We start from the raw sequence: 72,089 nt of genomic DNA on the forward strand, positions 1-72,089 counted from the left end.
GGTAACAGACTGGTCACTATCAACCTGGTAACAGACTGGTCATTACACATTTATCACTATTGAGGTGTGAGTGTAGTGCTGTCACTGTGCGGAGGTTGGGGTGTAAGTACGCAATGCTTTTCTGATTCATGTATGATTTTCCAAGGGTTTGTTTCAAGCCTGTTTTAAAGCAATTATTATCTAATACAAATCAAATTTCTGTTCAGTATCTTATTTAATTTAAAACCAATGCTTTAACTCTGTAGAACATTAAGTATTACGTTAAGAAATAATAATAATAATAAAAAAATAATAATTAAGTAAGTTTGGGGGATGTACAGACTAAATATTTGGGAACTATTAAACCACTAAATTGTGGCTACACTTAAATTAGTCAAACAAAATAAGATGTAATATGAAAGGCTTCTGGAGGATGGGGTTAACCCCCCCCCCCCTCTCTATTTTTATTAAAGATATATATCGCTATTGCAATAAAAAAAAGTGGGGTGAGGGGAGAAAAGCAATTCTTGCAAAGATTTTCAAATACATGAGATTCTCCATTGATGCTTCGCATGAACAATAAGGAGGCCAGACTGTAAAAATAGCACTCGCTGACTCTTGGCAAGCCATTGAGAAAGTCTCCCACAAAAGACGAAACGCATCTGGTTGCTAAGGTAACAGAGCACGCGGACCTTCCGAAGCACGCAGAGAACGGAGTAGAGAGCCTGCAGTGGATGCGCGTCTCGAATCTCAACTCGGCACAGATCGCAGCAGCTGTATTAGGCACATTACAAACAGCAATTCTGTAAGCATATTTACTTAAGGACCAAACTTCTGGAATTAAAGGGAATCATGACATGTCACACATGTCATGTGTCCTTAAGGGGTTAATCATTAATAAGTCCTCTTTTTGACGCCCACTGTGAATGCCAATAATTTGCATGGTGAATTCCAGACACAAGGACGGGGAGTTACGAAAGAGGTCTCACAGCTATCCTCGGTACCGCAAGAGCGGCGTCCGGAAAGTGTACAAGAGTTACAAAGGGGGTGTACTGTGAATGAAAACCTCTCTTTTTTGGTACCTATTGCTAGAAATGTATTGTTTGCCAGGCAAATTTCAGAATCCACCACTTGGAAGAACTTTTCATAACAAGACAAACAGTATTTGATGTTTTTTACTTCTAAGTCTGTTATAACACAAGTTTAAGGCGGACTTTATTAACCGATACTTGACTTCCATTAACTAATCTATTTATACAGCTATGTTTATTATTACTTCATACTACGATTTTGCTATATTGTTTCTAAAGTCTGTGAGTGATACATTTTAACAAACTGTTACTTTTGAATTGATACTTTTTAGCTCAGCTTACTATGACAATTTGGATATAGATAACTACTGGCAAAATTAGTAGTTGTGGGTCTCCTATTTTAGTAAGCAGCAGCTGATTTGACTTAGTATTGTATTCATGTTTTTAGTCACCGCTAGATCTATATATTTTTTGTAGCTATTATTTGCAATTGGTCCGCTATTACCTGTTCCTTCTACAATAATGGGCGACAAAGAACAAAAGTCTGCTCAAACCCTGGTGGGGGAGGAAGGTGCGAGAAAATATCTGCAGCATTATTTACCTGTTTCAATCTCTTTTGTATTCTGTAAGAAGATACGTGACATTATCTGACTAACCAATTTTAAGAGGAAAGTGCAAAACAGGTTTTCCTTGGTTTAACACACCCATATCTTCTCTCCTACACCTGTATCTTGTTCCCAATGCAGTTTAATGAGAAGTTTTTGCAAGACAGGTGCTCTGGGCAATTGCTGCAACTTAAAGGGAAACTCCAGTGCCAGAAAAACGATCAGTTTTTCTGGCACTGGAGGGTCCCTCTCCCTCCCACCCACCAATCCCCGGTTACTGAAGGGGTGAAAACCCCTTCAGTGACTTACCTGGGACAGCGGCGATGTCCCTCGCCGCTGTCTCCGCCTCCGCAACGCTCCTCCTAGTGATTACGTCGGCCGGTGGGCGAGACTAATCTTGCTCACCGGCCGAGGAGACCTAATGCGCATGCGCGGAAATTCCGCGCATGCGCATTACGTCTCCCCATAGGAAAGCATTGAAAAATCATTTCAATGCTTTCCTATGGGGTTTTGAGCGACGCTGGAGGTCCTCACACAGCGTGAGGACGTCCAGCGACGCTCTAGCACAGGAAACCTGTGCTAGAACCCAGGAAGTGACCTCTAGTGGCTGTCTAATAGACAGCCACTAGAGGTGGAGTTAACCCTGCAATGTAAATATTGCAGTTTATGAAAAACTGCAATAATTACAGTTGCAGGGTTAAGGGTAGTGGGAGTTGGCACCCAGACCACTCCAATGAGCAGAAGTGGTCTGGGTGCCTGGAGTGTCCCTTTAAGTTCATCTTCACTGAGCTAACCAAACCAGGAAGTAACAGGACTGGTGTCTGATTGACAGCTGGGAGGGAGTCTAACAAGGTTAATTTCTCTTGAAATCTGCACTTTTAGTAAAATTAAAAAATATGACACACTATTTATACATAAATCATTTCAGCAGGCGAAAGTGCTTTAGAGATCTGGGAAAGGAACAGTCCAATAGTCTATTCCATAATGAATTATGATTTTCATCAACGAATTGCTACCTAGTATAATTCTGCATGTCAGACACACTTGCTAGTGGATCTCTGTCCTTCAATTCAACACTGACCTCAGATGCTACTGTTACACGTCCCTGACGAAGCACCTATAGGATAACGACTGTCTCTGCCAATTAGACTAATTCTCTATTCAGAAAGGAAATCCTCTAGATTGTCATGGGAACATTCACAATGAAATTCTTAACAAGATTTCTTCAATGAAAGGAACCTACTGCTATACATAATAGTTATTTACATGGTGCTTGTTTGCATGAATGTTACACAGTTTAAAATATGTTCTTCATCATTTTCTGAGCAAATTGTGATGGGGTTATTTTGATTTTGTTAAAAAACAAAAATACATTCAAATATTGCTGAAAAAAATCCATACAGCTATACATTTTATTTCTATAGCCTCAACAACCCACACAAATAATTACAATATTATTACCGTTGCTAAGTTTTGAATTTGTATTGAAGATTTATTACATCACATTCCAGTTCAGACAAGGCACAGCCAGGGCACACATAAAGACATTGTTTCATGTGCTGTCTGCAAGGCTTATAGCAGTGACAAGGAGCCAAGATGGCGGCACCCAGTTGCATGACAAAGAGCTGTTGATTTATACCTCTACCTTTTATTTTCGCACTTTACAAATATAGATTTAATAAATCTAGCACATCAGTAAATATAATATTACAAATCTGGGCACTGACAGTTCTCTCTATTATTTTTATTTTTCTTGTGTTCATTTCAAGAAACAGAATGACAAAACGAATAAATGAAGACACAGACCTGTGTAATTTGTTTGAAAATGGATTTATTTCTCTTGTGAGAAAGTCTCCGGTATTACAGAACCGCGTGACTCCTCACTGCACTCAGACGTTGGAAAATAGAGCGAATTATCATCATATTCAACTACAGAACATTCCGATATTTACTACATACTCATATTCAGCACACAGTTAATTGTTTTATCGTTAAACATTAGAAAACAAATAATTTACATTCATTTTAGTTATTTCTTGCTAGATTTATTTGATCCAGAAAACACAATGAAATATGTAAAAGAGATAAACAACTCTAAGACCCTAGATTAAGATAAGAAAACACTCCATTAAGTACTGTTTTATTCTATGGATTGAATAGCACCACGGTGTGATAATGCTGCAAGCTAGAGTCGTTATTGGATCTGATGTACCGAAACTTGTTTGGAAACAAATGTAAGAGCGATGAAAAAAATATTTTATTAATTTAACTGCAATAAATATCCAGCATCTCTTTAAACAAACAAAAAAATATATAATTTTTTTATTAGTTTATCCAGCATGTTTGGGGTTATTTTCGTAAACCTTAGCAGCATGAAGACAGGCCCTTGGACATAGTTTTGGGACCACCTTAAGTACTGTGTTGGAGAGCAACCAATACAATTTTAGAAATCTGATACCAAGATGTTTCCTAAGTACAGGTGAGGACGCAATCTAATCTGTTGGCGTGGTAAGGACAGGTGATAGGACACAATCTAATCTGTTGGCGTGGTAAGGACAGGTGATAGGACGCAATCTAATCTGTTGGCGTGGTAAGGACAGGTGATAGGACGCGATCTAATCTGTTGGCGTGGTAAGGACAGGTGATAGGACGCAATCTAATCTGTTGGCGTGGTAAGGACAGGTGATAGGACACAATCTAATCTGTTGGCGTGGTAAGGACAGGTGATAGGACGCGATCTAATCTGTTGGCGTGGTAAGGACAGGTGATAGGACGCGATCTAATCTGTTGGCGTGGTAAGGACAGGTGATAGGACGCGATCTAATCTGTTGGCGTGGTAAGGACAGGTGATAGGACGCAATCTAATCTGTTGGCGTGGTAAGGACAGGTGATAGGACGCAATCTAATCTGTTGGCGTGGTAAGGACAGGTGATAGGACGCAATCTAATCTGTTGGCGTGGTAAGGACAGGTGATAGGACGCAATCTAATCTGTTGGCGTGGTAAGGACAGGTGATAGGACACAATCTAATCTGTTGGCGTGGTAAGGACAGGTGATAGGACACAATCTAATCTGTTGGCGTGGTAAGGACAGGTGATAGGACGCAATCTAATCTGTTGGCGTGGTAAGGACAGGTGATAGGACACAATCTAATCTGTTGGCGTGGTAAGGACAGGTGATAGGACGCAATCTAATCTGTTGGCGTGGTAAGGACAGGTGATAGGACGCAATCTAATCTGTTGGCGTGGTAAGGACAGGTGATAGGACGCAATCTAATCTGTTGGCGTGGTAAGGACAGGTGATAGGACGCAATCTAATCTGTTGGCGTGGTAAGGACAGGTGATAGGACGCAATCTAATCTGTTGGCGTGGTAAGGACAGGTGAGGACGCAATCTAATCTGTTGGCGTGGTAAGGACAGGTGATAGGACGCAATCTAATCTGTTGGCGTGGAAGTTGCTGAGCAACTAATTCATGTTAGGATTTTACGTCTTTTTTGAAAAAAGCCCATTTTCTAGGTATGCTCTGCAGAAATAGGCATTGCATAGTGCTGTGAGATCATGGATGCCCTAAAAGGCAGGTGTAATCATTGTCATGTGTTTTAGGGTTGCCACCAGGTAACATCATCAGATTGTGGAACTGGACCTCTTTAAAGTGGTTGTTGTTTCCAGAATAAATGTACTGAAAAGTGTACCATGTCAAATAGGGCATGACCTCTCATTGAGTCGGGGGACAGTGCCCTACCATTATTAAAGTACATATACTCTCTAAACTAACAGTGACATTGTAAATGGTTAAACCACATCTTAATGTATGACCCTCTGTGTTATAATGTCTAACATATGCCTTTATCCAATACAAACAGATATTTTGGCCCGTTAAGTTGAAATTCACTTTAACAATGCTGACAATTTGTGTTTTATTGAATAACTGTGTTATCATTAGGATATTTCTCCAGCATTGAAATGTCAAAAGGGTGGAGACTTTTGGTCTTTGTTGATATGTTCAAATTACGGTAATTGTCGGTTTATAAAAAAAATAATTGTTGTTGTTGTCTGGTAGTAACACGCTTTAACAGACAGTGTGAGAAACGAATAGCTTTTATTTGAGACGTTCTATTGTGAACATAAAAATGATATCATTACAATGAGGTCCCTGAGAGAACCTGGATTTTTTTCTCTGCAATCTTCCATTCCAGTCCTGTATTTATGACTAATAATCATTGGCGATGTTTAAACTGCGCTATATTGCTCACAAATGTGTTAGCTGGTGCAATGTTGTTTGTAAGCTTGCGGATCAAAGATTTAACAAGTCTACGTGAATCCCAAATCAATCTCCCAGACCTAGATCCCATATAGTTCCCAGGATCACTCTCTATGATGCCTCTCTCATAGCATGGACGCATGCTGACAGCACGTCCACCAGCACCACCTTCGACACAATGTTGCAGGGCTTTGCATTACAAACTAATGGGTTGATATGGATGCTTTTATCAATATCAATGCACTACTCAATGTGCCAGACTAGACTGGTTTACAGAACAAACTGCGTTTGAAATACGTCCATTTTTTGCAATTCTATTTTATGAACATGAGTTCCTGTAATTTCAATCTCATACGCCATTAATTTAGTATTTTTTCCTTGACATGTATATAAGGCATTGGTAACATCATGTTTTTTTATTAAAAGAAATTCAATACTGGGACAGAATGCTAAATCCATTGAGTTCCACGATGATTGCATTTCAGAAGCTTTTTATACGTAATCTTCACAGTTATTCACTAATTGTACTGGCCATGTGTATCATGTCAGTCTGTGGATTGTAAATTCAAATAAGAACATCCCGCCATTTATTGCAGTGATCTGAATATTTTCAATAAACCATTTCAAGGACTAGAGTACATGCAAGAGATCCTCTGGTTGGTTTAGCATGCTAGCGTTTGTAATCCAAATTCAAATCTAATCTTGTAGGAAACTGTGAGTGTCCTAACGTCATTCCTTGCTAATCTCTTTTAAATATACTACAGTGGATCAGCTTTCTCACCTTGAAATACAACAGTACTTCCACAATTTATAAAAGAGCAAAGTAAGAAACATATTTATCCAAATCAGAGGATTTTACTCTAGATTAGAATGCTCAATTCCAAAATCAGAGGACCACCAATGTCCAAAATGCCTCTACTTGACCTCAGACGTAGTCATCAAATATGTGGGAGTTCAATTAGAGGTAGCCTTCAAACCAGGACAGTCAGAGGTCCATAGTGATTGGAATTTAACAAATGTCAAATAAAACCACTAAGTGAACGGAAATAAATCAAATAAGAAAATACAGGAAGAAAACAAGAAGAAGTTGTCTGAATCAACGTAGATATCTAAGAGCACCATTTGAAAAAAAGGTAGAAACGTAGACAAGAGAGGGTCTATTCAAAGACTGCCCATCACCTGTCCCATGGAAAACGGCCCACAATCATTGGGAACAGATGCTACAATCTGTATTAAGGCTCAGTGCTATTCAGCTGCCTTTGTATGGAGTCATGGATAGCAAGTGGCACATGGCACAACAGGAAGTGAACCACAATACGGTCACGTGATTTCCTGTGACAATATGCAACTATGAGAGAAAAGCAGAACACTTATTGAATTATTCTAAAAGCAGCAATGCCCTAAAATCCTGCTTCATATTGCCAATAGACATGGAAATGGTATGAAATTAGTAGGAAAATGCCACAGATTGGGAACTCTGTGAGGTCACCGATTGGTATCACTGCTTCAAAATGGCGTGGAAGAACAAGGAACCAAAAATGTCCGTCACCACGTCTCTAGGCTGTAGATGTATTGACCTTTTGCATCTTATTGAGGATTAGGTCCAGACAAATATACCAGCTATTGGATGTTTCTCCCAGTATGTTCCTAAAGATGCTGCAAAATGCAGTCTGTAATCTAGGAGCTAAAGGGTTGTCTCTGTCTACAAAGGACAGGTATTGTTGTTTACTATATTTTGGTCCAATTACATTTTCCCCCAACATCAATTTATTAAAAATATTTGTCAGACACAACTGAGGGAGGAAGCTAATGGTTACCATAGAGATTGCCCATTTTTAGAAATTTACCTCAGAATGTTTTTTTGCTTGTTTTGTGTTAATAAATAACCTAATTTAAGCTGTATTGTTTTGTAGGCTCATTTAAGCTGTATTGTTTTGTAGGCTCCTTTAAGCTGTATTGTTTTGTAGGCTCCTTTAAGCTGTATTGTTTTGTAGGCTGCTACAGTTGGTGTTTTCACAGGAGAAGACAATCTGTGGCTAATCTACGTGAAGTAGTGATACTATGTGTCTTTACATGACATCCCAGGAGACTAATGAAGATATCAGAAAGCAGCAAAAGATGGGATTCTGGAATGATTGATTATGATATGGACATGACCTACTGCGCATGAAACAGAATGCGCAAGTAATGAATATCACCCTTGTATTATATTACTCAGAACAATCCTCGGTGTTTGCTAATGGGTTAAAGGAACACTCCCACTACGGCCCGCTATAGTGTCTATGTTGCCAGGAATGCCTAGACGCCATCTATCAAGCCATTTTAGCATGCTTCGGCACCGCTTCCAATCTTCTGAGCTGGAGAAGTCAGATGTCAGTTCATTCAAGAGAGGAACTCGTTCATTGGCATGTAACTTCCTTGTTCGAGAAGATCGGGTTACTAGCAGAAGTGAAAGATCATGCTAAAATGGCTTGGCAGTTCACGCCGGGACAGTGTCATTACACTCCTTTCATCATAACTGCTTAAGGAAGCTGTAGTGGCTATGGTAGCTGGAGTGTTTGCAATGGTTCCACTAACGAGGATAGATTCTCTGTAAATGCATGTAATTGACAATTTCCTTGTTTCATAGGACGCAGTAAAATAAGGCAAGTCTGTCGTGTGCTTTTATCTACAATATGCTCTTTGTAAGGCTGCAGGTAATCTAGACACGTTTAATCTGTACCAAGGAGAACGTAGTCCGACACAAACTTCATGCTTTGGAACTCAAATCTTTTCTAATGCAGGGCAGAAGCTGCAACATGTTTCTCTTAAGGAATGATTTACTAAGTAGTGTTACAATGGGAGATTTATCTTCAATAAATTCACGCATGTCATTCTATGAAAGGTTTATTTTGTAGCTCTTAAATGGTCTCATTAAAAACAGAAATCACATCCTCCAATGTATCATCACTTAGTAAATCTGTCTTGAAGACAGTGCTCGCTTTACTCCTTCTTTTCGCAGGTTCTTTAACTTTCTTAATTTGTGCCAATTTTTCTAATACCCCCACTCATCTTTCTTAGTCTCTGACTGAAAGCTTTTATGAAACTTGCATCTCTCCAGCACGTTTACTGCCTTAAAACCTGCATTAAATTCATCTTAACTTTCTATTTTGTTTCTTTTAGATTCTGAGTCCTAGCAGTGCCACAACGGCAATAATGTGTTGTGGCACTGCTAGGGCTTAACCATACGAGGAACAAAGTCTCCCAAAAGAGCCAACGCATTCTGCAGCTTTGTAAAAGCGAACACTTACAGGAAGAGATGGGCATTTCGTCATTTCATATTTACAGGGTTTTACGTTAGTGTTCTGTATTCTACGCTTAAGGCTGATATGTATTATAGAGTCCTTTAATCCCTCCACTACAAAAGGGATCTAGAATACATTTCATCCCAATGTGCTTCTTCTCCCTCTGGCAGTGAAGATGTTAAAAGAAGATCAAGAAGGCTCCCTGACCTTAATTTTGAGGCAGTTTTATTATAAGCCTAAAAGTACAAATAGCCAGGTGTTAATTGTATTAAGTTCAGGGGGCCACCTGATTGAATACACCCAGATCAGGGTCACTTGTGGAGGTAGGCATCTAACCACAGCTCACCCGACTTCTTCAGGGACCTGGATTGGAGAAATACGGAAAACAAAAGAAAACATTGTTAAAAAGAACAAAGTAAAGGGGCGCTATCTGTAATATGCTTTCTAAAAGATGTAGGGTGCAATTACCAAAATATTTCTGTCCTTAAAGAATGACTTTGATTGTTTTCATCTCGTACCATTTATATTTCTTCTCTCAAGCAGACAAATATCTCTTCTGTTTTCACTCTCAACTTTCCCTAAAAGCAGCTTACTATTCTATTAGATTATCACATTCAAATTCCAGGATGGTTTTAGTGTGGCTGAGAAATCCCCAGGGACATTTTATGGCAGTCTTGGACCTAGAAAGGTGATTTAATGGTGGTCCACAGTCCTTGCGTGACATAAACTGACCAGCACTGGATTACTCTTGTAGGAGGGCATTAGCGGAATATTTTGTGCCTCCATATTACCTCTCAGTTTTTATTAAACCTCAAGCCTTTTCTAACCTCACCACCTCCAACCCTACTAGCCCCTTTCTGCAGGGCTTGGCTTGAGGCTCATTGTGATAATGGTCTATGGGCAGATGAGTAACTTGTCCGTTGGATAAATCAGGTAGTCGAGTTCTCATATTTCTATCAGTGGTGCAGACTTCCTCTCCTATTTCAAGCAATGATTAATGTTTGACCTCTTGGTCACTCCCTCTTTATAACATTTTGAGAAGACCAATCTATACTTTGAGTAAAAGTTAGTCTCACATTTCTGTAAACTGTTGGCACTACACAAATACATTTTAATAGTGCTAAAATGATAACTTACAAAACAACATCTCGGCAGGCATTGTACAGAGTCTTCTCCTCATAGTTAACATTGTATTTGCTGCACAAGGAGCGAACAAGGGGAGCTATCTTGCAGTAGTTGTGCCGAGGCATGGTCGGAAATAGACTACGACAAAGCGATGGGAAATGGGGATTAAGAAATGACACGATACTTCCCTGGATCATGTTACAGTTTGACATTGTGCTTTCTGGTACACGTTGCATCCTGGTACCAGCTCGTGTAACATAGTATAACACAGCATTCTGCCTTACAGTCAGGGCTATTTACTAATGAGAGAGTTCAAAGTGAGTTTCAAATGTAAGGTCAGAGGAACTGAATGGAAAGAATAGGTGACTGGGAGGATTTTGACCTTAAATTTGAAATTCATTCTAAATTCACCTTGAATTCTCACTGAATACATCACATCCTATTGCTCACATTTTCACACTTAATATTACATTTTCACCAGTAAAGGATTTACATAAACGTTGATGGACCACCAACCCACCTATGGCCAACTGATGATCACATAATAAATACAGACACAAATATAGATTCCTTGACCTCTCAGCACCCTATAGCTTTACATTCTTCCTGTGTTTTCACCCACTTAGTTATAAAGAAAATACCATGTGTGATATATATGCACTAACTAGACATATCCAAATCAGTGCTGCGAAACTCCACCAAATTTCACAAGTGACACAAACAAACAATAAAATAAATGGTGGACAGCACACTTGTGTACCAACAAATTTATAAAACCAAAAACCACTTAACAGTGTTTAATGTGGCAATAAAGATATATATATATGTATACCCTCTATATATACTCTCTGTGAGATACTCTCAGATGTAGTATTGCTTGTGTACTGGGGTTATCAAACCACTCCTGGTTTTCCAGGTTAAATTTTGTAGCAGTAATTAGTCATTTTATATTTGCTGCAGGTGTTACTGAGCCTGGGAAGTGCCCCTTACATCGAGAGGGAGCGACATCTGACAGTCTCTCACAGAGGGTATATATATATATACTTCTTTATTGCCACATTAAACACTGTTAACTGGTTATTGGTTTTATAAATTTGTTGGAACACACGTGCGCTGTCCACCATTTATTTATTGTTCAGTTATATTTTTGGCCCATGGATTATAGCTTTTACCGTATTAGGAATAACTTTAATATTACTTACTGGTGTTCAATCTGAAAGTTCAGGTGGCCACTAAACCAGTCATTAAAGAAGGATTGTTCAATGTTACAAGTGGCCGCAAGCTGTAGAAGGACAGGTTAAAACCAGATTATTCTAGGCGTCAGATTTAGATTGCAATCGTTACCCAAATGAATGTCCAGCATACCCATCATCTAGCATTTACAATAAAATCTATATAATTAGTAAAATCTCGCTGCATGTTACTAGATCTCTGTATCTTTGGTGTGACTGTATAAATTATCTCACACTTTAAATTCTGTGTTATACTGTTAGTGACAAATTCATTTATATTATCAAAATATATTTGACAATTTGAGTTTTGATAGGGGACAAACCCATCAACTCACATTTTAGGACATTTTCCTTGACTGAAAATATATTTTGATGAAACAGGCTGGGGACATCCTGTAGCCCAGTGCTTTGTTATATTAATCTATCACCCTCTGCATATGAGGTAAGGGATTAATATTTAAAAGCTTTATTATATCATAATGAAGAGTATTTGAATAACATTTACAGTTATGAGATGGGAAGGGGTCATGTTATTTATTTTACACCAGCCCACTACATTTTGCCGTCTTACATTACAGTACATGGAGTAATGAAACACATCAGATGGTAAGCTGCAGAGTTTGGGGTCCGGAAAGGTTAGATGAAGGGTCTCTTCTGAAATGGGTAAACTAACACTGATAAAGATCTTCTTAGACTGCAGCCAATCCTCTCTAGGATGGTTTTACAGAGCTTGTGACTCTGAACTGAACTATGTAGAAATTCTAGACATTCGTGAGCTAACCCCTACCAAAGCACAATTATTAATTAATTTAGGACACTGACCGTTATCTAGAATTGATGGGGTGGGGAGGCAGTGAAAATGAGAATTTATACCCAGATATGGGTGTATTACAGAGCTGCAGGTTATTAAGGTACTTGGATTAATGAGATCGATCATATATGTCAGTACCATGGACAGTGCCAAAAATAAATCTACTTTTACACCTGACATCGATGAGATCTGTGAGAAAGAATAGTTAATGTGTTTGGTTTTTAATAAAAGGGAAAATGAATGATTGTTGAACATCTGATCGAGAACATCAAACAGTAAAGAAACAAAGTGCTGGGTACAAGAATAAAAAAGGATTATGGGTGGATGTGAAAATAAAAGGATTAGGGAGAACGTGCAGAGACGAGTTATAATGAGCACGTAAACATTGGGATACAAGTTGGTTTTACTAAGTGTACATTTAGTAATAACAATAGAATCCAAGTCAAGGCATGTACAGTAATGATGTCCCATCACATATTAAGGGCCCATTTTAGGAGGGCTGAAGTTGCTCTCGGTTCAGGAAGGGTATTTATGGGAGTTTCATTGTATTCATTTGACCATTCAGAAGATTCAGCCATTCCCATAGAAGATCTTTCTATTGTCCTATCCATGACAGGTTCAGCTGGAGTCCAGACACCAGTAATAGTCGAAAAATCCAAAATGATTGTTGTTATTTACGTGAATTAACAATGTAGCTAATAAATATATATATATATAATGTAGACAATCCGCGCAATGACTGGGATATAGGATTTAAAGGGACATTGCAGGGACTGTAACTGCTTCATCTCATTGAAGTGCTGATAGCACATGGAGTTCCCTGGTTCTATCCTTCCATTCAGTGTAAAACACTTTTTAATGCTAAACAAGAGGTGCTTATTTAGTAGTACATAGAGTGCCCAGCAGCCCGTTCACTCTGTTCTGGTTGGAGTAATGAGGAATGGGAGTGTCAGCAGACTGCTTTCAGTCTATCACAGCACCAGTTGCTGGCATGATTTGGTATGGCTAGAAGAAAGATTGCAATTCCTGTCTCATCCTTACCTCCATTAGGGGCCGTGATGTGGATGGCCAAGTAAACTTATTTAGTGTCTAACTACTCGAAAATTCGTTAACAATGAATGGAGGGACAGCATTCGAAGATTCCAGGCACTATAATCACTTCAATGAGATTAAATAGTTAGTGTCACTTTAAAGAAACCCTAAATATACTGAAGCCATTCTCGAGGTGTTTGTGGTAATGCAAAACTACAAAATCTACTCACCTGACTGCTCAACCAATCTCTGTACTTCTCATGGTCAATTTCCATCGGAATGTGATTCATCTGGGTCACCCATACAAACCAGTGTGATTCAAAGAATCTGCAAAGTACAAGGAACAAAGTCCAACCATAGAGTAATGGTCACTAGGGACATGGTCCCAATAAAATAAAAGAATGAGCGTTAGTACAGACCGATCGAACCCACTGCTTCTCCACTGTCGATAAACTACAAGTAGGATGTTTTAGAAATTCTCAAAGGAGAAACAGATAGAGGATTGCAGCTTGCTTACTGCTAACATGATAGATACAAATGCTAGGACAGCAATACCAAAGCCGACTGTCAGAAAGATAGACTAATTCCCCAAAAAGGAGATCACAAAAATAGCCGAAACTATAAATAAATGCCAGAATTGTAAGGACTGGTCTGTAGAATGTATCGGAGCCAGTGACTGACACATTGGTGTGTCGGGTCATGTGACAGCATGAAAGCTAAGTGTATTGGACATTCTCGGGTTCATCTTATAGTTTGTAATACCTCAGGTTCAGCTACTGGCATTTGAAGTCACTTTGAATTTGTGATAATTCTTACTTTGGGTAACACACTGAATTATTATTATTATCAGCTTTTATTTCACTTACCTAACAATCGTAAGTAGAGCAACTGAGCCAAAGAAGCCGAAAAAAGGAACGAATGTGATGAAATAACGAAGGTAATAAGAGAGAGACCAGGCCAGATCCTGAGGACAGAGCAAACAATCTTAGACTGCGGATACCATCTGTCTGTACTCAAACTGTACGTTCAATTCTTGCTTCGTTAGTTCAGTGTTAAAGAAAAAATTATAAAAACAAACATTCTTAATAATATTGTTAATTTGGGTTATTATAATTTCCTCCCATATATAATTAGATTAGATCTACTAATAAATGGGATGTAAGATGATATAATACAATTTAAAAAAACAAACAAGCAATATACGTCATTACAGATGGCGTTAATTACTCACCACCCAATCCTTGCGCACTATCATGGTCTTCATAATTTGAACAGTAAAATATACTGGGATCAGCAGGGGGGGTCCAACTGTGTGATAGATGGAAACGTAATAATTATTTAATGATACAAATTAGGTGAAAGCCACGATGAATACAATGTAAATAGTCACAATATATAATAATGTCTTAACTGACATTACTACCATTGTATAGATTAAAATAACTGTCCTTCCCTTCCTGCAATATTCCACCATGTTTTTTACTTTTTGTAATTTACTAAGGGGGTCCTTGAATCGACTTACAATCTCCATCATTAAAAATAAGTATATATTTTTTTAAAGAAACTCCCCCGTGTTATAAATACACACCTTTATCTATAACACTGAAGTATTTAAAAGATTAATTAAATGTATGGCAATCTGCTCCTCTAAAAATGAGTTTACCTTTCTATTATCCGGTGGCGAGAGGGTCTGCATTTGGGAGATGATTAATTAATGATGATCTTGTGGGCAATCCTTCTAAATCCTAACTGCTTCTTATAGAGAGGCACTGGGAGGCAGTGTGTATGGGCAAATAAATGCTACTGAATCCAGTGCCTCACATCTGCTGCTCAATGTGTGCGAGGAAGTGTACCTTCGTGGCGGTCTGACAGCTAAAAGGTTTATAAAAGTACTGATTACTAAAGAAATTGGGCAATTTTATAAAATAAAAAGGAGGGGACACTTTGTTACCCCCTAAAACACTTGTAACGTAAAACAAAGTCGAATGGCCTGACATCACTTTCTAGTAAAAGGTTTGTTTAAAAATCAAAGGCTGCCCGTCTTAACATGTCTGCTTAGAAAACGTATGTGTCGAATGTAAGCAGATTATCTAACGAAAAATGATCTCAGTATTCCTTAAAGCCAGTCTGCTTTCTCTGGAATCTTGCTGAGACGCTGTTTCACACATTTCCACCCACACTTCTCCACCGCCCCTCTGGATCTTATAATAGATCGTTACTTACGCAGGAAGAAATACTGGTGTTGGTGATTGTAGGGAAGATACTTCATTTTCTTCTTCCCATACTGCAAGAGGAAACACATTAATAAACTGTAAAATAACCGTCATCTAGGCAAAATGGGAGATTGTCTTAGACTAATGCTGACTTGTCAATCAAAGCATAACGTTGTATTTCCTAGACACAGACTAGGGCATGAAAGATGCTGCCCCTTAATACGCTGAATTACTTGAGGTAATGCCTTTAGGATCCCTTTTTGATTAGTTCATTTCCCTCATGCATCAAAATGCATTGGAATTTTACATACAGCAGGTCCCATCCATCGAGATAAAGAAATTAAAGGAGCCTATCCCAACCTTGCAGCATGCTCTAAAAATGTGTTTGTCTACCTGCTGCAACCCAATACTACTACATATTAGAAACCACATTCGTTTATATTCCTGTTACTACATGTGACAGGATCTACCGTGTACCAACCACCAGTAATATTTCATATACAAGACATATTGAATCCATTCTATGTCTGTTATACGGCTTTATCGTTTACATTCTCCTGTAAATGCTTATACTGGTAATATATTTGTTATGTCCTTTACTTGCTCTTACTTCTGTTAGAAAAAAGGTCTTAAATAAAGAAGATTTAAAAAAGAGTAACTGAAATACAACTAAAGGGATCGATCCCTTTTATGATAATGAAATGGCCAGGTAACATCTCACTAGAGGTAAAAACAGCTGCCTTCTCACTAACCACAACACGTTTAGCAGACATGGAGCCCACAGCTAGCTCTACATCCGGCTCTCCGAGTTACGTTCCATATTATATTTCAAACACCTCTGTATTCTTTACGTTACTAATAATATACCAAAAGTACATTCAGAGATCTAAAGCTGCAAACACTGGCCATGATTTCATTTGTTTAACTTCAATCAATTCTGTCAGGAAAAACACGTTTTAAAATAATTTATCTACAAACATTTCCATACACTTTGTTCATGACTTCTGCTGATAAATCATTTGCGGCAGGAGATTGTATTTTTGAAGTCTGAGATTTGTAAATTATCTGGTAAACAAACTCCGGCTGGAACTGCTGCAAAGCCACTGCCGCAGAGACATACTAGGAATGGCAGATGGATTACTGTAGGATCTGGTAGACTTGGAGTTGTGGATAAAAGACATATTGCACAGTCTGTTGCTCTACATAATTCATTTTCTGCACTTTCAGAGTGTAGTGGTGTCGTGGAGAGAGTCACTGAGGCTAGTGGTGTTGTGCAGAGAGGCACTGAGGCTAGTGGTGTTGTGCAGAGAGGCACTGAGGCTAGTGGTGTTGTGCAGAGAGGCACTGAGGCTAGTGGTGTTGTGCAGAGAGGCACTGAGGCTAGTGGTGTTGTGCAGAGAGGCACTGAGGCTAGTGGTGTTGTGAAGAGAGGCACTGAGGCTAGTGGTGTTGTGAAGAGAGGCATTGAGGCTAGTGGTGTTGTGCAGAGAGGCACTGAGGCTAGTGGTGTTGTGCAGAGAGGCTTGAAGACTATGGTGAGGCTTAATAGAAAGCAGTTGTTGGTGGGGGATTCCATCATAAGAGGTGTGGAGATGGACAATGGTGGTCTTGTGAGGTGTCTTCCCGGAGCTACTGCTCACAGAGACAGGAGACGTATCTGTAATATTGTTAAGCAAGCAAAGCAGGAAGGGGAATTGGATGTACTTGTCCATTTAGGGACAAATGACTTGGCTTGCAATGAGGTTTCAGAGGTTAAGCAAGTTTTTAGTGTTTTTGCCAATGATATACGGCAGGTTGCTTCCACATTGTCATTCTCTGAAGTTCTGCCTGTGCATAACACTCAGAATGACAGGCGGATGCGTATTAGGGACTTTAACTTGTGGCTTGGTGAATGGTGTCGGGAGCAAGGATTTGGCTTTATTTCTCATGGTAGCTCTGTTTGGAATGGAAATAAACTGTACAAAAAAGATGGTTTGCATCTTTCTCAAAAGGGAACAAATGTTCTCAGTGAGCAGTTCAGAGGTTTTGCTAGGATGTATTTAAACTAGGAGGGGGGGGCAAAAGGGTGATAAAACATCAATCCAATTGTCCCCCAAAACAAGGACAGAAGGTGCCTGTAGCAAGTGTGTTAAAAAATGATAAGCTTAGAGTCATGTCTACAAATGCTCGCAGTTTAGGGAATAAGATCCATGAACTTGTGGCAATAATGGCAACTGATAGTGTAGATTTAGTCGCTGTTACTGAGACATGGTATAATGAGAAAAATGACTGGGACATAGCAATACCAGGGTACTCTTTATATAGAAAAGACAGAGAAGGCAAGAAAGGGGGAGGGGTGGCCCTGTATGTAAAGAATAGCATAAAATCTAGCCTAATAAAGGTTAGTGAGGCGAACATAGAGTCAGTTTGGGTTACGTTAGAATTTGGTAATCACACAGTAACTCGTGTAGGTGTGATTTATAGGCCCCCAGGACAAATTGAAGAGTTAGATAATCTACTAGTTGAAGAAATAGCTAAAATGACAATGAAGGGGGAAGTTATCATCATGGGTGACTTTAATCTTCCTGATGTAAATTGGAAAACAAAAATAGCTACTTGTGCCAGGAGCACACATATTCTAAACTCCCTACTGGGATTGTCTCTAAAACAAGTCGTTGAGGAGCCAACTCGTAAAGAGGCCATACTAGATTTAGTGTTAACAAATGGAGATTTGGTATCAGATATTACTGTAGGTGAAAGTTTAGGATCCAGTGATCATCAGTCAGTGTGGTTTAATATAAGAACAGTGACTGAGTCACACCACACAAAAACAAAAGTTTTAGACTTTAGAAAAACAGACTTTTCCAAAATTAGAATATGTGTAAAGGAGTCATTATCAGACTGGAGCAATTTAAATGGAGTCCAAAAGAAATGGGATTATTTAAAAGTTGCACTACTGAAGGCAACAGAAAATTGCATTAGGCTTGTCAGTAAAAGCAAAAAATTCAAGAAACCACTGTGGTACTCCACAGATGTAGCCAAAATAGTAAAAAACAAAAAGTTAGCATTTAGTAATTATAAAAAAACCCAGAGTGAGGAAGACAGAATGACCTATAAGATTAGGCAGAAAGAGGCTAAGCAAGTTATAAGAGCTTCCAAATCACACACAGAAGAGAAAATAGCACAGTCAGTAAAAAAGGGGGACAAAACCTTTTTTAGATACATAAATGAGAAAAGAAAAGTAAAACAAGGATTAGTTAGATTAAAAACAAAAGAAGGAAGGTATGTAGATGAGGATAAAGGTCTAGCTGACTGCCTCAATGAATATTTTTGTTCGGTATTTACAGATGAAAATGAAGGAAAGGGACCTCAGTTAAGAAAAAGGATAAATGAGTCATTTATTACACGTGAGTTTACAGAGGAAGAGGTTCTATTTCAACTGTCAAAAGTAAAGACAAATAAGTCAATGGGACCTGATGGAATACACCCAAAGCTATTAAAAGAGCTTAGTGGTGTACTAGCAAAACCATTAACAGATTTATTTAACCAATCATTGATAACAGGAGTAGTCCCAGAAGATTGGAAGTTAGCGAATGTTGTGCCCATTCACAAGAAAGGTAATAGGGAGGAGTCGGGCAACTATAGGCCAGTAAGCCTAACTTCAGTAGTGGGGAAAGTGATGGAAACCATGTTAAAGGATAGGATTGTTGAACATCTAAAAACACATGGATTTCAAGATCAGAGACAACATGGGTTTACTTCAGGGAGATCATGCCAAACTAATCTTATTGATTTTTTTGATTGGGTAACTAAAATTATAGATCAGGGTGGTGCAGTAGACATTGCTTACCTCGATTTCAGCAAGGCTTTTGACACTGTTGCACATAGAAGGCTTATCAACAAACTACAATCTTTGAGTTTGGATTCCAATATTGTTGAATGGGTAAGGCAGTGGCTGAGTGACAGGCAACAGAGGGTTGTAGTCAATGGAGTATATTCGAAGCTTGGGCTTGTCACCAGTGGGGTACCTCAGGGATCTGTACTTGGACCCATTCTCTTTAATATTTTTATTAGTGATATTGCAGAAGGTCTTGATGGTAAGGTGTGTCTTTTTGCGGATGATACTAAGATATGTAACAGGGTTGATGTTCCAGGAGGGATAAGCCAAATGGAAAATGATTTAGGTAAACTAGAAAAATGGTCAGAGTTGTGGCAACTGACATTTAATGTGGATAAGTGCAAGATAATGCATCTTGGACGTAAAAACCCAAGGGCAGAGTACAGAATATTTGATAGAGTCCTAACCTCAACATCTGAGGAAAGGGATTTAGGGGTGATTATTTCTGATGACTTAAAGGTAGGCAGACAATGTAATAGAGCAGCAGGAAATGCTAGCAGAATGCTTGGTTGTATAGGGAGAGGTATTAGCAGTAGAAAGAGGGAAGTGCTCATGCCATTGTACAGAACACTGGTGAGACCTCACTTGGAGTACTGTACACAGTACTGGAGACCCTATCTTCAGAAGGATATTGATACCTTAGAGAGAGTTCAAAGAAGGGCTACTAAACTGGTTCATGGATTGCAGGATAAAACTTACCAGGAAAGGTTAAAGGATCTTAACATGTATAGCATGGAGGAAAGACGAGACAGGGGGGATATGATAGAAACATTTAAATACATAAAGGGAATCAACACAGTAAAGGAGGAGACTATATTTAAAAGAAGAAAAACTACCACAACAAGAGGACATAATCTTAAATTAGAGGGACAAAGGTTTAAAAATAATATCAGGAAGTATTACTTTACTGAGAGGGTAGTGGATGCATGGAATAGCCTTCCAGCTGAAGTGGTAGAGGTTAACACAGTAAAGGAGTTTAAGCATGCGTGGGATAGGCATAAGGCTATCCTAACTATAAGATAAGGCCAGGGACTAATGAAAGTATTTAGAAAACTGGGCAGACTAGATGGGCCGAATGGTTCTTATCTGTCGTCACATTCTATGTTTCTATGTTTCTATGTTTCTATTTAAAAAGCTTTTTTTTTTTTTTTTTTTTTAACAGAATGGAATTGTTTCTCATTCAAACGTATCGAGGCCACTTTTCTGCAAACGAGCCTAGGGACTTTTCTTTAAAAAAATAAAAAACAATAATAATGTTTTACTAGGGAAAAAAAAAACACTGACTACAACATTTGCCAACTATTCTCAAATTCTAGTTTATTTTATCTGTGATTTTCAAGATCGGGGTTTGTGAAAGTCAGTGAATCTAACAATATGGATTCATTTAGGAAGAGGTTCCATCCTACAGATATAGTGGGATAGAGTACGGATGACAACATTGAAAAAGACATGCAGGAAAGGTAAAGAATCTAAATGAAGGAGATAGAATGAGCTCTGAATATTTAAGAAGGATGTAACAAGACACAGAAACCATAGATATCCAAAGATGTACCTCCACTGGCTGTGTGTCTCCCAAAACAAAAATATGGACCATGTTTACATCTGGATCCTTTTTGAATATATTGGGCTTGGCGTGATGCTGAAAGTGACGATGATTCCACCAGTTGGCAGAGGCTCCCTGGAAGAGGAGAGAGTTGCATTAAGTAAGGACAGAGAATCCGACCCAGAATGCTGACTGCAACTTTGTCTATAAAATAAGCGGCTCTAGAATGTTATTTACATTGCTGCTTCCATAAACTCGTATATATAGAGACAGAAGGAACATAGTTTGCATTGAATCAGACAGCTGTACTTTAATGTGCTTCCTGGTGTCTTGGGAGCGAATCCAAATATACCATAATGCCTTCCAATGAGAAAGCGCATAAATAAACTAATTGAGAATATAAAATGGAGATCTCCGAGAGCAAAGATGCGCAACATTTAGATACATGTTACAAGTTCATTTAAAGTGATATATTATTTAATGAGAACGCAAATGAAAGTATTACTGTCTCTTTAAGCATTATCTCTTAATGTAACAAAACTCGGAGGTCTATTTATCCAATCAGGAACTGTGGAGAAATGACTAGGAGATTGCAAATCGTAGGCCAGGGTAAGGCTCTCCAGGTGTCGTGGAGTGCCGGAGGTTGCTTACCTCTGGTGTAGACTAGAATAGTTGAATTGAAAAAATTCTCCAACTGCATAATATTTCCAGATCGGCTACTTTGGCCTTGTCAATGATTCCCAATTCTGTGTTTAGTGTATATAACCCATTATGTTGTGCTTGTGAGAAGTTTTAGGACATATTTAATAGTGGAGGCCATTCATGTTTTATGGCAAATCTGACCACAAAATAAACAAAAATGCTACATTACCTTGAGATGGCCGATGACAAATTTATGGCCGATGTGATTCCATTTTGACTTCTTAAACACAGAAAGATGACCAAAATCGTGCTGAAGCCAGCCAGCCTGGGCCTGCAGTGATAAGATTAAGGATTAATAACTACAAAGGACCACCTGTGCAGGTCTAGAGCATGAATATATTTTTCTGGTTAAAGACTAGAGCTGCTAGTATACACAGCTATCTAATCAAAGTAAGATTATGTGAGCTTGTCCAGCCACGGATAGATAACACCTCAAACTGAGCACAATATACAAATGACAATTATGTTTTAAAGGAGCACTATAGGGTCCGGAACACAAACATGTATTCCTGACCCTATAGTGTTAAAACCACCATCTAGCCCCCGTGGCCCCCTCTTGCCTCCATAAATATAGTAAAATCTTACTTGTATGCAAGTCTGCAGCTACTAGCTCTGTCCCTGTCTGCCTGTGAACTGCCTCTGTATGCTGACATCATCAGATGTGGTGGTCTGAGCCAATCACAATGCTTTCCATTAGGATTGGCTGCGACTGTCAAGGAGGCAGAGCCAGCACAAGTCAAACACAGCCCTGGCCAATCAGCATCTCCCTAATGAATCTCTATAAGGAAAGTTTCTGCATGAGGGTGGAGACACGGAATGTTTGGATGCATTTTAGGCAGGACTGAGATAGAAAGCAGCTCTAGCAGGCATCTAAGGAGTGGCAGTCTGAGGTATCCCTACGCTGTAATGTAAACACTCCTTTTTTTTCTGAAAAGACAGTGTTTACAGCAAAAAGCCTGAAGGTAATGATTCTACTCACCAGAACAAATTCAATAAGCTATGGATGTTCTGGTGACTATAGTGTCTCTTTAATGAGTATAGTGGAAGCCAGGGAACCGCCACAGAGCCCACGTGTGGCATTAATAAATTAACTGGGTATGACACCAGTGATCTATAATCCTGAGATCGCAGGGGGTCTAGCCCCCAGGGACATAACCTGCTTGGGGAACCCGAACAATCCATACCTGGGCGACTGGTGCGCAGGCACACAGATGAAACCCTTCGAGACATTAACCACCTTAGCACCTCCAACAGGGCTAGCCCGATTCCGACACCATCAGATCCGGCACTATCACAGTTCCCTTCTGGGAAAGCAACTATTAGTCAGGGATAAGACTGGCTTTGAGACCCTCTGTATGGAGGGACGACACCTACCACGAGGAATCTCCACGCTGTACACCATGATTATACAAGCCACTAGACACCCCCCGGCGACATACCAATCTAAATGGGAACAAGCCATGGGCACAGTCCTTTCAGATACGGAATGGGAGAAGATACACGTCCTCACACATCAGGGTACGACCAGTGCGAAGCTCCAGGAGATGAATTACAAGCTCTTGACGAGCTGGTATCGGACCCCCCACAGGCTTTTCCAGATGGGTTTGTTGCCATCGGCTAGATGCTGGAGATGCGGGGCGAACGAAGGGACGGACCTACACATCTGGTGGTCATGCCCACCCATCGAGGCCTTCTGGAAACAAGTACACGAGAAACTCCGGGAGATACTGGACTCAGACATACCAATGCAACCCTTGCCGATGCTCCTCCACCACACCACGATGCCCCTAGGTGCCTACAAGAGATCACTCACGCGACACTTCCTAAACGCAGCCAAGAGCTTGATCCCCACTCGCTGGAAATCCACAGTAGCACCGACCGTAGCGAACTGGATGGAAGCAGTAGAAGAGATATACAGTATGGAGCGCCTCACAGCTGACCTGAGGGGGACGGCGGAAAGTGCACCCGGCTTTGGGCCCCCTGAATTGAATACATGGCTCGTTTACCGGCAGGACCCCGGGAGCGGGAGACCGAATAGAAGGGAGCACGGGAAGACACGAATTGCTGGGCTGTGGGTCGGGGCGGTGCGGTCGGATTCCCCTCCCGGTCTCTCCCCGCTGATGCCGACACTTTCCCCTCCCCAGTCCCTTCCCCTCCTTATAGCCCCATACACTTACCCCGTTCATGTGACAGTTCTCTCACCCCACTGCCCACTGACCGAGCTACGGATACTGACATACTTTACAGTGACAGGACAGCGAACTTATACGCCCACACTTGAGCAGTCCAAGTTAGGGTTCCTACTTAAACTATAGTTCACCCACTCGATATGTATTGACGTGGGGCTTCGACTACTCAGACCCACCCACCCGACCTGTACCCCCTAGGGTGACAGGCTAAGACCTGTTATAAACATTCTAAGCGCGCAGTTGCGCCTGTTCTGTTCATCTCATATACCGGTGCAAGAAAGGTGACTGTTCCAACACTGAAGTGAGTGGTTAGACAACCTAGGAAATATGTACCTGGGGTCAAGGGTGAATATGTGTTAACAAAGCCTCGAATGCAGGCTCCTAGGGCCTGATCGGCACTTACTGTGGCCATAGCATAACTCCCTGAGTTGTTCCCTGACCCATACATCCCGCCATACCCATTGAATTTAATTTGAGTTACCCCCTAATACGGCGAGGTTAAAATGCTGAACTAGGTCTCCAGCTTTCACAATGTAAAGGAGAATCCTAAGCCCTCACTTCTTCACTTCTGCACATGTACTACCCCCTTCTGTTTATTCCGTAAAAATTGTTACAGCTTCATTGTATGGTACTATGTATTGTATGTTTTACTCTCGATATAACCTAAATAAAAACACAGATTGTCAAAAAAATAAATTAACTGGGTAAATTAAGGGTACGTTCAATGACCTGGGAAATGGTGAGAAGCATTGCGGTAATTAGAGTTGAAATCCAGCCTGTGCCGAGGTTGTAGACTGTAGCCCAGGCAAGAAATTCCAGAAGTATGATATGTGATAGGTAGAGAGAAAAGAAGACCGGGCTGGCGTTGAAAAGACCCATTTCCTCCGCTGTTCTACGTAGCACTTGAAAGTCACAGGCTTGTTGTTCCTACATGGAGAGAATTAAGATAAAATTAGGAGCAGCAGTGCAGGGCCCATTTTCTGACATAAAATAAAAAACAGGCAGTTGTTTTGACCTAATGAGGGTGACATAACCCTGCTGACCTCCATTCCTCCTGCCATCAGAGCTAATTGTACCATTATATTACTTATAATAACTGAGCTGAATGTTTTGTGATGGCCTATCAGTTTTCGTCTGAGGTCAAGGAACCGAGTCTCCAAGTCAGTGTTAATAATACAGGAGCCTTGCTGGCGATTCATATTTCTGACAACAATGATTACACATCAATAATAGAGGAACAAGAGGATTATATTGCTGATTGAGGCATTGCACATTCACCGCCTGATCTCTAAAAGGGTCCAAAATGGCAGAGGCTATTCACTATGTACTGCCTTCATTAGGCAATGTAAGTGCATCAAGTTACACCAAAGTTGTAGAACTGTACAAATAACGGAGTGGAAGGAGATTTGGAAAACAAATACGTTTAGAAATAAGCAGTGTATCATCACATTCCACCAATCTCAGCCAAGAATGGAGAACGTTACACCATCATTCAGAGAGAAGTGGGAATTGTTGTGAATTTAAAGTTCATTTAAAAAAGTTAATTGAGGCCAAAATAGCCAAATTAAAATATCCAAACTTTCTTATAGAATTATCCCAGTTGGACTTTCAGGGGTTTAAATATACAGTTCACTTCAGTAAATATCCTTGTGTGAGTTTGCCAAACCGTTCCCACAGTAGACACAGTAGACACACAAACCCCAAACCCAGGTAAGTTATTTATATTATGTGGGAGCAAATTAGTGGTTAGAAGGATTTGAAATAATATATTTTGAATGGAAATTCCCCATTAACCTGTTCATAATAACACACTGAAACTGTGGTGGGTGATGTATTAAGGCAGTGATAGTCAACCTGTGGCACTCCAGCTGTTTTGGACTACACATCTAAGAATCCTCAGCCAGGCAGAGAGCTGCTCCTTCCTGAAAACCTTGAGCAAATCTAGTTTTTGTCAGGGTTCTCTTTAAGTCAGCTTTTGTTAATTTTAAGTATGTGTCTTTAAACTCCAATAAATGTGTTTAGAAATCAGTCCGTGTAACTACGATACATTGTACTTCTCCTAAATTACATTTTAGCTGAATAAATAATTAGCAGGTCACCCCAAACTTCTCAGAACACCCTGCCCCTTCCCCCTAAAATTACATTGTCCTTTTTTGCCAATTTGAAATGTTGGGAGGTTGCATGCAGCAGAGGGGAGTAGACTTTATGTGTCAGGTGACCCCCATTTGTTTTGTCTAACCATTTGCGGGTGTGACGTGGTCAGGAGCTCGGATAACTATTCAGCCTCTCCGGACTTCCAGGATGGCCATAAATCTGTTCTCTCTCCACAGCAGTGAGAGTATGTCAGCAAATCCATGCAAAAAAAAAACTAAAACTGCTGCTCACAATCAGTGGCGTCTCCAGGATTCATACTTGGGGGGTGGGGGACACATAAGGGTCCAGAGACAAAAGTAGGGGAGCAATTATAAAACATGTATATATATATATATGTGTGTGTGTGTGTGTGTGTGTGTATGTATATATATATAAATATATATATATATATACACACACAGATACATACACAGGGCTATACAAATTCTAGACGCCAAGTCGCCCTGGCACCTGGCATTGGTCATCCCTTTGCTAAGCCACGCAGGAAACATTAAAACCGGCTGCCGTGGGGAGCATGGAGGCAGCATGTGAGGGAGCAGTAACCTTCCTGCAGTTCATCTCTGTGTGTGTGTGTATGTGTCTCAGTCAGAGAGTGTGTGCCTGTCACTGTATGTCTGTCAGAATGTGTGTATGTCTGTCAGTGTGTGTCTCAAACAGAGAGTGTGTGCCTGTCACTGTATGTCTGTCAGAATGTGTGTATATCTGTCAGTGTGTGTCTCAGTCAGAGAGTGTGTGCCTGTCACTGTATGTCTGTCAGAATGTGTGTATATCTGTCAGTGTGTGTCTCAGTCAGAGAGTGTGTGCATGTCACTGTATGTCTGTCAGAATGTGTGTATATCTGTCAGTGTGTGTCTCAGTCAGAGAGTGAGTGCCTGTCACTGTATGTCTGTCAGAATGTGTGTATGTCTGTCAGTGTGAGTCTCAGTCAGAGAGTGTGTGCCTGTCACTGTATGTCTTTCAGAATGTGTGTATGTCTGTCAGTGTGAGTCTCAGTCAGAGAGTGTGTGCCTGTCACTGTATGTCTGTCAGAATGTGTTTATGTCTGTCAATGTGTGTTTCAGTCAGAGATTGGGGACGGAGCTTGCGTACGGGGAGGCGATCTTCCATGCAGGGGGAGATCTTGTGTGCCGGGGAAGCTGCTGCACAGTGGTGAAACTAATGTAGAGTGGGCCCTGGTGCAAAAAACGATTTGGGCCCCTGAAGACACATGCCCATCGGGTGGCCCTGAAGACACATGCCCATCAGGTGGCCCTAATTGCACTTCCCACTTGATGGGCCCCAGTATCTCTCTTGGAGCTCAAGCGCTTACACAGACTGACCCATACAAACCCACAAACTGACCCATACACGCACACAGACTGACCCATGCACATACACAGACTGACCCATACACATACTGACCCATACATGCACACGCTCACACACAGACTGACCCATAGACATACCCATGCACGCACACGCACACACAGACTGACCCCACACACAACTGACCCATACACATACAGACACAGACTAACCCCCACCACACACAGACTGACCCATACACACAAACTGAACTCCCACACATAGACTGACCCATACACACACAGACTGAGCCATACACACAGACTGAACCCCCACACACAAACTGACCCATGCACACACATAGACTGAACCATACCTACCCCACAAACAGACCGAACCATACACACAGACTGAACCCCCCCCACACACAGAATGACCCATACACACAATGACTCACACACACACTGACCCATACACACACACAGACCCCCACACACAGACTGACACATACACACAGACTCACACACACACAGACTGACCCCCACACATAGACTGACCCATACACAAACAGACTGACCCATACACACAGACTGAACCCGCACACACACAGACTGACCCATACACACACAGAGACTGACCCATACACACACACATGCACACACTGACTCACACACACACAGACTGACCCCCACACACATAGACTGACCCATACACACACAAAGGCTGACCCATACACACACTGACTCACACACACACTGACCCATACACACACACAGACCCCCACACACAGACTGACCCATACACACACAGACTGAACCTCACACACTTACCAGCAGCTGCCTGGATGCCTCTTTGCAGAGCTGAGCTTCCGCTCCCTGTCTCTCCCCTGCGCTGCTCTCTGTGACCCAGGAGGAAGTCCTCCCTGCACAGTGCCCCCTCTGGCCACACGTGGGAAAAGGGCAGTGACAGTGCTGCTGCAACTTGTGAAGGGAGACTCAGTGCTCCCGACTTCATTTTCAATTGGGAGGTCACAATGGGGGGGGCATGGCCCCCTCTGCCCCCACCCCTGCTTAGGATTCCACCTTGTCACACACTCCTTTTATGAGCTAAAATGTCTGCTCGTGTACAAAGCCACGCAGTCAGCCCAGCCCCTCTGCGCAAACAGCTGAAAATCCTCCAAGTCAGTAATGTTTTCAGTTTGACTATTTCAGCAAAAAAAAAATAAAGGAACACTATAGTCCCCAAAACAACTTTAGCTTAATGAAGCAGTTTTGGTGTATAAATCATGCCCCTGCATTCTCACTGCTCAGTTCTCTGCCATTTAGGAGTTAAATCACTTTGTGCACCCTAGCCACACCTCCCTGCATGTGACTTGCATAACCTGTATGAAAACAAAATAGTTTCACTTTCAACTGGATGTAACTTACTTTAGAAGTATTTATCTTCTGCTCTGTAAACTAAATTTTAATCACACACAGGAGGCTCCTGCAAGGTCTAGCACGCTATTAACATAGCAGGAGATATGAAATTCTAAATTAAACAGAATGTGCAATGAATGAAGTTTAAATATTAGATCTCTCTTTACAGGAAGTGTTTAGGAGGGCTGTGTAAGTCACATCCAGGGAGGTGTGCCTAGGGCATAAACAGAGTGATTTAACTTCTAAATGGAAGAGAATTTAGCAATGAGACTGCAGGGGCATGATCTATACACATTGCTTAATTGAGCTAAAGGTGTTTTGGTGACAATAGTGTCTCTTTAAATTCACTTTGAATTGATAGCAATTAACATTTTAATGAATAACTATCATTCACTGAAATGTTATCAGTATTTACCACCAGAGAGTGTGGGCCCTCTGTGAATTTACTATATTAAACTGTGCAAATCGCTCCACCAAAAGTTAGCGCTTCTTCTATATATATCTCTATATGAAACGTGGGTATTGGATATGTAGTTTATGTGAAATTGTAGAGTGGCACAGAGAAAGACTGTGTTGTGTGGGAGTGAGAGAGGAGCAGTTATATATATATTTATATATTTTTTTAATTAATTTAATTTTTTAATGTATTTTTATTTTATTTTAATTTAGGGTTATTACCCACTTTCTGTTTCTTACCTATGGCCAGGAAGGAGGGACATGTAGCTGGAGATGAGTGACTCTGGCCCGCACCTCAGCTGTATGCAGACTGTGTACACCAGGGGTGCCCAAAATGTTTTAAAACCACAACTTCTATGATGCCGTGTCATTCTAAAGCCATGCAAAGCATCATGGGAGTTGTTCTACAACATCTGGGGTTCTACCTTTTGGGCACCCCTGGTGTACACTATTATCATAAGCCCTAGCACTTGATAGTATTCGAGTATTGCTGTGATAGCCCGCAGCAATGCTCTGAATGTCCAGCAAGTGAGGAATACTCTCTATCAGCACGTTTTGGGGTAAAAAAACAGTGTTTTATATTTCCAAAATACGGTAGCTTAAACATATTTTTCATATTTGTTTGAGCCTATTCATAAAATACATTTACCCGTCTCCTACTTACTTTTAAGCAGGGAACGTGGCTTTGCTCACTGGTGCTCCTGTGGTTGAGCATAATCGCTCATTGTCCAGTAGGGGGGAACTTGCGTCCTCCCCATTACCCACAATTTACTGACGAATGGATCTCTGTGTTTCTGGTAGGTGGATGCACATCACTCTAAACCTCCTTGCAGAGCAATACTCCTGAATTATTCATTAACTGAGCACCAGACATTGAGGGAGCACTGACAGTGATCTGCATCTGTCTAGACCAGCTTCCTCACAGTGAAATGACGAGATGCAGGGCAGACTGATCTATAGTATGGCTGGGCTGAATTTTGGACGACCTGAATAGAGAGGGGAGCTAGGACCTAAGTGATGTGCACCAGGATTACCACTAGCCCCAATGAGACAAAGAGGAAATGTTTTATTCGGTAATGCTAGAACGAGGCCAAATTATTAAAGGGAAACTCTAATTTCTCCTGAACCTGTACCATAGAATAAAACATGTAACATTACCTAAAACATTTTTGCATTTGTTGTTCTGTTATCTTTTCACTTTGTTTATACAGCCTTCAGTCAGTGCAACAGAACATGCGCACTCCACCGCAAGTCTCTTAAAACCCCTGGTAAGGAGAGGCACACAGAGATAGCCACAATCATTGCTAGTGCTGGCCACATTAGGGCAGTGAGGGGGAGGGGTGTCAGTCCCTGTTACCGTCTCTTCTGAAAGTCTATTCCATAAACATACTCCTGTCAATCTTTAGTTTGAGCCATAGTTAACCTCTAGTTACCATCTTTTTACACAAAATGAGACCATAAGTTTAAATAGTGCATTGTTGGTTCCTTACTAGCTATGTGTCCAGTACAATAAAGAAAGTCCTTACGCTTTTATCACGATCCTGGCTTGGCTCGCTGTCTGCTAGCTCGCCAATGAAGAGAGGCTTGAGAAACTTCCCCACGAACGTGAGGTCCGGGTGAAAGGCCTGGAAAGCTTCCTAAATCAAGAAAAACGTGCATTTTATTACACTAAGTTGTATTATGTCATTGCTATCGTATTATGTTTAGAAATATGTTACATTGAGAAAAACTTCGAAACCTTCAATGACATTCATGGCAACAAAACGAATCATTTACAAATCGAATAACATTCAAACATATAATAAAACCATGATTAGTGTCTTGTTGTGTGTCGGTGTTAATGGGAGTGTCTTGCTGTGTGTCTATGTGTATGGAAGTGTCTTGCCGTGTGTCTATGTGTATGGAAGTGTCTTGCCGTGTGTCTATGTGTATGGAAGTGTCTTGTTGTGTGTCTGTGTTAATGGGATAGTCTTGCTGTGTGTCAGTGTGTATGGGAGTGTCTTGCTGTGTGTCAGTGTGTATAGGAGTGTCTTGCTGTATGTCCATGTTAATGGAAGTGTCTTGCCGTGTGTCAGTGTGTATAGGAGTGTCTTGCTGTATGCCCATGTTAATGGAAGTGTCTTGCTGTGTGTCCGTGTTTATGGAAGTGTCTTGTTGTGTGTCTGTGTTAATGGGAGTTTGTAGCTGTGTGTCCGTGTTTATGGGAGTTTGTAGCTGTGTGTCGGTGTGTATGGGAGTGTCTTGCTGTGTGTGCGTGTTAATGGGAGTTTGTAGCTGTGTTTCGGTGTGTATGGGTGTGTCTTGCTGTGTGTCCGTGTTTATAGGTGTTTGTAGCTGTGTGTCCATGTTTATGGGAGTTTGTAGCTGTGTGTCCATGTGTATAAGAGTGACTTGCACGAATGCACATCTGTCAGTACGGTTCTGTGGCCCCCATAGGAGACACTGACTAGGTAAAATGATTCGAGACACATGTTTTATATTTGACATTTTGTACTATTTATATGTTCTTTGGGGAGTAATTGTCACGTTGGAGTTCACTTCTCAGTAATTATACTCCAGAGATAGAAAAAGAGTGAGAAAAAACCAAGTCATTGTAGATAAATAAAACCGTAAACAGGACAGTGGCAAGAAGAAAACTACATATGGAAATATGAAAATAAATTAGGTGATAAGTGATAAACACGAGGAACCGAAAGAAACGTTGGGGATGAAAACGGAGACCTAACGTTTAAATAATGGCTTACAGGAGGATCTCTCTAAATTCTATAATTGTTTAACACAATACTGTTCCATGCTCTTAAAGATGCATAGTGAAGGTTTAATCTCCCACGCCGGATGGCTTAGGTTGTGATGACTAACTGAGGCTGATCGTGCATCATCACTGGACTAAGATCTCTGCTAATATGGAGTATATTGGTCAGTTAATTGACCTCCACAAAACTTAAAACAAAACCACAAGAATTTCCACGTCTGCCCTGGAGTTATGGTAGGAAATTTTAATGCATGTGGTATTTTATGAAAGGAGGTCTGAAATCTACAGGAGGAGTAAGGACGGAGGGGCGTTTGGACCACACAGCCTGAAAGGGCCCCCATAATCCTTGCAGAGGCACACGTGAATCAAGAAATATTGAAAAGTTTGGTCAGAACCTAAAAGAACTGGCTTTGTGACAGCATCCCCCCACTCCAGCCCATTTGTTTGCAGCAATTCAGTCAATACTATACAACAAGATACAACAATCCTTTGATACATTTAAACACCAAAAACAATAAAATGATAAAAGAAAATTAAAGTCAAATATAATATTTTAACATCATATTCTATGTTCTGGATTATCAGGAATTTATTTGCTAACCAGTATCTTGAAAATTAAATTGTACCATTTATACCAAAAACAGCTGATTTTGAAACGTATTTCAGGAATCCCAACCATTTTGCTCATTCCTGTAGTTATAGAAAGGCAGAGTTAATTATTAAAGTGAGAGAGTGAATTATTATAATTATTAATATTTATAAAGCGCCAACACATTCCGTAGCGCTGTACAATGGGTATTGAAGGTAAAACTGGAAACCCTCTCTAAGTCAGCTTGAAGCTTCCAGCTATTTTTGCCTTAAATGTGAAATCGCCTGATTTAGTATTATAGCGCGTGATCAATGGGTTCTTAATGTATGGATATTTTATTTATTCTAGCCTCACTGCAATATGTTCTGCAGATGGCTGCAATGAATAATACAACTCAGTCGAGTCCCCGGAGCCCCGGCTTTTGGTACTGTGCCAAATATTGACCGCCAGAATCCTGTGCTGGTTTGAACTGTAGTAACCCTTGTTGCACCTATAGCTCCCTCTACTGTACATAGTGAGTAAGAGCAGCATGGCCCCACCTGAATGTACAGAGTCTGAGTGTATCAGGTCACAGGGGCTGCATGCATTCGCCGCAGACAGATGGAGACCTCTCTTGGTGCTAGCCCATTAATGCTCACTACTGTTATAAACCGCTGATCTGGCTTCAAAATCAGCTCAGAGAAAACACAATAAGGACAAGGAGCAGATTTGAGAGACGAAATTAGTCCCCAAAAAATCAAGAATATCTGATGCAACAAAAGTGGTTGAAAATGGAATTCCATATCTGAGGCCAAAATAGCCGATTACGATAAATGTTTCAAACTACTTTCTCAACTCGTCTATTTTGGTCTGATGTGCAATTTCCTTCTACATTCTCCACAAATAACAGGTTAGCAAATATACGAGTGAAAGTCACCATTTTCTCTAGGCAACTCGCCGCTGACTCACTAGCCAGGGGTTTCATTACTGCCCCATGTCACCATCTCATTCTCATACAAGATGGTAGACCTGTCCACGTACACACCAAGAAATGGCCAGGCATTGTGGGAGAAGATATCAGTGTACGGACCTAGAAATGGCCAGGCATTGTGGGAGAAGATATCAGTGTACAGACCTAGAAATGGCCAGGCATTGTGGGAGAAGATATCAGTGTACGGACCTAGAAATGGCCAGGCATTGTGGTAGAAGATATCAGTGTACGTACCTAGAAATGGCCAGGCATTGTGGGAGAAGATATCAGTGTACGTACCTAGACATGGCCAGGCATTGTGGGAGAAGATGTCAGTGTATGGACCTAGAAATGGGCAGGCATTGTGGGAGAAGATATCAGTGTACGAACCTAGAAATGGCCAGGCATTGTGGGAGAAGATATCAGTGTACGTACCTAGACATGGCCAGGCATTGTGGGAGAAGATATCAGTGTACGGACCTAGAAATGGCCAGGCATTGTGGTAGAAGATATCAGTGTACGGACCTAGAAATGGCCAGGCATTGTGGGAGAAGATATCAGTGTACGGACCTAGAAATGGCCAGGCATTGTGGTAGAAGATATCAGTGTACGTACCTAGAAATGGCCAGGCATTGTGGGAGAAGATATCAGTGTACGTACCTAGACATGGCCAGGCATTGTGGGAGAAGATATCAGTGTACGGACCTAGAAATGGCCAGGCATTGTGGTAGAAGATATCAGTGTACGGACCTAGAAATGGGCAGGCATTGTGGGAGAAGATATCAGTGTACGGACCTAGAAATGGCCAGGCATTGTGGGAGAAGATGTCAGTGTACGGACCTAGAAATGGGCAGGCATTGTGGTAGAAGATATCAGTGTATGGACCTAGAAATGGGCAGGCATTGTGGGAGAAGATATTAGTGTACGTACCTAGAAATGGCCAGGCATTGTGGGAGAAGATATCAGTGTACGGACCTAGAAATGGCCAGGCATTGTGGGAGAAGATATCAGTGTACGTACCTAGAAATGGCCAGGCATTGTGGGAGAAGATATCAGTGTACGGACCTAGAAATGGCCAGGCATTGTGGTAGAAGATATCAGTGTACGGACCTAGAAATGGGCAGGCATTGTGGGAGAAGATATCAGTGTACGGACCTAGAAATGGGCAGGCATTGTGGTAGAAGATATCAGTGTACGGACCTAGACATGGCCAGGCATTGTGGTAGAAGATATCAGTGTACGTACCTAGAAATGGCCAGGTATTGTGGTAGAAGATATCAGTGTACGGACCTAGAAATGGCCAGGCATTGTGGTAGAAGATATCAGTGTACGGACCTAGAAATGGCCAGGCATTGTGGTAGAAGATATCAGTGTACGTACCTAGAAATGGCCAGGCATTGTGGGAGAAGATATCAGTGTACGTACCTAGAAATGGCCAGGCATTGTGGGAGAAGATATCAGTGTACGGACCTAGAAATGGCCAGGCATTGTGGGAGAACATATCAGTGTACGGACCTAGAAATGGCTAGGCATTGTGGGAGAAGATATTAGTGTACGGACCTAGAAATGGCCAGGCATTGTGGGAGAAGATATCAGTGTACGGACCTAGAAATGGCCAGGCATTGTGGGAGAAGATATTCGTGTACGGACCTAGACATGGCCAGGCATTGTGGGAGAACATATCAGTGTACGGCCCTAGAAATAGCCAGGCATTGTGGGAGAAAATATCAGTGTACGTAGCTAGAAATGGCCAGGCATTGTGGGAGAAGATATCAGTGTACGAACCTAGAAATGGCCAGGCATTGTGGGAGAAGATATCAGTGTACGTACCTAGAAATGGCCAGGCATCGTGGGAGAAGATATCAGTGTACGAACCTAGAAATGGCCAGGCATTGTGGGAGAAGATATCAGTGTACGGACCTAGAAATAGCCAGGCATTGTGGGAGAAGATATCAGTGTACGTACCTAGAAATGGCCAGGCATTGTGGGAGAAGATATCAGTGTACGGACCTAGAAATGGCCAGGCATTGTGGTAGAAGATATCAGTATACGGACCTAGAAATGGCCAGGCATTGTGGTAGAAGATATCAGTGTACGTACCTAGAAATGGCCAGGCATTGTGGGAGAAGATATTAGTGTACATACCTAGAAATGGCCAGGCATTGTGGGAGAAGATATCAGTGTACGGACCTAGAAATGGCCAGGCATTGTGGGAGAAGATATCAGTGTACGGACCTAGAAATGGCCAGGCATTGTGGGAGAAGATATCAGTGTACGGACCTAGAAATGGCCAGGCATTGTGGGAGAAGATATCAGTGTACGTACCTAGAAATGGCCAGGCATTGTGGGAGAAGATATCAGTGTACGGACCTAGAAATGGCCAGGCATTGTGGGAGAAGATATCAGTGTACGTGCCTAGAAATGGCCAGGCATTGTGGGAGAAGATATCAGTGTATGTGCCTAGAAATGGCCAGGCATTGTGGGAGAAGATATCAGTGTACGTACCTAGAAATGACCAGGCATTGTGGGAGAAGATATCAGTGTATGTACCTAGAAATGGCCAGGCATTGTGGGAGAAGATATCAGTGTATGTGCCTAGAAATGGCCAGGCATTGTGGGAGAAGATATCAGTGCACGGACCTAGAAATGGCCAGGCATTGTGGGAGAAGATATCAGTGTACGTAGCTAGAAATGGCCAGGCATTGTGGGAGAAGATATCAGTGTACGGACCTAGAAATGGCCAGGCATTGTGGGAGAAGATATCAGTGTACGGACCTAGAAATGGCCAGGCATTGTGGTAGAAGATATCAGTGTATGGACCTAGAAATGGCCAGGCATTGTGGGAGAAGATATCAGTGTACGTACCTAGAAATGGCCAGGCATTGTGGGAGAAGATATCAGTGTACGTACCTAGAAATGGCCAGGCATTGTGGGAGAAGATATTAGTGTACGTACCTAGAAATGGCCAGGCATTGTGGGAGAAGATATCAGTGTACGTACCTAGAAATGGCCAGGCATTGTGGGAGAAGATATCAGTGTACGGACCTAGAAATGGGCAGGCATTGTGGGAGAAGATATCAGTGTACGGACCTAGAAATGGCCAGGCATTGTGGGAGAAGATATCAGTGTACGTAGCTAGAAATGGCCAGGCATTGTGGGAGAAGATATCAGTGTACGGACCTAGAAATGGCCAGGCATTGTGGGAGAAGATATTAGTACAGTTAAACAGTGTGTAATGCAGTGAATAAAATGCTCTTAAATACACAACCAATCGTGTGTGAGAATTTCTTTTTCTGAGTTGAGCAAACATCAGCTCTTGTTCCTGAACGCCATACTTGTATTTTTTGTTTCCCCTTTATAGGGCACCGCAGAGTATGTTTGTGGCTTACAAAAAATAATATGCATCCAGTATGTATACACAAGCGTACACAAACACACCGAACAAATGTGCACAAGCACATAACACATGGAAAAACGCCACACTTTTCACGTGGGATTTGGGAATTTTGCTTAATCCCCAAACCAATTGATTTATTGTGAATAACTCCACACCGATGAAATCTGATAAAGCTGTAGTTGCTCGCAGCTGCGTGGATGTTTTAGATAGTGTTTCTGTTTCTCAAGGCATGTTACAAATCATTTCCAATGAAATGCTAAATCAGATAAAAGATAAATGTGTTAACATAAAGAGAGATTCATTCAAAACCCTCAACTGGTAACTGTACATTACAGGAACGAATTAAATACCATTCCCAGGACCATAACCACAACAGCACATTGTAGTGGTTATGGTGCAAAGAGTGCCCTGGCGACACACCACTGGTTTAACTTCTTACCTAGGGACTGCGCTTACTGCCTCTACTACTAACGGACAGCCAATATTACCAAAGTAGGCGCTTCCGTGCGTGCTCATGAGCTAAAAATGCTGTAGTGGTTATGGTACTTGCATGTTCCTTTAACCCCTTAAGGACACATGACATGTGTGACATGTCATGATTCCCTTTTATTCCAGAAGTTTGGTCCTTAAGGGGTTAAAGGGAGAGTCAATGCACCATAATCACTACAGATTCTTATAGTGGTTATGGTGCAAGCAGTATTTGGGTGCTGACTACCCTGCTTTTTGTTTAACCTTTTAAAAGCAGATTAAAAAGAAATGTTACTCTCCCGGGGCCATAACCCGCGCCTAAATTATTAAGATAACGCAGACACTAGAATAGTCCTTTGAGATTATTATTGCTGTCTCTGTTTAGACCGTTTTGGGCCTGAAATTTTCTAATTATGTAATCAACAGCAGAGGAGGACAGCGTTGGCTCAATATAGTTTGACAATGGTGGGTTTACTCCATAACCACTACAATACATGGCAGTAGTTATGGTGCTTATATTTCCATGGTAATAAATTAACAAGAAAATAAACAATTTACTTAGATGATGAGTGCTATTAAAGCAGGAGAGGGGCTGAGCAAGATGCATCGACCAGCATGTACAAACAGCAGTAGCATTCTTATACTTTATTGATAAAGCGGAATTGTACAAACAAAACATACAGACGAAGACGTCAAATGTAGGAATATGGACACAAGAGTTGGCAAGGTGCTGCTTATAAGATATCATCAAAAAACTGGCCGTCTGAAGATTCAACATCACGGTTTTGCTCTTTGGCTCAAAAATAATGAACTTTGTAAGACAGGTTATATATTGAAAATATAATACTGCTACATTTCTATTTTGCGAGGCAAAATAACAAAATTGGATTGTGTGTTATCTTTGTGTGTATGTGTTATCTGTGTGTATGTGTTATCTGTGTGTATGTGTAAAATATCTGTGTGTATGTGTTATCTGTGTGTGTGTGTGTATGTAATATGTGTGTATGTATTATCTGTGTATGTATGTGTTATCTGTGTGTGTGTGTAATATCTGTGTGTGTGTAATATCTGTGTGTGTATGTTATCTGTGTGTGTATGTGTTATCTGTGTGTGTATGTAATATCTCTGTGTGTGTGTAATATCTGTGTATGTGTTATCTGTGTGTGTATGTAATATCTGTGTGTGTGTGTAATATCTGTGTGTGTATGTGTTATCTGTGTGTGTATGTAAGATATGTGTGTGTATGTGTTATCTGTGTGTGTATGTAATATATGTGTGTGTATTTGTTATCTGTGTGTGTATGTGTTATCTGTGTGTGTATGTAATATATGTGTGTATGTGTTATCTGTGTGTGTGTGTGTGTGTGTAATATCTGTGTGTGTATGTAATATCTGTGTGTATGTGTTATCTGTGTGTGTGTGTGTGTGTATGTAATATATGTGTGTGTGTATGTAATATCTGTGTGTGTATGTAATATCTGTGTGTGTATGTGTGATCTGTGTGTGTATGTAATATCTGTGTGTGTTATCTGTGTGTGTATGTAATATATGTGTGTGTATGTGTTTTCTGTGTGTATATCTGTGTATTCTGTTACATCAGACTGCTCATTTAAAGCCACCTGACGAGACATAGAGACAATACATTATACACATTTGCTATGCAAATTTCCCTAATCAGGAAGCCTAGTATTTATACCATACTAAGCTCAGTTCAGTACGATCCTCGAAAGGGGTTAAAAGCTCACCGCTTCATGCTGCAGAGCACGTACAGTCTCACGGTCAGAAATACACAGAAATACACAGAGATACACAGAAATACACTGAGATACACAGAGATTCAATGCAATAGTTATGCAGAAGAACAATTATCGTACATGTTGCAGACAAAAATATCATTCTCAGCTAAAACTTTTAATATGCATATCTCTATATTTAATAGATTTGTTCCCCATAATTTCTCATTATATAATATATTAAATATTCTATCTGTGTATTTGGAGTGAATAGAAATATGATATTTGTCAGTTAAGCAGTATATAACCCATTGTCGTAGTGTATAGAATATAATTGCCTGATTGTTAGCTTAGTGACTGAAGGTACGGATTGAACATTGAATGTTACCCTGCCAGTGGAGCCTGCATTACTCACCGTAGCATCCTCGCCAGCGTAGTGGCTAATGACCCGCAGGCCCCCAGGGTGCCGCTTCACCCATTGGGTGATGTTGTACACCTTGCGGTCTATCACCAGCCACTTATCGGTCTTCAAGTTGTGCTTCTGAATCTCTTCCCAGGTATAACGAGCCTCGGACTTTACACAGCTGGTACTGCAGTCCTCGCCATTCTGCCCACCCATACCCATGGTGGAACCTTCCAGGGGGGCACAGGTGCCAGACTACGTCTTCCTCTTCTTTCTGTTAGGATGTTAATGATTAGTACCCGTGACAATCACACATGCCCTATGCCACCATCTGCTGTGTCCATCCCCTCTACCTACCTCGGCTCTATCTCACTCCTGTTAAATCCTCCATATCTTCTCCCTATCTACATCCCCTCCCCCCATTTTTTTTATATTGTCTTTATAATTTTAGGGCTCCCCCCCCCCCCCTGCACCTCCCACCCCTCCACCTGCTGAGGGGAACTTACATTGCCACTGTCTGCTGTCAGGCTGTCACTGTATCTCCACATGTATTGAGCCACATGCCCATCTCCACCTCCCCTCCACCATGAGCATCCCCCCCCCCCCCCCCCCCCTTACTCCCTGTTTAAGGTTTCCAGGGCAATCAGCAGAGAAAAAGGGCCAATCATAGCCCGGGGACCAGCACCAGGCAGCTTACCATTGGCCCTAAGAGATCTTTCGAAACTGGAGGACGTAAGGGAATTACTGTGCTCTGGGAGGAGGCCAGAGAACTCCCCCTCCCTCCCTCCATCCCTCCCTCCTCCAAGCTGATCAGGAGGGGGGGAGAGTAGACACAGGAGGAGGGAGAGACAGAGAGAAGGGGAGATGGAGGCTGCAAGGCTGGGAAACTCTCTAATGTAACAAAATCAGACAGACAGACAGACAGAGGGGGGGGGGGGGGGAGACAGAGAGAATGGGAGATGGAGGCTGCAAGGCTGGGAAACTCTCTAATGTAACAAAATCAGACAGACAGACAGACAGAGAGGGGGGAGAGACAGAGAGAATGGGAGATGGAGGGTGAAAGGCTGGAAAACTCTCTAATGTAACAAAATCAGACAGACAGACAGACAGGGGGGGAGACAGAGAGAATGGGAGATGGAGGCTGCAAGGCTGGGAAACTCTCTAATGTAACAAAATCAGACAGACAGAGAGGGGGAGAGACAGAGAGAATGGGAGATGGAGGCTGAAAGGCTGGGAAACTCTCTAATGTAACAAAATCAGACAGACAGACAGACAGAGGGGGGACAGAGAGAATGGGAGATGGAGGCTGAAAGGCTGGAAAACTCTCTAATGTAACAAAATCAGACAGACAGACAGACAGAGGGGGGGGGGACAGAGAGAATGGGAGATGGAGGCTGCAAGGCTGGGAAACTCTCTAATGTAACAAAATCAGACCGACAGACAGACAGAGGGGGGGGGACAGAGAGAATGGGAGATGGAGGCTGAAAGGCTGGAAAACTCTCTAATGTAACAAAATCAGACAGACAGACAGACAGACAGAGGGGGGGGACAGAGAGAATGGGAGATGGAGGCTGAAAGGCTGGGAAACTCTCTAATGTAACAAAATCAGACAGACAGACAGACAGAGGGGGGGGGGGACAGAGAGAATGGGAGATGGAGGCTGAAAGGCTGGAAAACTCTCTAATGTAACAAAATCAGACAGACAGACAGACAGAGAGGGGGAGAGACAGAGAGAATGGGAGATGGAGGCTGAAAGGCTGGGAAACTCTCTAATGTAACAAAATCAGACAGACAGACAGACAGAGGGGGGGGGACAGAGAGAATGGGAGATGGAGGCTGAAAGGCTGGAAAACTCTCTAATGTAACAAAATCAGACAGACAGACAGACAGAGGGGGGGGGAGACAGAGAGGAGGGGAGATGGAGGCTGAAAGGCTGGAAAACTCTCTAATGTAACAAAATCAGACAGACAGACAGACAGAGGGGGGGGGGACAGAGAGAATGGGAGATGGAGGCTGAAAGGCTGGGAAACTCTCTAATGTAACAAAATCAGACAGACAGACAGACAGAGGGGGGGGCAGAGAGAATGGGAGATGGAGGCTGAAAGGCTGGAAAACTCTCTAATGTAACAAAATCAGACAGACAGACGGGGGGGGGAGACAGAGAGAATGGGAGATGGAGGCTGCAAGGCTGGGAAACTCTCTAATGTAACAAAATCAGACAGACAGACAGACAGGGGGGGAGACAGAGAGAATGGGAGATGGAGGCTGAAAGGCTGGAAAACTCTAATGTAACAAAATCAGACAGACAGACGGGGGGGGGAGACAGAGAGAATGGGAGATGGAGGCTGCAAGGCTGGGAAACTCTCTAATGTAACAAAATCAGACAGACAGACGGGGGGGGAGACAGAGAGAATGGGAGATGGAGGCTGAAAGGCTGGAAAACTCTCTAATGTAACAAAATCAGACAGACAGACGGGGGGGGGGGGAGACAGAGAGAATGGGAGATGGAGGCTGAAAGGCTGGAAAACTCTCTAATGTAACAAAATCAGACAGACAGACAGGGGGGGGGGGAGACAGAGAGAATGGGAGATGGAGGCTGAAAGGCTGGAAAACTCTCTAATGTAACAAAATCAGACAGACAGACGGGGGGGGGAGACAGAGAGAATGGGAGATGGAGGCTGCAAGGCTGGGAAACTCTCTAATGTAACAAAATCAGACAGACAGACAGACAGAGAGGGGGGAGAGACAGAGAGAATGGGAGATGGAGGCTGAAAGGCTGGAAAACTCTCTAATGTAACAAAATCAGACAGACAGACAGACAGGGGGGGGAAGACAGAGAGAATGGGAGATGGAGGCTGCAAGGCTGGGAAACTCTCTAATGTAACAAAATCAGACAGACAGACAGACAGAGGGGGGGAGACAGAGAGAAGGGGAGATGGAGGCTGCAAGGCTGGGAAACTCTCTAATGTAACAAAATGTGACAGACAGACAGAGGGGAGAGACAGAGAGAATGGGAGATGGAGGCTGCAAGGTTGGGAAACTCTCTAATGTAACAAAATCAGACAGACAGACAGACAGGGGGGAGGGGAGGCAGAGAGAATGGGAGATGGAGGCTGCAAGGCTGGGAAACTCTCTAATGTAACAAAATCAGACAGACAGACAGACAGAGAGGGGGGAGAGACAGAGAGAATGGGAGATGGAGGGTGAAAGGCTGGAAAACTCTCTAATGTAACAAAATCAGACAGACAGACAGACAGGGGGGGAGACAGAGAGAATGGGAGATGGAGGCTGCAAGCTGGGAAACTCTCTAATGTAACAAAATCAGACAGACAGACAGAGGGGGGGAGAGACAGAGAGAAGGGGAGATTGAGGCTGCAAGGCTGGGAAACTCTCTAATGTAACAAAATCAGACAGACAGACAGACAGAGAGGGGGGAGAGACAGAGAGAATGGGAGATGGAGGCTGAAAGGCTGGAAAACTCTCTAATGTAACAAAATCAGACAGACAGACAGAGGGGGGGAGACAGAGAGAATGGGAGATGGAGGCTGCAAGGCTGGGAAACTCTCTAATGTAACAAAATCAGACAGACAGACAGAGGGGGGGGACAGAGAGAAGGGGAGATTGAGGCTGCAAGGCTGGGAAACTCTCTAATGTAACAAAATCAGACAGACAGACAGACAGAGGGGGGGAGACAGAGAGAAGGGGAGATGGAGGCTGCAAGGCTGGGAAACTCTCTAATGTAACAAAATCAGACAGACAGACAGACGGGGGGGGGGGGAGACAGAGAGAATGGGAGATGGAGGCTGAAAGGCTGGAAAACTCTCTAATGTAACAAAATCAGACAGACAGACAGACAGACAGACAGGGGGGGGGAGACAGAGAGAATGGGAGATGGAGGCTGCAAGGCTGGGAAACTCTCTAATGTAACAAAATCAGACAGACAGACAGAGAGGGGGGAGAGACAGAGAGAAGGGGAGATGGAGGCTGCAAGGCTGGGAAACTCTCTAATGTAACAAAATCAGACAGACAGACAGACAGAGAGGGGGGAGAGACAGAGAGAATGGGAGATGGAGGCTGAAAGGCTGGGAAACTCTCTAATGTAACAAAATCAGACAGACAGACAGAGGGGGGAGAGACAGAGAGAATGGGAGATGGAGGCTGCAAGGCTGGGAAACTCTCTAATGTAACAAAATCAGACAGACAGACAGACAGACAGGGGGGAGAGACAGATAGAATGGGAGATGGAGGCTGCAAGGCTGGGAAACTCTCTAATGTAACAAAATCAGACAGACAGACAGAGAGGGGGGAGAGACAGAGAGAAGGGGAGATGGAGGCTGCAAGGCTGGGAAACTCTCTAATGTAACAAAATCAGACAGACAGACAGACAGAGAGGGGGGAGAGACAGAGAGAATGGGAGATGGAGGCTGAAAGGCTGGGAAACTCTCTAATGTAACAAAATCAGACAGACAGACAGAGGGGGGAGAGACAGAGAGAATGGGAGATGGAGGCTGCAAGGCTGGGAAACTCTCTAATGTAACAAAATCAGACAGACAGACAGACAGACAGACAGGGGGGAGAGACAGATAGAATGGGAGATGGAGGCTGCAAGGCTGGGAAACTCTCTAATGTAACAAAATCAGACAGACAGACAGGGGGGAGAGACAGATAGAATGGGAGATGGAGGCTGCAAGGCTGGGAAACTCTCTAATGTAACAAAATCAGACAGACAGAGGGGAGAGACAGAGAGAATGAGAGATGGAGGCTGAAAGGCTGGAAAACTCTCCAATGTAACAAAATCAGACAGACAGACAGACAGGGGGGGGGGAGACAGAGAGAATGGGAGATGGAGGCTGCAAGGCTGGGAAACTCTCTAATGTAACAAAATCAGACAGACAGACAGGGGGGGGGAGACAGAGAGAATGGGAGATGGAGGCTGAAAGGCTGGAAAACTCTCTAATGTAACAAAATCAGACAGACAGACAGACAGGGGGGGGAGACAGAGAGAATGGGAGATGGAGGCTGCAAGGCTGGGAAACTCTCTAATGTAACAAAATCAGACAGACAGACAGACAGGGGGGGGGGAGACAGAGAGAATGGGAGATGGAGGCTGAAAGGCTGGAAAACTCTCTAATGTAACAAAATCAGACAGACAGACAGGGGGGGGGAGACAGAGAGAATGGGAGATGGAGGCTGCAAGGCTGGGAAACTCTCTAATGTAACAAAATCAGACAGACAGATAGAGGGGGGGGAGACAGAGAGAATGAGAGATGGAGGCTGCAAGGCTGGGAAACTCTCTAATGTAACAAAATCAGACAGACAGACAGACAGAGAGGGGGGAGAGACAGAGAGAATGGGAGATGGAGGCTGAAAGGCTGGAAAACTCTCTAATGTAACAAAATCAGACAGACAGACAGAGGGGGGAGACAGAGAGAATGGGAGATGGAGTCTGCAAGGCTGGGAAACTCTCTAATGTAACAAAATCAGACAGACAGACAGACAGACAGACAGAGAGGGGGGAGAGACAGAGAGAATGGGAGATGGAGGCTGCAAGGCTGGGAAACTCTCTAATGTAACAAAATCAGACAGGGGGGGAGACAGAGAGAATGGGAGATGGAGGCTGAAAGGCTGGGAAACTCTCTAATGTAACAAAATCAGACAGACAGACAGAGGGGGGGAGAGACAGAGAGAATGGGAGATGGAGGCTGCAAGGCTGGGAAACTCTCTAATGTAACAAAATCAGACAGACAGACAGGGGGAGAGACAGATAGAATGGGAGATGGAGGCTGCAAGGCTGGGAAACTCTCTAATGTAACAAAATCAGACAGACAGACAGAGGGGGGGGAGACAGAGAGAATGGGAGATGGAGGCTGCAAGGCTGGGAAACTCTCTAATGTAACAAAATCAGACAGACAGACAGAGAGAATGGGAGATGGAGGCTGCAAGGCTGGGAAACTCTCTAATGTAACAAAATCAGACAGACAGACAGACAGAGAGGGGGGAGACAGAGAGAATGAGAGATGGAGGCTGCAAGGCTGGGAAACTCTCTAATGTAACAAAATCAGACAGACAGACAGACAGAGGGGGGGGAGAGACAGAGAGAATGGGAGATGGAGGCTGAAAGGCTGGAAAACTCTCTAATGTAACAAAATCAGACAGACAGACAGGGGGGGGGAGACAGAGAGAATGGGAGATGGAGGCTGCAAGGCTGGGAAACTCTCTAATGTAACAAAATCAGACAGACAGACAGGGGGGGGGAGACAGAGAGAATGGGAGATGGAGGCTGCAAGGCTGGGAAACTCTCGAATGTAACAAAATCAGACAGACAGACAGACAGAGAGGGGGGAGAGACAGAGAGAATGGGAGATGGAGGCTGCAAGGCTGGGAAACTCTCTAATGTAACAAAATCAGACAGACAGACAGACGGGGGGGGCAGAGAGAATGGGAGATGGAGGCTGAAAGGCTGGGAAACTCTAATGTAACAAAATCAGACAGACAGACAGACAGAGAGGGGGGAGAGACAGAGAGAATGGGAGATGGAGGCTGAAAGGCTGGGAAACTCTCTAATGCAACAAAATCAGACAGACAGACAGACAGAGGGGGGGGAGAGACAGAGAGAATGAGAGATGGAGGCTGCAAGGCTGGGAAACTCTAATGTAACAAAATCAGACAGACAGACAGAGAGATGGGGGAGAGACAGAGAGAATGGGAGATGGAGGCTGAAAGGCTGGAAAACTCTCTAATGTAACAAAATCAGACAGACAGACAGACAGAGGGGGAGACAGAGAGAATGGGAGATGGAGGCTGCAAGGCTGGGAAACTCTCTAATGTAACAAAATCAGACAGACAGATAGAGGGGGGGGGAGACAGAGAGAATGAGAGATGGAGGCTGCAAGGCTGGGAAACTCTCTAATGTAACAAAATCAGACAGACAGACAGACAGAGAGGGGGGAGAGACAGAGAGAATGGGAGATGGAGGCTGAAAGGCTGGAAAACTCTCTAATGTAACAAAATCAGACAGACAGACAGAGGGGGGAGACAGAGAGAATGGGAGATGGAGTCTGCAAGGCTGGGAAACTCTCTAATGTAACAAAATCAGACAGACAGACAGACAGACAGAGAGGGGGGAGAGACAGAGAGAATGGGAGATGGAGGCTGCAAGGCTGGGAAACTCTCTAATGTAACAAAATCAGACAGGGGGGGAGACAGAGAGAATGGGAGATGGAGGCTGAAAGGCTGGGAAACTCTCTAATGTAACAAAATCAGACAGACAGACAGAGGGGGGGAGAGACAGAGAGAATGGGAGATGGAGGCTGCAAGGCTGGGAAACTCTCTAATGTAACAAAATCAGACAGACAGACAGGGGGGAGAGACAGATAGAATGGGAGATGGAGGCTGCAAGGCTGGGAAACTCTCTAATGTAACAAAATCAGACAGACAGACAGAGAGAATGGGAGATGGAGGCTGCAAGGCTGGGAAACTCTCTAATGTAACAAAATCAGACAGACAGACAGACAGAGAGGGGGGAGACAGAGAGAATGAGAGATGGAGGCTGCAAGGCTGGGAAACTCTCTAATGTAACAAAATCAGACAGACAGACAGACAGAGGGGGGGGGAGAGACAGAGAGAATGGGAGATGGAGGCTGAAAGGCTGGAAAACTCTCTAATGTAACAAAATCAGACAGACAGACAGACAGGGGGGGAGACAGAGAGAATGGGAGATGGAGGCTGCAAGGCTGGGAAACTCTCTAATGTAACAAAATCAGACAGACAAACGGGGGGGGGGGGTGTACAAGTATTTCTGTATTTTTGTAAATAGTCAATTAATCGAATATTGAGCAAGACTTATAAACGCAGCCTTGTAGCGGGGGGGACGGGGATAGCCGAAAAAATAGGAACAGCAACTCCCTTCACTCTCAGCCAGTGACTTAGTGTCAGGGTACCTGTGGTCTCTACCTCCGAAAGAGGTAGAGACTTAGCTGTTCCTCCATCCAGACGGTCTGATGGCTCCCTTCCCCGCGGTCTATCCGGTCATGCTAGGCCGGCCGCGAGGGAGTGACTGCCTTTTACAGCATCTAGGCAGGAAGTAGTCATCAGGACACTCCCCCGGAACAACCTGTCAGTCAATGGCTGCAGGACCAATCAGGACGTCTTGGGGGCGTGGTTACTGCTCTGAACAGGGTATTTAACAGAGCTTCTTTCATTAGCTCATTGCCCTGTCGTGGTTCTAGCTTGTTCTAGTCACTCAGTGCTTGTGTATTCTATTATCCCTTTTGGTTTTGACCCGGCTTGTTTACCTTACTCTGCTTATCTCTGTTACCCTTGATTCGGCTTGTCTCTCGCTTACCTGTCTTCTGTTACCCTCGACCTCGGCTTGTCTTTGACCATTCTATACTGTACTACTTACGTTAGTCCGGCCATTCTAAGGTCCGGTATACGTATCTGGCTACTGTTTGTACTCTGCGTGTTGGATCCCTGTCCCGATCCTGACACTTAGCAATGCCTAAATGGCTACAGTTGCAAGTAACACACAGATGGAGGCTAATAAAAGGGGGAGGGGCAGGATTTGTGGGGGCGAGCAGAGATATGTAAGACATTGGAGGGGGCTTGGCATGGGTTAAGGTTCATGTTTAAATGTCCAAGTTAGTGATGGTTAACCATGGCATCTCAGATGGGATTAAACTACATTTCACAGGATGCTTAGCTGGCCTTGAGGCTGGCTGAGCATGCTGAGAAATGTAGTCAGGAACAGCTGGGGTGTCAAGGTTAGACATCAATGATCTGTGTCAAAGTGACAGGGTAGGTATCGGGTTCTAGGTGAAAGGTTGTGGTAACGGGTCACAGAGACATTGAAAGCTGAATGACAAACACCTGCTGATACAGATAGGAACCTGCAGAGCTTGCAATTTAAATCAGGAACGGATGGAATCCCAGTTATCATGATTAGATCCTAACTGCTACAATGTCACCCTTACACATTCCAAGTAAGAAATTGGATCAGCATGGAGGGAGTAGCAGTCTCAATATGCCTTCCATTAATTATTACAGAGAAGGCGGCTTCAATTTCTGAATCTCCATCTGGTGTAAACTACAGTTCCCATAATACTTAGCAAAGGTGTGACTGGCTGAGTTATATAGGAGTCCATCTGGAGTGCTAGAGGCAGGGTTCGTGTTTGGGGATTATTTGTTTTGGCATATGAGAGAGTTTGCAATCTGCAGGGTTAAAATTCTGTTATTATTATTGATGCTCTGGTCACCAGTAGAGAGCTGTATAGTACTGACTAAGCAGTAGTATTGTGTGTTATACACATATACAGATTTAGTAATTTTACAGTTTGGCACTCCAGATGTGGACTACACGTCCCCTGATGCTTTACTAGCATTATGGCTGTCACAGCACTATGTGAGATATAGTCCACAAATCCCGGAGTGCTGACGGTTGCCTAACCCTGCACTAGAGTAACAATTTACCTGGCTCAAAACGATCAGAGTTACAATCCACAGGATTTTGCAGGTAGGTAGGCACCTATTACCCTAGAAAAATGCCAGCATCTTAACTGCCAATCTAACAATCACACTCAGCCAAGCCTCACACACAATCACACTCAGCCACCCCCACTTCACTCATTGCCACAACACACATCCCACGTAAATGTATTGCTTGGGAGTGGGGCAACTTCTGTCATCCTTTCCCTGTGGCCCAGCAGTTCCTAATTACGCACTACATTGCTGTACCTCACATCCTAAAAGCCCGGGATACAGCAATGTAACTGACACTGTAATGGTGATCACCATTGTAAATGGAGCTATAATGCCACGTGGTCAGCTTTATGTGGAACATTATATCATTGCTATAATGATACACTTTAACGTGAATCGACATAGACATATGGTTTAGAAGGGAAATTGGTGAAGTCCTCAAATCCAAACTGAAGTAAAATGATAGAGAAAGAACATAGCAAAAAGGGAATATAGTGTAGTAGGATGATGATTGTAATGTGGAACAAAAAAGAGGATTTGCACTTACAGTGTTTATAAACTAGCTCCAATTGCTGCGCCTGGGCGGTATAATCCCTGGCTAACGATATAGACTTGCAAAGGTTGCAGTCCAGGTACAAAGAGATCAAAGCATTGCATACTGTTACATAGTTTGTGATCTATAATTGTTCCCACGTCCTTTTCATTTAATGTTATCCCTAACTGTGGCTTGTGGGTTCCCTATTCCAAAAAGCATGACTTTGCATGTATCTGTATTCAATCCATTCTGCTTTTTTCCAGTCCACTAGTACAATTCCTGAAAAAAAAGAATCCTGAAATTTAAAAACAATGGTATGGATATGCGTGGGTGAATACCATTTGGCCCTGTTTTTTTTACATTGACTATATTTAATTTTTGAAGCACTTTATCCTGTGTTACCCAATCACATATTTGTTGTAACAGATTTTGTAACAGGGATTTACAAATCTACAGTCATATATGCCTATAAATCCCAATATACTAAAGAAAAATAAGTATTGAGCCATCAATTATCATTTACCTGGTTCCAAAGCTTGTATTCCTTAACTGTACTACTAGACTCTCTGGCCCAATCAGTGTCTGGATAATTACAATCCCCCATGATTAACAAATTACTCAGTTGTGCGGCCTTATTAATTTGAGATAACGGTTGCTCTTCCCCATCAGTCCTAATGTTTGGGGGCTTGTAATATATCCCTACTATTAATGGATATCCCCCGTTTCCTCCTCTACATATTTTTACCCATAAGCTACCATTTGTTTCTTAAACTTTATTTGAACAGCATTTACATTATACCTTCTTGCTCTGTCTGCTAGTCTTACCCACCTCTCCCCTCATCTCCACCTTCCTGGACTTCAGCAGCATTTCATCTTCCTTCCTTACTATCGACCTTATTTATCCTTCCTCCCCTACTGCTAGTTTTTATTTGCCGGTCACTGATTTCGTTGCGATATGGATGATGACACTTTTAGGTGTCAGATGTGGCTGACAAAGTGATGGGAAAAAGAGAGGATAAAAAGACAATGGTGACAGAATGTGTACCGGATATTTCAGTCCATGGACACGTCTTGGGCTCACAATGATATTAATGTTACACAGCACTATGGAACATGCTGACACTTTGCAAATAAACATAATAACTAATAATTATAATAGAAAAAACAAAAATAGTTCGTATGCCATAACCATAGCTTGGAAAGGTAAAGGTGACCAGGGTAGGGAATAGACCCTGAAATAAATAAAATATGTAATCTTTAGTAAATAAACCAGGCCGTTGTATACTTGAAAGCTGATAAATGTATGAAAACGTAAAATACCAAGAACTAAATATCTGAAATTGGATAACACCATCAGGGAAATTACGCACATTACATTGTAGACACACACACACTACATCCCTAATACACACACCCTAGATCCCGTACATAACTACGGATCCTCTACACACACACACATACACACACTAGAATCCCTATATACACTCGGAATCCTCTACACACACACACACACACACACACACACACTAAATCTCTTACACACACAATAGATTCCCTATAGGCACACACTGCACCACCTACACACACTCCATTAATGACATACACACTACTTTCCCTAAACACACACACTTTACAACCCCTACATACACTACATCCTCTATACACACATACACTACAGCCCCTATGCACACACTCGCTACATCCCCTATACTCACACTCTCTCACTCTCTACAGCCCCTAGCCATACATATTACACCACATTGCTCCTGCCACCCCCAAAGAAAGAACACAAAAACCAACCCATATGTAATAAGAAAACTATGCAATTTAGATAAACATACTGTTCTGTTCCCCCTCAGCCTAGGTTAGGTGTCGGATGGGTCAAGTGGCGACTTTTATTACAATTCAACCATTTTGTTGCATTCTAAAATGTGTTGTTTATTCTAATGCTTTGATTTACACAGGGTGCAGGATTTCCCATTTCCTTTCAATGTTTATACGCATGCAGCATTGTCATAACAGCCTGATTTTAATGTCTCTGGTAGGGTTACCGTAATGTACCCTAAGTGGATCATTTCTGTGCTCCTTCTATATCCAATATTTCCATTGTTTTGGTGAACGCTGGTATTTTGTACAAGATCTGTTGGTATATTCTCTGCAGCTAATATGTTCTCCAGATATATTAATATTTCTCTGCTGGGAATTTGACTCCAGGGTCCTTGGTGGATGGGTCACCTATTCGTGTTTACTGTAGGCTTTATTGTGGGAATATTACATGGGCTTAAAGTACACTTTTTACCATTTAACACAGACTCGGTCGGAACACTAAAAGTCTTGGAAATGTTCTGTGGATTGAAAGTACATGCACCCCTGTCACATAAATGAAACCTCTGGTATCAGTTCAAGGTTTAACAAACAACTCTGCTAAAAGTCAGATTAACACTGTAACGTGTGGTGTGATCAGAGCTGGGTGATCCAGTGTGTAAATGTGGGTCCATCTATATCTAATCTGGATATTAGGGGTTCTGTGATATGAGGCTTCTGTTAATTATAAATTATCTGGACTCTTTATCTCTATATTATTATATACAAACATATAGGTCAGCACTCTTCATGATTAGAGCCACCCAGAGAAGGTCTAAGATTCCATTGGGCTCCGGCAGTTTCCCCCCTTTTCATTCTTCACATAAGGGATGGTTAATGGGGCCAAGCAACTCGATATTTCCTGGGCCCCTGTCTCACCCCTGGGCCATAGGCAGCTGCCGAGGGGCGACATCAGGTTAATCTTGCTCTCTGTCTCCTTTAATGGTAAATAATGGGTAGAAAGTGACCCCAATTTAAATGCATCATACATATAATGCATTTTAAAAAATGCAAAAAATAAATAAATCCAATTTAGAATTGTGCAGTATTCCCAACAATTGAAAATATATAACAATACCAATAAATATACATTTAAAATCAATTATAAACACCCGTGCATACTAATAATAAAATTCACCTTACAATTAGCATTTAATATTCAATCTTTTTAATATTTAATCCTTTTTCATGTGTAAATGTTTTCATTAAAGTGCATATTATACAAAGTGACCCGATCATTTACTAATATGCACTTTATTAAAAAATACTTAGATACAAAAAAGGAGGAATATATAATATTAATCAAATATTAATTGCATTGTAGTCTTCAGTTCATAAATTTCAACCTTGAAACCCATTCTTACAATTAATATTAATTGGTTAATTATTTAAAATACTAAACGTTATTTATGGGTGACTTTTATTATTTGTATGCAGAGGTATTTAAAACATTTTGAATTGTTATTATTTAATATTATTGAATTTATTTTCATATTAATTGATAATATTATATTTGTGCAAGTGTCAGTAACATCATCACACTTTTCTTTTTTTTCCCTCATTCTATATAAAGGGACACTATAGTCACCAGAACAACTACAGCTTATTGTATTGTATACAGCTTATTGTATTGTATACAGCTTATTGTATTTGTTCTGGTGAGTATAGTCAATCCCTGCAGGCGTTTAATGTAAACACTGTCTTTTCAGAGATAATGCAGTTTTTACATTACAGCCTAGTGATAACTTCACTGACCATTCCTCAGATGGCTGTTATTGGTGCTTCCTGGGGCAGTGCTGCACAGTGTGACTGACATTCAATTTCTCCACCCTCTGCATGCAGACACTGAAATTTCCTCATAGAGATGCATTGATTCAATGCATCTCCTTGAGGAGGTGCTGATTGGCCAAACCAGTGTTTGGCTCCACCCCTGTCCCTCCTCCTTGTTGATTCCAGCCAACCCAATGCTTTCCAATATGGGAAAGCATTGGATTGGCTGAAATCCTAAATTCTGATGATGTCAGCAAGGAGGCGGATCGGATTCGGGGCCAGTGCCAGCGCAGGGCTGGAAATACGATACATTTTATTAGCCTTTAATGGAGTTAAGGGAGGCAAGCCGCCTGAATAGTGGTTTTAACACTATAGGGCCAGGAATACATGTTCTAATTTATTTTTTATATTTATTAGCACTGTTATAAATTTAAGTTGACTTTAAAAGGTTTGTGTACAGAAGATTGTTAATAGTGAAACCTTTTTAGCTGTTACCTTGCATACTTGTGTTCCCCATTCTCCTTTCTCTAGTTTCTCCATTGAGATACATTAAGAGACACTTTGGCAGCAATTTAATGAGCTTCCCAGACGATATAATACTGTTAGATTTAATGACAAACTATTTAATGACAAAAATTCCCATAGACTTTAATTGTGGCCTCTGTAGATAAATAATTTGAAAAGCCTTTCTAGCAGTATTGCGTATACTGCGCCCAATACAAAAGGTTTGGGAATCCTTGTATTGTATGCAGCAGCACCTATATACCTGTTTTTTTCTTTCTAGTAGTATTGAATCATTTGGAAAAGCTTATTAAATTGAGCCATTTTTATTTCCACTGAAATCGTTGGAGTAGTGGAAAGTAAAATGGATGGTGGAACGCTCACATGGTACAGGTTTAAACGCATCACGTGTGGCGAGGTACATACATGCGAAGGCTCCTTACGTTCAGATGGCTGAGAGCGGACATAATGAGCACACTGGGTTTAAAGAGACACTGAGACGTTTTCCTTTCATTATGCCCAATATATCTTAATGATTATACTCCCTCATTACCAATGGCCTTTATTTATATTTATTATCTATTATTCCTTGTGCCTGATCTCGCTGCCTGGATGCTTCCATTTTGTTCTCCTCTGTCTACGATGTCCGCAGTTTCCCTGCTGTAGGAATCTTTGACTGGTGCCTTGTATACAAATTGACTTGGCAACTGAAATGGAAGTCTTAAAAAGCTCTACCCAATATCAAATCACACAACTCCTAAGAAGAAGTACTATCTACTTCATCTAACGTATAACTAAAAATCCAAGGTGAATTCAAAGGTGAAACAGATGGACAAAAAAAAGGATTTAAATAAAAGTGTAGGCAGAAGAAGGGCACTCACTGGACCACCGATGGATGAAGAGATATGGGACGATTTTGTTGGAACTTTGGTGTGTTGTTTACTGTTGTGTTACATAGTTACATAGTTACATAGCTGAAAAGAGACTTGCGTCCATCAAGTTCAGCCTTCCTCACATATGTTGTTGCTGTTGATCCAAAACAAGGCAAAAAACCTAGTCTGAAGCGCTTCCAATTTTGCCACAAACTAGGAAAAAATTCCTTCTTGACCCCAAAATAGCAGTCAGATGTCTCCTTGGATCGAGCAGCTATTACCCCACTAATTAGAAATGATATCCCTGTATGTTATGTTTTTGTAAGTATTTATCCAATTGCAGTTTAAACATCTGCATGGACTCTCATAAATCCACCTCTTCAGTCAGAGAATTCCACATCCTTATTGCTCTTACTGTATAAAAACCTTTTCTTTGCCTTAGATGAAATCTCCTTTCTTCCAGTCTAAATGTGTGACCGCGTGTCCTATGTATAGCCCTGTTTATGAATAGATTTCCAGATAATGGTTTGTACTGGCCCCGAATATATTTGTATAATATTATCATATCCCCTCGGAGGCGCCGTTTTTCCAAACTAAAGAGATTAAAAATGTTAACCTTTCTTCGTAACTAAAATGCTCCATTCCTTTTATCAATTTTGTAGCTCGTCTCTGGACTTTTTCTAGTGCCTTGATATCTTTCTTTAGAACGGGTGCCCAAAATTACACAGCATATTCAAGGTGTGGTCTTACCAGCGATTTATAAAGAGGCAAAATTATATTTTCATCCCGAGAATTTATGCCCCTATTTATACATGACAAAACCTTACTGGCCTTAGCAACTGCAGATTGACATTGCATATTGCTGCCTAATTTGTTGTCTATAACAATTCCCAAATCCTTCTCGTGTGTGGTTATCCCTAATTCACTACCATTTAGTGTGTAAGTTGCTTGTGCATGCTTGACCCTGAAGTGCATAACTTTGCATTTCTCTACATTAAATTTCATCTGCCATTTTAGTGCCCAGTCCCCCAATCTATCTAAATCCCCCTGCAGCAAAGCAATATCCTGCTCACATTTTATTACTTTACAAAGTTTTGTGTCATCTGCAAACACTGATACATGGCTTTCAATGCCTATTTCAAGATCATTTATAAATATGTTAAATAGAAGCGGTCCCAAAACAGAACCCTGAGGGACACCACTTACCACTTTTGTCCAGCCTGAAAATTTACCATTAATGACAACTCGTTGTACTCTACACTTTAGCCAATGTTCTACCCAAGAACAAGAATATTAATCTAGACCAATTTCTTTTAGTTTGAAGACTAACCTATTGTGAGGAACCGTATCAAATGCCTTGGCAAAATCCAAGTAGATCACATCCACTGCAACACCCTGATCTATACTTCTACTTACTTCTTCGTAGAATGCAAGATATTTTGACCTGACCTATGTTTCATAAAACCATGCTGATTATTGCTAATAACACAGTTCTTCCCAATGAATTCCTGAATATTATCCCTTAATAACCTTTCAAATATTTTCCCAGTTACAGAAGTTAAGCTCACAGGTCTATAATTTCCAGGCAAGGATTTTGAACCCTTTTTAAATATAGGAACAACATCTGCCTTCCTCCAATCCTCCGGTACAACACCTGTGGTGTTTATGGTTATATTTATTTATTCAAGTCCTTGGTAAAAAGCAAAGTGTGTTGGTCTGGTAAATATATGTATTTTAAAATATAAGCAATACATATTTTAAATGTGTACTTGTTGTATTTTGGTGAAGCTGTTCCCAAATATGAGAAACAGAGGTGTACAGTGCAATTCGGATTGCAAGGCGTTAACCTGCAAAATGATTTTACACTATTCTATTTAGAATTAAGACGTATTCCTGTATAGGAGACTACAAGGGAATATATAGAAACATAGAATGTGACGGCAGATAAGAACCATTCGGCCCATCTAGTCTGCCCAGTTTTCTAAATACTTTCATTAGTCCCTGGCCTTATCTTCTATGCTATTCCATGTATCCACTACCCTCTCAGTAAAGTAATACTTCCTGATATTATTTTTAAACCTTTGTCCCTCTAATTTAAGACTATGTCCTCTTGTTGTGGTAGTTTTTCTTCTTTTAAATATAGTCTCCTCCTTTACTGTGTTGATTCCCTTTATGTATTTAAATGTTTCTATCATATCCCCCCTGTCTCGTCTTTCCTCCAAGCTATACATGTTAAGATCCTTTAACCTTTCCTGGTAAGTTTTATCCTGCAATCCATGAACCAGTTTAGTAGCCCTTCTTTGAACTCTCTCTAAGGTATCAATATCCTTCTGAAGATAGGGTCTCCAGTACTGCGTACAATACTCCAAGTGAGGTCTCACCAGTGTTCTGTACAATGGCATGAGCACTTCCCTCTTTCTACTGCTAATACCTCTCCCTATACAACCAAGCATTCTGCTAGCATTTCCTGCTGCTCTATTACATTGTCTGCCTACCTTTAAGTCATCAGAAATAATCACTCCTAAATCCCTTTCCTCAGATGTTGAGGTTAGGACTCTATCAAATATTCTGTACTCTGCGCTTTTTACAGAGGTGTAACTAGAAACCACTGGGCACCGGTGCGAAAACTGCCCTGAGCCCCCCCCATACATCTACCCCCCACTACTCCTCCCATATGCCTACTCTCCCCCTCCCATACGTTGCACCCACACACATGCAGACAAACAGATACACATGCAGACACACACATAGACACACTCACATATACAGAGACACACACATAAATACAAACACACACACACACACACAAACACATATAGTTACACACAGAGACAAATACATACACACATACAGACACACACATACATACATACAAACACACACACACACACACACACACACACAGAAACATTCATACAGACACACACAGACAAACACACATATACATACAAACAAACAAACAAACAAACACACACATATAAAAAATGTTTTACTCACCCTCCTGTTTCCTACCTTTTAGGTGCAGGAGGGTGACTTCCCTGGGGTCCAGTGGCTCAGCCTAATGGGAGTCAGAGTTCCCATTCTGACGCCCTCCACTTCCTTCCGCGTGGCTCCCGGTTTAAGCTGGGAGGAGTGACCAGGGCTGTCACTTCCTCCCACCTCTGATGTCATCTCAAGGGGGCCTGGTTGCACTGTTAAAGCGTTGCAGCGCTGACCGGGCCCCCTGGAAATTAATTTCCATCGGGTGGCCCTAATAGCATGGGCCACCCGATGGGCCCCTTAATGTGCGGACACGGCAGTTCTACCATGTGGGCTGGGGCCACAACACATGGCGGTGGGCACTGTGGTTGCAGCTGTGACCCCGGTAGTTCCGCCACCTTCTGAATCCTATTTACTACAAGGCAACCCTTTTCATGTATACGTGTCCCTGACAACATGGTGGGTAGGGTAACCCTACTGACAGGCACATTTTCCTGCCATTTGGTTTACAGTTCAAGGCCTGAATTTAAAAAAAATTGGACTGCTCTCCCAAGCCTGGGACTGTTGGGAAGTATTTAATACAGATATACACTATTCTTTGTGTAAGTTGCAGATGCTCTGAATACAATGTATAAATGTCAGGTTGCAGGATTGCACAGCGGTTTCTGAGCTAATTTCCATTGGGAAAGCATGAGAATATTAGTCTCTCTATTCTTTCTATCGCTGTTAGCTACATTGCCCCTTAGCTTCTGTCAGCCTGGGAATGGTGCCCACTCGGTGAAAGGGGAGAGCTCTCTGGGCCAGGAGAACTGTCTTATTAACAGGATCACAGGTGAATTTGGAAATAGCCTGGTACAATGCTGTGACTTCACCAAAATGCTGCACTTAGCTTATGTTAATACCCGGGAATTTACTCTAATATGAGCCAATTTTGTTCCTTGATGGAATTAATTCATAAAACTGGATTTGTCTCACTTCCTATTGGAGTGTGTTACTAAATAGTGATCTGTGAAAAGGGCAGAACAGACTGAAATTCGGTTATTTTTTAGAAACTCCACAATGTTCAATTTAGTAAACATACACCTCCTAGATGATACATTATAGGGTTATTCACAAAGACATGACTTGTGACAAGGGAATTGTTGCTTTTAGGCCAATATAGAAATGTATTTATGCCTTAATTTTCCCATTCCTTTTGCCCACAATGCTGCTTTTTGTGATTAACCTTGTGAATGTGTTAACACGTCATCTAATCATATGTTCGCAAATCACACCAGAAAAAAAACATACAAAAGGATAAAGCAAGCAAGAAAATAAACTTCATATACATGTGACCTCTGTGACATCTCATGTTGAACTAAAACGTTCTAGATCAGGACTGGGCAATATTGGTTGCTGAATAATGCCACAATATGCTTGATTTGCAGCCAGCTCATTATTAATGATATTTTATTTTGTACGTAATAGTTAATAATATTTTGTGAATGTATTTATGAGCAATATGCTCTGTTATCTGGCCATATTATGTTGTATACAGTGATTCGGCCATGGAACACTGGATACAGGGATCTAGTTACAGAAAGGAGTTGTAGACAAAGAGCTTACATTCTAAAACTGGAGTAAGCACACTAGGGGGTCCATGGATGGTTTCATTTTAGAGCTGTACCCCAGAATGTTTTTATACATGGTGAATGCATGGTGATCCAGAAATAAGCACACTGAGTACTTATTGCTGTGTAACACTGTTTGTTTCGTTGCCAGGTACATTTACATGAGAACTAAGCCGACAGTTCAGACTCTGACCCCCTGTCCTTTTATACATTCTGGGCCTGCAAGCTGCCTAATTTCCAAATCCAGTCCGGTAGTATTCAGACAATGGCATCTATTTATTTGGGGAACACAAGAGGCCAGAGAGAGGAATTAAAAAGAATTTTGTAGCAATCCTTTGCATGGAAGGAATGTGGGATTTTATGCGAAGGTCATAAACTAGACACGATTAACTCTTTTGCATCTGAAAGGCATCGTTGGCTAAACCGTGAAATGTATTGAGTGTATTTTCCTATGTTCCCCATGTATTCGTGATTTATTGTGTGTTTTAACTGCTTTCCATTCGGGAGACCACGTATGAACAAAGTCTGTTCACCTCCCGAACAGGAACCACCCCAATACCCCATTTAGAATGTTTAGTTAAAAGGTTCACACTTCGTTAGAACGTTCACACATCGCTAACAAGATGTGAAAACCACAAACCGCAAGGGAAGCTTCAGCGCGTGCCGACCCTGGGTGGTGTGGCCTGTTCGTTAGACGAACGCCGCCCAGGGGGAACATTTGCGGATTGCTTCCTACCTCGTTCGGGTCCAGAACGAGGACCTCCCCAGTGCCCCTTGGACTGTGCACACCAATCCATTAGAACGTTGGCAACTTGCAACATAAGTGAGAAACCGCAAGGGAAGAAATGAATGAGTGCTACCCTGGGTGGCCGCCGTTCGTTTAGACGAGCGCCGGCCAGTGGGAGCATTCGGGTCTTGAAAGGAGATGCTTCCCTTGCCTAGGGAAGGCTGTTCGTGGTGGTTACCGTTCTGGGGGCCCCTGAGATTGGTGTGGATACTCTTTGGGGACAATCGTGTTTGGCGGCCTTTCTGTGCCTGGGAGCCTAGGAGGCAAGAGTCTCCGTGCTGGGACTCCCAGGTACAGAGAATCCTGGGAAGAAGACACCCCCACCACAGGAAGTGGAAAACCCGGTATTTGGGTGTCGGGAACAGGGGACAAAGGGACTGAAGTTCCTGTCACACATACAGGCCCCTGGGAGTGGGAGACCCTGGGAGGGGACATGCAGTGGTACGAACAGGGGACAAAGAGGCTGGAGTTCCGGCTCGCCCAGAAGTCCCTGAGAGGGGGAACAAGGGACAAAGGGACTAGGGTTCCGGTTCCGATATGTGCCCCCTTGCATGGGGAGAGTATAAAGCCGAGTGTGGCCAATAAAGCTGTTGTTGTACCCCTGGAACTGTGTGTCATCCAGTTACTGGGGGAAAATGGGTCTGGTAATTTATTACTAGAGGAGGTAACCAGCTGGGTTACCCAGGGTTTGATACAACTGGTGGCGGCAGGATCCCATGTCCTTGCCAACAGACCCATGGAATATAGCAATCTAAGAAGACAGACCCTAGAGGACATGCTAGAAGCAAGAGGGAAATCGGCAGGCAACCGGAAAAAGGCTGAGCTGATTGCCGACCTTCAGAAGGACGAACAGCGGAGACAGGAGATAGCTACCCCACAGCCAGAGGGGAAGGAAGAAGCATTTGAAGAGGCAATAAGGCAGCGCTTGGCCTTAGTCAAAGAAAATCCCTCAACGGAACTACTAACCAAGCTAATATCTGAGCCTTCTCAATGGCACAGAGGCAGGGGGTGACCCCCACACAACCCGAGAAACATATTGTCGGAAGTTCAGGGGGACAAAGAAGGGGGAGATGGACTCCCATGCAGAGTGGGCATGCCGCATTCACTGGGCTGCCCAGAACTGGGTGGACTCGCAGCAAGCGAAGTGCCCAGAGGAAGTTCTCCATCTATTCATGCTGAAGAATTTTTACCAGGGACTAGCCCCAGAAGCGCAGGAATGGGTGAGGGACAGGCAGCCCAAGACCCTTTTTGAAGCTGTGAAGTGGGCGTAGGAGTACGCTGACACCCGCCCGGTCCAGCGCCCAATCCTCTACCCCCATGGGCCCCGGCTGGGACTCATCAGAACTGCTTCAGGTGCCATCAGCCTGGGCATATCAAGCGGTAATGGGGATTCATTACCCCTGTGGCCCCTCACCTGCCATGAGCCACAGCCCATTGATGCCAGGCTGCTCCGATCGAATCTTCAGCCCCCAGTGAACTACCTGCACGAGGTAGCTGCCCACGACAACAGGGCTCATCATCGGCAGCCATTCCTGCTGAATGGACGTACTGTGCAAATTCTTTGGGATACTGGTTCCACCCTGACCTTAGTGCAGCCGCCCCCTCATCCCATTATGTAAAACGCCTGCAGGGACTGACTATACACACCAGAAAAACTACTTTAAGCTGTAGTATTTCTGATGACCATATTGTCCCTTTAATGAATCTGAAACAAGAGTCCTGTTCTATTGAACAAGAGGCTGTTGAGTTCCCGACCCTTGTCTCTAAAGTCAGTTGGACAGAGGAAGGGTTTATTGCAGCATTTATCATTTATAAGACAAGTCCAAAAGAACGTCTCGAATTAAGTTTCTCGAATCCTGTGTCATGCTTGGCTGTGCAATCTATTGACGTTCGTTTTGGTACGTCTAAGCCTTGGTCTAAGCCTTTATAACAAGGTCCATTGCCAGCTCTTGGTCCTTACTATGCTGTTTGTTTGGTTCCGAGTTGGGCACATCCTATATTCCTGTATTATTGATCTTGACTCGGCTTGCTGCCTGCTCTGATCTTGGCTTGTGTTTTACAGAAGCATGACCTTGGCTCCTTTACTGATTTTGCCTCGTTAGTTTACACTGTTTTGGTGTCTTTCTTTCAAGTTAAGCCCACGTTGGTAATGCTTACTTCTATCGATTGCCTATATATGCAGTTCGGGATCGGATGTCTTGGTTCATTGTTTTCAGCTACAATGTCAGCTAAGATAGCATTGAAGATCTGCGCTTCTATATAAGCAGCTGCTTAGAACCTCTATCAGAATATCCAATAATGAGACCAATGCAATAGTAGCAAAGATTGAATAAAACTATAAACACATTTTGAAACAATTGTGCTGATATGTTCTGTATTTCCTAATGTGTAAATAATGAAATGACTTGCTTGCATTTTAAAAGGGCCCCCTGAAATCCGTCACCTTTCCTCTACTTCCATAAACTGTACAATCAGACTGACATTTGTTCATGCTCTGATGTACGGAACAAATAAGCAGGTGAAAAGCGATACATCTGAGTACTGCCAAAGTGCAATTTCTCACCTGTAACGTGAACATAAACATCTAAAGGTTTAGTTACTGGTGTTAAATGTCTACCTGGGACTATGTATTCGTAGCTTCCTCTGTAAAGGTTTCAATAAAAAAAATAATTTATTTGATAAGTGTCCAGTACTGAGACTGAGGTGTGTGAGCTGATACTGTGTACATAATGATTGTTAAAGGTAATTGTATATTCAGACAATACAGACACATGTTAAATGTGTGTCAGAAATGTTCAGTACCAGAGAAGAAGACAAACATGTGGAGAGATAGTGGCTGGAGTGAAAGGGGTTGGGGTTTTATTGTAGGAGGATGGGACTGTAGTACAAGAGGGTTAGCAGCTGTCATGTAGGGGGTAGAGGCTGTAGTGTAGATGGGATAGGGGCTTAGTGTAGGGGTAGAGGCTGTAGTGTAGATGGGATAGGGGCTTAGTGTAGTGGGTAGAGGCTGTAGTGTAGATGGGATAGGGGCTTAGTGTAGGGGGTAGAGGCTGTAGTGTAGATGGGATAGGGGCTTAGTGTAGGGGGTAGAGGCTGTAGTGTAGTGTAGATGGGATAGGGGCTTAGTGTAGGGGGTAGAGGCTGTAGTGTAGATGGGATAGGGGCTTAGTGTAGGGGGTAGAGGCTGTAGTGTAGTGTAGATGGGATAGGGGCTTAGTGTAGGGGGTAGAGGCTGTAGTGTAGATGGGATAGGGGCTTAGTGTAGGGGGTAGAGGCTGTAGTGTAGTGTAGATGGGATAGGGGCTTAGTGTAGGGGGTAGAGGCTATAGTGTGGAAAGATTAGGTTGTAGTACAGAGGGTAAGGGCTGTAGTGCAGAGGAAGATTTTTGCTGTAGTTTCAAGAGTAAAGGTTGTAGTGTAGAAGAAGCTGGGGCTGTAGAGTGGGAGGATGGGGTTGTAGTACAGAGGGTAAAGGCTGTAGTGTAGAGCGAGATAGAGGTTGTGTTGTGGGAGGATGGGGCTGTTGTGTAAGGGGATATAGGCAGTAGTGTAGAGGGGGATGGGAACTGTAGTGTCGGGGCAGGGTCTGTATTAAAGAAGAGTAGGGGGGCCTGTGGGGCTGTAATGTAGTGTGGAACAGGGACTGTAGAGTATGGAGGGCAGGATGTTTGTGGGGCAAAAAAAAATATTTTAATACCCCTTCCCTATTGCTTACCTTGAGGGAAGGGATAAAGTTGATCCCTGGTCGGCCAAAAATAGCTCCATGGTTAGTGCTGTGCTCCCTGGGCAGACATTAGTGAAGAATCCCTGCTCCATTCCAGGAATGATAAACAATCCCACCATACAAGCTACCAGGCCCCCAATTTCATGCCGTTCCGCTGGCATCAGAGACAAGCTGTATCTGAAACTGGCATGGCGCCCAATTAGACAGGCACTCAGTTGTGCCCCTGCCTAGTAGCCTTGGTATGCAAGACATTTTGAGGGAGAAGTTGTCAGTATCTGCTCCTTGGCAATCTCTCAGGTTACTGGGCTCCTCAGCTGGCAGAGTGGGCCGCCTTTGGGGTTAGTGAACTTTCACTTGGTGCCCCTGTTGCCATGGTGCCAGGGCCGGTGCAAGGAATTTTGGCTACACAGGCAAAGATGCATTTTGCTGATCCCCCCCCCCCCCGGAAAATTAAATGCGTCTTCACCTGTTTGTCTTGTAACCTCCGTTTTGAATTTCTTACCCTCTTCAGCGTATTTTATCCCCCCTTTACTATGTCTTACTCTCTCTTGTGTGTCTCTTACAACTCCCCTTGTGTATATCTTACTTTCTCCAGTCCCTTTGTTTGTTGCTTTCTCCTCCCCAGCCCCTTTGTGTGTCTCTTTCTTCCCTTCGGACCCTTTGTGTCTCTTTCTTTCCTCCAGCCCCTTTCTGTGGCTTTCTCCCCTCAGTCTGTTTTGTGAGTCCCTTCCGCCCAGGGCCCCTTGTGTGTCTTTTTTCCCCCATGCCTAATACACATAGATATATAGCAACACATAGCCATACAGACACACTGTCACAGAGATATACAGGCATACAATCAAACAAACACAGTCATACAGGCACACAGTCATACCAATCTACACATACAAGTACGTCATACAAACACAGACATACAGACACACACACAGATATTCAGACACTGTCATACAGAGACATTCAGATACTGTCATACAGAGACATACATACACAGACATACAGAGACATGCAGACACAGACATACATAAACTTATAGCCATACAGATACAGGCAGGGGAGCAGGGATCTGTGAAAATTTAGGGGGTGTAGTGGGGTGATAGATGTTGTAGCAGGGGAGTTATGGGCTGTGGTCAACAGTGTATTCCCCACTCCCTGAAGCTTACCTTGGGCCAGGGAAGGGGGGACAGGTTCTGGAGCCTGCAGCCTGGATGTCACACCCCCTCCTCCTGACATCATCAGGAAAGGCCTGCCGACTCCACTGGCTGCTGGCTGCAAGGAGAGCCAGAGGCAGGGGATTTGGATTTTTGCACCCCCCCTGCTCTGGCGCCCTAAGGAGACCGCTTGTGCCGCATTATGGACGCCGGCCTTGCATGGCGCCTTGTGCAGCCGCACAGCTCGCACATCGCAAAGGCTGGCACTGGCTGCACCCCTCACCCTTCCAACAGCTCTGCCCTAGGATATGCTAGTTCTATCTGTGGCATTCAGTGTAGCGGAGCCCTAGTCCTAGCAGGGACTCCCCTCTTCTGGTTTCTCCAACATACTCTCAGGATCAAGTAGAATACTCCAAGGGAACAGCCAGATACAGGAAAATACTCCAGGAATCTCCCACCTCCTCTCCAGCGACTGGACGACACTAAGCTCTGGGGTATTAATACATACAATAGGTGGAAAATCACACTTCTGGAGAATCTGTAAGATATATAGCACACACAATAGTGTAATACAGTTAATATCACTAAACAGTATAAGATATGCAGATGTGGTACTCACAAACGTGGAGCCAAGTATATGTGGCTCTCACTCGAAGCGCCTTGGGACTTTTTATGGAAGGATGTCCCTCTCCTAGCTGGATCACTGGTCCCACTTGATCTCCAGGATAGTTAGAAGCTGGATAGGTATGCCCGGTTGTATGGTAAAAACAAAAGGGTTCCACTCTCCAATACTTGGTGTAGAAAGATGGCATAAACAGCCAAAAATATTTATTCAAACAATATCGGTAAAATCACAATAAAAATAAAGAAAACGTTTCTATTAAAATCACAATAATACGAAATATATCCAGCTATTTGGTGCAGGATAGAATAATAGCCCAATGGCTAAGAGTCAAGTCCGAAACGCGTTTCGCCCCTTTCAGGGGCTTTTTCAATCGGTATAAAAGTTCAAACTTCTTTTCGGCGGCTTTTTCTCCAATGCCGGCTTTTCACTTCCGGGTTTCGACGTGTTCTGCCGTGGAACGCACCTTTGCGTTCCAATTTACTTCCTGGTTCGACGTTCCTCTTACTTGGAACGCATCGTTGCGTTCCACTCCGTCCCCTCTGGCATTTCCGGATTTCTAATATCGATCTTCTCTCACATATTAATACGGTTTTTCGGAAAACCAGTCTGTTTTTTTCACGGCTTAAAGCCATATTATTTTCATGTGAAAAGTCAATAAATAAATATAATGGAAAAGTCCTGAAAGTGCTTAATGTGTGGAAAGCATATTATAAAATCCCATACATATGCTGTATATATATACACCTAGATCAATAAATGGCTGACAACATCCCAACTTTTCAGAGACTTAATTCTAGATGGTAAATAGTACTTATACTGAAAATTAAAAAAGGCAGTGAGAATAATCAATAAAATCTGATGGTAAAAATAAAATCTGATGGTAAAAATAATGATCAATGATTTCCTCTTGTTAAAACTACTATGTGTTCGCATGCAATATAAAACCTTATTTTCCCATGCATCTAAAAGAAGTGGCACACCTCAAAATCTGAATTTAACCCGTGTGGTGCAAGGGTGTTAAAATTGTATATAAATTGCATTTCTTCTTTTCCTATTTTTTGGTTAAAATCGCCCCCTCTCCAATCCCTTTTGACTATTTTTAACGGACAAAAGAACAAATTCTCGGGATTTTTCTGGTGGTACTTCTTGAAATGGTTAGACACACTATGTGTTTCTACTCCATTCTTTATATTTCGTATATGTTCTGAGATTCTTGTATTTACACACCTTATAGTTCTTCCAATGTATAACAGATTACAGGGGCATTTTAATGCATAGATCACTCCTTTTGAAAAGCAGGTTAATTGATCTCTAATGTTGAAATCTTTATTTATATACTCTTTCAGATTAATTAAGTGTCTTTTTTTGCTTTTGGTGGTTCTGCATGCGAGACACGTTCCGCATCCATAAAAGCCTTTATTTAGATTTAAAAAATGTGTGCTCTTACTTGGGCCATTGCTGCTATGGACAAGGGTTCTTTTAAGGTTAGTCGCACCTCTATATATTATATTCGGGCGAATGGGTAAGATGTCTTTTAAAATGGGATCTTCTTGTAAAACATGCCAATATCTCTTTATGGCTCTATTTATACTTCTATGATTACCATTATCTTTTTATGGCATATTGGGAGGAACATTACATCTTTTCCTGCCACCCCTGGGTGTCGAATTTGGTGTCCCATCATCGATATATCGACGATATTTTGTTCATCTGGGATGGCCCCACAGAGCTCTTAGAACAATTTCTTTTATATCTCAATGATAACGAATGGGGAATTCTACTAACTACAACGCACAGCCAGACAGAGATACAATTTTTAGATTTACAAATTTTTATTGAAGACGCCCAGATTAAAACCAAAAATTATTTTAAAGAAGTAGATGCCAATGGGTACATAGAAAAATCGAGTTGTCATCATAGACCTTGGTTGAACAACGCACCAAAAGGGCAATTCCTCAGAATTAGGCGAAATTGTACCAATGAGGATGACTTTCTAATACAGGCAGATAGAATAAAAACGCAGTTTGAAGAAAAAGGCTATGAGAAAGAAGCATTAGAGAAAGACATAGAGGATGTCAAAAGAATAGTGAGGAAAGAACTTCTAACTTATAAACCAAAGTTGAATCAACAAGCGTACTCCAAAGAAATCCCTTTTATCTGTAATTTTAATGGTAATCATAGAAGTATAAATAGAGCCATAAAGAGATATTGGCATGTTTTACAAGAAGATCCCATTTTAAAAGACATCTTACCCATTCGCCCGAATATAATATATAGAGGTGCGACTAACCTTAAAAGAACCCTTGTCCATAGCAGCAATGGCCCAAGTAAGAGCACACATTTTTTAAATCTAAATAAAGGCTTTTATGGATGCGGAACGTGTCTCGCATGCAGAACCACCAAAAGCAAAAAAAGACACTTAATTAATCTGAAAGAGTATATAAATAAAGATTTCAACATTAGAGATCAATTAACCTGCTTTTCAAAAGGAGTGATCTATGCATTAAAATGCCCCTGTAATCTGTTATACATTGGAAGAACTATAAGGTGTGTAAATACAAGAATCTCAGAACATATACGAAATATAAAGAATGGAGTAGAAACACATAGTGTGTCTAACCATTTCAAGAAGTACCACCAGAAAAATCCCGAGAATTTGTTCTTTTGTCCGTTAAAAATAGTCAAAAGGGATTGGAGAGGGGGCGATTTTAACCAAAAAATAGAAAAGAAGAAATGCAATTTATATACAATTTTAACACCCTTGCACCACACGGGTTAAATTCAGATTTTGAGGTGTGCCACTTCTTTTAGATGCATGGGAAAATAAGGTTTTATATTGCATGCGAACACATAGTAGTTTTAACAAGAGGAAATCATTGATCATTATTTTTACCATCAGATTTTATTTTTACCATCAGATTTTATTGATTATTCTCACTGCCTTTTTTAATTTTCAGTATAAGTACTATTTACCATCTAGAATTAAGTCTCTGAAAAGTTGGGATGTTGTCAGCCATTTATTGATCTAGGTGTATATATATACAGCATATGTATGTGATTTTATAATATTCTTTCCACACATTAAGCACTTTCAGGACTTTTCCATTATATTTATTTATTGACTTTTCACATGAAAATAATATGGCTTTAAGCCGTGAAAAAAACAGACTGGTTTTCCGAAAAACCGTATTAATATGTGAGAGAAGATCGATATTAGAAATCCGGAAATGCCAGAGGGGACGGAGTGGAACGCAACGATGCGTTCCAAGTAAGAGGAACGTCGAACCAGGAAGTGAATTGGAACGCAAAGGTGCGTTCCACGGCAGAACACGTCGAAACCCGGAAGTGAAAAGCCGGCATTGGAGAAAAAGCCGCCGAAAAGAAGTTTGAACTTTTATACCGATTGAAAAAGCCCCTGAAAGGGGCGAAACGCGTTTCGGACTTGACTCTTAGCCATTGGGCTATTATTCTATCCTGCACCAAATAGCTGGATATATTTCGTATTATTGTGATTTTAATAGAAACGTTTTCTTTATTTTTATTGTGATTTTACCGATATTGTTTGAATAAATATTTTTGGCTGTTTATGCCATCTTTCTACACCAAGTATTGGAGAGTGGAACCCTTTTGTTTTTACCATACAACCGGGCATACCTATCCAGCTTCTAACTATCCTGGAGATCAAGTGGGACCAGTGATCCAGCTAGGAGAGGGACATCCTTCCATAAAAAGTCCCAAGGCGCTTCGAGTGAGAGCCACATATACTTGGCTCCACGTTTGTGAGTACCACATCTGCATATCTTATACTGTTTAGTGATATTAACTGTATTACACTATTGTGTGTGCTATATATCTTACAGATTCTCCAGAAGTGTGATTTTCCACCTATTGTATGTATTAATTATGTTATTTTGAGTGGTGTGAGGGGTTTTCCCACTCAGGTGGCTTGTAGCATTTTGGCTACCACACTTGTTCACATTGGTTTTATTGTATACACTCTCTGTTTTGTATTTTACAAGCTCTGGGGTATGACTGCATGAAAAAACAATCCAAAACTGTTGCGTTCTGTGCGTACATTCGTCAGATGTATCTTGTTCGGGAGTTTGCTCCCCCTGAACGCCACTATGCCGGAATCCCCACGAATATAATGGAAGATGGAAGTCCCAGCGGTGTTTGCGCTGTTGTGTGTCCGAGTTTAGTTCCATACACTCAACGACCAAACACCGCTGTCTCTGTTCGTATTTCAAGATGGCCGCCGCCACGTATTGGCACATACGAACGGCGGACACCCAGCCGACTGCTTGGAATGTTCATGTAATTGTGGTTTGTAGAGGTGTGAACAGGGGTTATTGGGGTTAACAAGTGGCACACTCCCCATATGGGTGGTCTGGCGTTCGGTAATTTGTTCAGTTTTCAAACACAACGGTGTAAATAGGTGATATGGCTGTTATTTTACGGATGGCCAGACAAACAGGGGACATAACAAGATGATCCAGGGACTATGATCACGAAACATAGGAAATAACAGGGAGAACAAGATATGGACAGCCCATAGCAGGAATAAGGGTGACAGTCCAAGGTTCATTCCGCTACATTCAGATTCCCCATGAGGAAATCACTGTACTATTTCACATTTCACTATGTGTTTATTACATTGATTTTGGTGTTTGTAACCCGACAGATTTAGTGCTGTGCAGTGTGCACGGTGTAACAGGAACACAATAATTGGACCCCATTTTACGACCCAGATCTTGCTCGAAGAGTCTGTGTTCTCTAGGCAGGAGGCTGGCTCTCATGACTCTCCATTTGCTATTTCATTTAACGTATTTCCTGCGTTTATGAGAGCTGGTGAGGAAGTGAGTAATTGTCTTTGATAGCTTGGCACCAAATGTACAATGGACATCCATAATGAGAAGGAGACGGAATTGTGAGTAAAAGCTCAGTAAGCACGTACTGAGAAATCTCACATGATAAATATCTTTAATTGACCGTCAGGGCACGTGTTTATCAGCAGGGTATTGGGATATTGTGTCTAAGTGCCTCGTTGCTAAAACTAGTTAGGCTATTCTCATGGGATGTGCTGTCCTATGTTGTGCTGTCTTCCTTTTTTATCATTTTGTTTAATTCTGTAAAAGATAATTTTACTAAACATGGATTGCATCTACTTTATAAATGGTTCTCGGTGTTAGTCGGTGTATCTATGGATTTTGTCTGATAAATATCATCAGTGTGTTTATGTTCATGTAACGTAATGCTATTATTTTGTGTTCATGATGACATTGGGATGATACACTGGGATGCATTTCGCGATGGTGAAAATTTTCCATTGAGATAATACACATAAACCCTTCCCTGGAGATTTCACATTGGAAGTAATCCACGATCCTTCCTGAGTGAGGCTTTCACATATCTACAACTTCAAATCCAGAACCGAGGTTTATTTGAGTTTGGAGCTTCTACATAAGAAGGAAGTTGGGGTGCTACCTTGAACGGCACCACTCACATACAAAAGAGCCTATTCTCATTGGCTCTATCCAATATGAGTGTACTTAATACCACATTACTTTAACTATATTTTTGGGTTGCCACCATCTGCACTGTGTGTTTTTATGTTTCTTATTGGTAAGAAGTATTTTTATTTGCACAGCGCTCCATTTCTGTGATATAAGTCTCCCACTTGTAATATATTTTTATTAGCCAGTGAGAGTACACATCCATCCATTCTAACATTAATAAAAAAAATGAATTAGCTAAAAAATTCTGAATAAGTACAAAATACAGAAAAATAATTCAGAAAGAACTATGAACACATGCAAATTAATTTACCATTAATGGGGCACATGTGAGGTGGGTGGCAGAATTTTAACATGGCTGCGGAATACAAAAGCAATTAAAACACAAACCCTCCCACAAATAAATGCCGTGCTTACCAAGCAATAGTCTAAAGATATTAACTAAATACATTTAAATACTACAATTAAATAATAGATGTATTTACAACCACTGCAAAAGCAATTGGCAATAAAATATAATATATACCGTATGTTTATTGCCACAAGTGAGCACACAGATTTCAGTAAATGGGATTATTTTACATGATAAACAGCAAAGCAAATAACAGTTATCAAAGTTTCAGTCCACTCAGAGACTTTCATCAGGGTGATTCTGAACCCGCTCATTTCTTGGAATATACACTATCTCACAAAATGAGTACACCCCTCACGTTTTGTAAATATTTTATTATATTTTTTCATGTGACAACACTGAAGAAATGACACTCTGCTACAATGTAAAGTAATAAATGTACAACTTGTATAACAGTGTGAATTTGCTGTCCCCTCAAAATAAGTCAACACACAGCCATTAATGTCAAAACTGTTGGCAACAAAAGTGAGTACACCCCTAAGTGGAAATGTCCAAATTGGGCCCAAATTAGCCATTTTCCCTCCCCGGGGTCATATGAGCCGTTAGTGTTACAAGGTCTCAGGTGTGAATGGGGAGCAGGTGTGTTAAATTTGATGTTATCACTCTCACACTCTCTCATACTGGTCACTGGAAGTTCAACATGGCACCTCATGGCAAAGGACTCTCTGAGGATCTAAAAAAAAAAGAATTGTTACTCTACATAAAGATGGCCTAGCCTATAAGAAGATTGCCAAGACCCTGAAACTGAGCTGCAGCACGGTGGGCAAAATCATACAGCGGTTTCACAG

General features: G+C 42.0%; 1 protein-coding gene across 2 annotated transcripts; it reads right to left on the reverse strand.

Annotated features, from left to right (window-relative positions):
• Positions 1 to 9,367: 9,367 nt before the first annotated feature.
• FADS2 (fatty acid desaturase 2) lies at positions 9,368 to 40,077 on the reverse strand. 2 transcript variants are annotated; one of them, XM_063437761.1, is made up of 13 exons: positions 39,992 to 40,077; positions 39,498 to 39,759; positions 30,722 to 30,832; positions 24,613 to 24,810; positions 21,864 to 21,965; positions 21,002 to 21,127; positions 15,583 to 15,643; positions 14,591 to 14,667; positions 14,226 to 14,323; positions 13,590 to 13,686; positions 11,487 to 11,566; positions 10,297 to 10,422; positions 9,368 to 9,522 (listed from the first exon to the last, which is right to left on the reverse strand). In XM_063437761.1, the coding sequence occupies exons 2-13, from the start codon at positions 39,705 to 39,707 to the stop codon at positions 9,471 to 9,473; spliced, it is 1,338 nt and encodes a 445-aa protein (XP_063293831.1). In that variant the 5' UTR covers positions 39,708 to 39,759; positions 39,992 to 40,077; the 3' UTR covers positions 9,368 to 9,470. The 2 variants fall into 2 exon arrangements, with proteins under 2 accessions (XP_063293831.1, XP_063293830.1); XM_063437760.1 differs by lacking the exon at positions 39,992 to 40,077 and adding an exon at positions 39,843 to 39,944.
• Between the last annotated feature and the right edge of the window lie 32,012 nt (positions 40,078 to 72,089).

Source organism: Pelobates fuscus, chromosome 12, assembly GCF_036172605.1.
Source record: "Pelobates fuscus isolate aPelFus1 chromosome 12, aPelFus1.pri, whole genome shotgun sequence".
Lineage (NCBI taxonomy): Eukaryota > Metazoa > Chordata > Amphibia > Anura > Pelobatidae > Pelobates > Pelobates fuscus.

What these genes read in the sequence shown, in the direction of transcription:
- FADS2 (XM_063437761.1), bottom strand. Translation starts at nt 39,707, where the DNA reads ATGGGTATGGGTGGGCAGAATGGCGAGGACTGCAGTACCAGCTGTGTA. An exon ending in ACGCTGGCGAGGATGCTACG is followed by an intron (nt 30,833 to 39,497) that starts GTGAGTAATGCA and finishes TTCTTGATTTAG; the next exon opens with GAAGCTTTCCAGGCCTTTCA. An exon ending in GCCTGCCGAGATGTTGTTTT is followed by an intron (nt 9,523 to 10,296) that starts GTAAGTTATCAT and finishes TCTCCAATCCAG; the next exon opens with GTCCCTGAAGAAGTCGGGTG.